The sequence below is a fragment of the Protomyctophum parallelum genome, assembly GCF_964188405.1.
Source record: "Protomyctophum parallelum genome assembly, chromosome: 5".
Taxonomy (NCBI): Eukaryota; Metazoa; Chordata; class Actinopteri; order Myctophiformes; family Myctophidae; genus Protomyctophum; species Protomyctophum parallelum.
The window spans coordinates 44997774-45069862 of NC_139702.1; the positions used below are offsets into that span (position 1 = coordinate 44997774).

General features: G+C 43.3%; 1 protein-coding gene across 1 annotated transcript; it reads left to right on the plus strand.

Moving 5' to 3' along the window:
• Positions 1–9125: 9125 nt before the first annotated feature.
• Positions 9126–56645, plus strand: tacr3a (tachykinin receptor 3a; the record flags this gene model as incomplete). The annotated part of the gene is made up of 5 exons (XM_083764504.1): positions 9126–9511; positions 16481–16669; positions 19259–19409; positions 50993–51189; positions 56354–56645. The coding sequence occupies 5 exons, from the start codon at positions 9126–9128 to the stop codon at positions 56643–56645; spliced, it is 1215 nt and encodes a 404-aa protein (XP_083620630.1).
• Between the last annotated feature and the right edge of the window lie 15444 nt (positions 56646–72089).

Below are 72089 nucleotides of genomic sequence, written 5' to 3' on the forward strand. Positions count from 1 at the left end.
ATAGATCAAGGTGTTCTTCGGTTCATTTTTAGTTTTGCTGAGGAACTTGCCTAAAAATAATAATATGCATGACATCTGAAGAAAACGTTATTTATGAAAAAAATAATTTACTGCTAAGAGAAAGTCTAGATTAAAACTCAAAGTTGAGTCAAGGGCCAAGGCACCGTTGTTGAAAACACAGTAATTAAATTTGGCAAAAAAAATAATAAGTGTATTTTCATAACTGCAGCATATGAATATGAAACTGACTCACTATACATAGAAAGAATAGACATCATTTAAATACCCCCCCAGGGAGCAACTTTGAGAATGTTGAGAATGATAATGTTAAAATATAACCCCATGGCAGGGAGCAACTATATAAAACTGAGAATGTCTGTTCTGAATTTCAATCAATGGAAGCAATGCAAGCTTGACACTGCATTGGGGACATCGTGGACCTTTGTTTCAAACAGGGCTCATAGTGGGGGACGGACATGGACCTTTGTTTCAAACAGGGCTCATAGTGGAGGACGGACATGGACCTTTGTTTCAAACAGGGCTCATAGTGGGGGACATCGTGGACCTTTGTTTCAAACAGGGCTCATAGTGGGGGACGGACATGGACCTTTGTTTCAAACAGGGCTCATAGTGGGGGACATCGTGGACCTTTGTTTCAAACAGGGCTCATAGTGGGGGACGGACATGGACCTTTGTTTCAAACAGGGCTCATAGTGGGGGACATCGTGGACCTTTGTTTCAAACAGGGCTCATAGTGGGGGACGAACATGGACCTTTGTTTCAAACAGGGCTCATAGTGGGGGACGGACATGGACCTTTGTTTCAAACAGGGCTCATAGTGGGGGACGGACATGGACCTTTGTTTCAAACAGGGCTCATAGTGGGGGACGGACATGGACCATTGTTTCAAACAGGGCTCATAGTGGGGGACATCGTGGACCTTTGTTTCAAACAGGGCTCATAGTGGGGGACGGACATGGACCTTTGTTTCAAACAGGGCTCATAGTGGGGGACGGACATGGACCTTTGTTTCAAACAGGGCTCATAGTGGGGGACATCGTGGACCTTTGTTTCAAACAGGGCTCATAGTGGGGGACGGACATGGACCTTTGTTTCAAACAGGGCTCATAGTGGGGGACATCGTGGACCTTTGTTTCAAACAGGGCTCATAGGTGGGGACGGACATGGACCTTTGTTTCAAACAGGGCTCATAGTGGGGGACGGACATGGACCTTTATTTCAAACAGGGCTCATAGTGGGGGACATCGTGGACCTTTGTTTCAAACAGGGCTCATAGTGGGGGACATCGTGGACCTTTATTTCAAACAGGGCTCATAGTGGGGGACGGACATGGACCTTTATTTCAAACAGGGCTCATAGTGGGGGACGGACATGGACCTTTGTTTCAAACAGGGCTCATAGTGGGGGACGGACATGGACCTTTGTTTCAAACAGGGCTCATAGTGGGGGACATCGTGGACCTTTGTTTCAAACAGGGCTCATAGTGGGGGACGGACATGGACCTTTGTTTCAAACAGGGCTCATAGTGGGGGACGGACATGGACCTTTGTTTCAAACAGGGCTCATAGTGGGGGACGGACATGGACCTTTATTTCAAACAGGGCTCATAGTGGGGGACGGACATGGACCTTTGTTTCAAACAGGGCTCATAGTGGGGGACGGACATGGACCTTTGTTTCAAACAGGGCTCATAGTGGGGGACGGACATGGACCTTTGTTTCAAACAGGGCTCATAGTGGGGGACATCGTGGACCTTTGTTTCAAACAGGGCTCATAGTGGGGGACATCGTGGACCTTTGTTTCAAACAGGGCTCATAGTGGGGGACGGACATGGACCTTTGTTTCAAACAGGGCTCATAGTGGGGGACATCGTGGACCTTTGTTTCAAACAGGGCTCAGTGCAACCTCTGAATCAGACCCGGAAAGCATCTGTCATTAATTTGATATAGTTATATGTACAGTATATGTGTATGTACTATACAGCAACATAGGTTTTTCAGAAAACTGTTCCCTTATCTCCTCATCTTCCCTAGAAACCTTATCTCCATTTTCTAACGTTTGCGTTATTTCTTTTCTTGTAAATGATAAAAACTTGATCATATATACTACAGCGCCACACGTACAAGTAGAAGATGTATTAACCTTAGCCTTCAACACTGTTAACTCCTACCAAGATAAATATTGTCTTGTCTTTAATGACATTGCCACGCACCAGTGTGAACATCACTGTCTTGCTGTGATTGGATTTGGCAGCTAGGCCATGATGGAATTTAGGACTTAAAAAGGTATGTAAATGTTTCTGGTTTACTGTGAGCCAATCAGGGCCGTGTATAGCTGAAAGAGGCTTCTAACTTTCATGTCGCTTGTAGATCTGCATGCGACACGTGTCCCATTCAGGACGGGAACCCCTTTTGGTGTTTTAAGCATTATGTTATACTTCAGATCTACAAGCTCGTAGTAAAGCTTGTAAATCTGCTCTTGTCTGTAAGCGACACATGTACTATTTATTATCTAAATACCACTAGGATGCCCTGGGGGCGGCTTATGCCCTAGACCTCCCCCTAAAGGGCGAGGTTGTGCTGAAACAACAGGTCTGGGAATGGCCATATATGGACCATTTAGGCCCAGGTAGGGCCGGGCCTTAATTTGTCGGGCCTGTTGAGAAATCTAGTTTTCTCTGGCTGCCGGGCGCGGTTGCGCTAATGACTTTGGGGGTGGGCCCGTCTAGAGTTTGAATGGACAGGTATCAGTAAAAAGAGGACAGGTGGGGAAAGGATCAACATATGGCATGTCAGAACAGGTCAGCTCCATATATGGAGATCTAAGGGTTTGAGGTTTTGAGGTCAGCTGTTGAGTTGCTGGTCGGCTCCATGCAGATCTAGGTGATGATCCAGTCTTCTCCATGTATGGTTATCCAGGGTTTGATGAGGTCAGTGTCTTCATAGAGACGGCCACATATGGAGCGTGATGGAGACTGACTGACAAACATGAATTGCAGGTTTTTACAGTAAACTGCGACCTGTGGTCGCAACAATCTATTCTATTCAATAAAGAGCACAGCTTTGTGCATGCATGGTTCAGTTGACCAAGTCATACACCGTGGAAGTACCGTTTACGTCACTGACATCATCATCATTTTAGGACCGCGTCGAGATCATGGATTTCACAATGCCACGCCAGACTTCCCGGCCCTTCATTGCCATCCCCTGCAGTTCTTGCTTACTGATGCATGTGTCCCTAGCGATGACATCAGGGAATGACAGTTTTCTACCTCTGGTCTGCTTCTTCTCTGCTCCAGAGAAGAAGAAGGGAAGATATAACCTCATTGTCAGCTCTGTAGCAGTGGCCGGCAAACTGTGTTCTTCTGGATCGGACTAGTGAAGAAACACAGGGAAGGTTGCCGTATATTAGATTAGTCGATGGGTGGCTCTTCAAAGACAGATTTTGCGCTCTCGTTAGAAGGCGGTGTAAGTGCTATCCAACCGTTTCTCTATAATTTCTTTGAAAGTGTCCATAGAGTATAGAATCGGCCTAAATATTTTTACTTATTAACCTGGGATGACCAGATCTTATGCATGTCATTGCAGGCTGACCAGGCCATGCCCTTCCTAGTTCGAAAGTCCTTTTGGGACTGACCACTAAAGGTAGCTGTGTGTGTGTGTGTGTGTGTGTGTGTGTGTGTGTGTGTGTGTGTGTGTGTGTGCGTGTGCGTGTGCGTGTGTGTGTGTGTCTCACTCAGAACGCACTACCACATAGACGTGTGGTGGCGATTCTAGTGGAGTACGACATGCTTTGTTCATGGTGAATAGTTCGACATCTGGACTCTGGAGACCACCACAGTCTCTCAGATCTGACGGTAGTCTCTGACAGAAAGAGGTTAACCCTTACAGCCGTTCAATATGCATGACATGTCCAGAGCCACCCTACAATTGTGATTCATATACAATAATGTGCTGACACCAGTGGTGGAAAGTAACTAAGTACTTTTACTTAACTACTGTACTTAAGTACAATTGTGAGGTATTTTTTTTACTTTACTTGAGTATTTACAATTTCCAATACTTGTACTGTACTTTTACTCCACTACAATTATTTGAAAACTTTAGTTACTAGTTACTTTGGAGATTTTAATTTTGATTAGAAAACATACATTAACCACTTCAACCCTATACATTCTGCAATATGAATACTTTTACTTTTAGTACTTTAAGTACATTTTGATGCCGATACTTTTGTACTTTTACTCAAGTAAATTTTCAATTCCGTACTTTTAATTGTAACTACTTCTAAATTGCAGTATTAAGTAAAACAATTGAGTACTTTTTCCACCACTGGCTGACACTGATGTTGGTAACAAACTCATGTATAGATACCTGTATAAACTATAGGACTATACACATTCATTGCATTACCCATGCAGCGAATGCGTGGACATGGATACAAATATGACCCGTGGTATTGGGATGGGACTACATTCATTTAGCTCCTATGCCACCAAAATGTGGAACGCCCTACCAACGGTCATTAAATCCCTTGACTCCTTCCAAAGCGCTCTTAAAGGGCACCTATACGGATGGCAGCAATTCAAAACTGGCCCCCCGTAAAATCTGAATCCCCACCCATCATGATTTCCTGTTTTTTTTGGCTATATAGAAGTGTATATTTGTTATGATGAATTGAACAAGGTGGACCCTCTTGTAAACAAGTGTAGTGCTTTATTGGGTCGTCCACTCACAGTTTTTTTCCCTATTCAGTTGTGCTTGAAAATAAATGTACTGCAATTCTGCAAACTGTTAATACATTCTTCAATCAATCAATCAATCAATCAATCAATCAATCAATCAAACAGTATTTATAAAATGAAATATTCCTTTGAGGCTGGTTTTATACCCACTAGACCAGTAGACATATTCACTGACGGTGTCGCCTAATGATCTATATTTTCTCCTCTGCAGATCTATCCTATAGCGTCACAACAGGTGGTAGATTGATGAACGTTACACCCGTTCTGAATGCCATCAATGCACTGACAGAGACAACATGACGTTTAATCAGAGGAGCACTGAACGCTCCAGTAGACACGCTTTATATCATGACATGCCCAGAATAAGGACGATGCATATGGGTCCATTTGGTTAAACTATATAGGCTACTTTACTTCCATCTACTCCAGTTGATGTCATTATACCTGAAAGGGGAACTCAGCAGCACCCTACTGCTCTCTGGCTGCATATGTGGGCATGGATGGTAGGCCTAGATGACTCAATTCTAGAAAATAAACAACATCAACATCTTAACCCCTCCCAAATGATTGGGAGACACAGGCTGTTAAAACAAAAATATTCTATTATAGTTTGGTGACGACAGTTGGCCTACCAGGCCCAATACATTCTTTCACTGTAACTTATAGTGCTTATATATTATTACAATTATTTTTATTCTACTGGAGCAATGTAAAGTGCAACATGAATACAATGTATTATTACTACAAGATAATATAGGTACAAACCTGTTGACAGCAGTGAGTAGGACGTTCTCGATCTGAGACAGGAGATTCAGCGTGGGCTGTTCAAATCTCTTGTGTAGTTCAGATGTCAGCAGGTCGATTGCTTCAAAGAATTGGCTCCTATACATCTCTTCTGGGTCGCTCCACTGGTGTGTTCCCACACCATCATCAAAGCGACTCGGAACGTTGCGTTTTGGTCCCAGGTGAAACTCAAACTGTGTCATCCATGACTGATATCCAGGGGCTGTGTATCGTCCCTTGGGGTCCTTGAAAAGCCGAACTTCAGTCAATGTGTCATACACAGCCTCATAGTTAACGAGCAGGGCTTTGATGGCTGCGGTTCTGTAGGTCCAGCGAGTCGTGCAGAGGGATTTCAGATTCAAACTTTGTTCATTGGTGGAACTTTGTTCATCTTCAGAATCAGTAGACCTACTGTGCAAGTCACGCATTTTCTCAAAAATATTTCGCCTTTTTGGTGAGGCAGCAATCACCTCGTAAATGTCATGAACAAGTTGTAAGGCCTTCGAAACCAGGGTAGACGTTTTCCAACCTCTTGCAGAATCAAGTTGAGACAATGGTTCATGCAGTGGACAGAAATGGCTTTGGGGTTTTTGTCTTTGATTCGTTTGGCCACACCAGACATTTTCCCCTGCAACACAGACGCACCATCGTAGATCTGGCCACGCATATCCATTAGATCCAAACCGCTCCGGCACAGTATATCCTCAATTGTGCATGTTATGGACTTTGCATCAGTATTTGGACAGTCATGCATTCCAATAAATTCCACAATGATGTCATAATGTCCAGCAGCTTTTATCCTGGATAGCAGGGTGTTGAACGTTGTGCGATACATATGTTGAATTAGTTCATTAAGGATATCGTGGCTCTGGAATCTACCTGTGGACAGGAAACTATTCAGAACTGTGTTGTGTTCTGCCACCAATCTCGTCAGCTGGTAAAAGTTGGACTTCTGATCTTTGTGTCCTCTTATAGCAAGCCCCTGCCTCACAAGAAATCGCAAACTTTTGAGTTGTTCCAGCAAGCCATTCTGTCTTCCTTTTTGGTTGGCAGCGATTTGATTGTCCATCTGTACATCAATGGATATATCTTCTTTGTATGCATGCATCTTCTGCAAAGACTCCTTGTGTATCACACTTGATTCGTGGCTGTCCAGCATATCAGGGCACTTTTTCCAGTTGTTGACACCAGTAGAAGTGAAGTTGTCTTGTCCATATTTTGCAAAGTTGATCAGGTTTTCTTGTACTGCACAGTACAAGCCAGGGTCGCGTTGTTAACCACTCTGGATTGCAATAATGAACCTTTTGACCAAAGGCCCTGGACGTATCCTTCTTTGCAACAAATGGTTGGATCGGTTTGTCAGTTTCAGTTGAATAAAGACAGCATGTATCGACACATACTGTAGGAACAGCAGTGACAGTGATACTAGCAGCCTCCTCCTGTGACTCCTCTGCGTTAAGTCCTGGTGGCATTGCATTCTCTTTGTTGCACTCGGAAACCAAAGCAGCTTAGCATAGCTAAGATCATTGTTCCAGACCCCTTAATGAACACCTAGGAATGGAAAACTAAACTGAGTTCAAACCATATTTTCTCAAAAGTGCCCCAAGTTGAAGAATCACCCACATATATGTAACTATAAAGTGCTATGACTACATAAAAAGCAATTCTAGTGCTGTCTAGATTGATTTGGTGTGTGTGTGTGTGACACAAGTACAGCACAATAACAGTGAAGATGCATATCTACAAAAATAGGCTACTGTATTTATTTGGCATTTTGTATGAAGAAACAAACACATTAACAGTGACAGATGCATTAGGCCTATGGAAATGTTCCAGATGAGAGGCCTACAAATAAAAACACTATATAAATGCACTATATAAGATTATATAAGATTTGTGTTGTTAAATGCTTGCTATTTTCGCTTATTTTGGGCTTGAAGTTGTTTTCACAACTGGTTGCTTATTTCTATCGCAGAATTTGGCAACATCCATTGTTGTGGACGGTAGCTCTGTAGGCTAGGCGGGCCAAGACACTTTTTTTTTTTTTTTTACGAAATACCATTGTTAACATTTCCTTCTCTGCTATTTCTGTTAGCCAGTTAGTACCATACTAGTATTATCTTCAAAAACGATCGGTTACAATTGTCTTTGATTGATTGAAATATTTATTAACAGTTTGTAGAATTTACAGTAGCTACATTTTAAGCACAAACTCAATACAAAGACTGTCAACTGTGAGTGGACGACCCAATTAAGCATTACACTTGTTTACAACAGGGTCCACATTGTTCAATTCATCAAAGGTCTGAATACAAAGCGACGGTCTGCGCATGCGCGACCAGACTCAATCGGGGGGACACTGTGTCAATGCCATAGACAGGGCCAGGCGGGCCTGAGACACACACGTGACACACACACACACACACACACACACACACACACACACACACACATACACGCACGCACACACACACGCATACTACACACACACGCAATGTGGAACGCCCTACCAACAGTCATTAAGACATGTGAATCCCTTGACTCCTTCAAAACCGCTCTCAAAGGGCACCTACGGATGGCTGCAATTCGAAACTGGCCTCTGTAAAATCTGAATCCCCCCACCCCCCCCACCCCTTTTTCCCTCACTGTATATTGTATCTTTTCCCTTTTTTGCTTCCCATATGATGAATTTAGCTACATAGAAATGTCTATTTGTATGTCTCTAAATGTTTGTATGTCTTTAAATGTTTTGATGAATTGAACAATGTGGACCCTGTTGTAAACAAGTGTAATGCTTAATTGGGTCGTCCACTCACAGTTGACAGTCTTTGTATTGAGTTTGTGCTTAAAATGTACTGTAAATTCTACAAACTGTTAATAAATATTTCAATCAATCAATCAATCAATCAAAGACAGCTACCATGCGTTATTCACATCGGTGTCGGCCTATCGGGTTAAGAAAGGGTTATGTAATGTTACAGTCACAGAGTCACTGGACTTTGAATGTCCTCACTCAGTGTCCTCAAATTAAAAAAAACTAATGATTGATCATAATAATAAGGCTATATACCAATTCCGCCCATTTGTTTTTTTTTCATCGAGTTTAGAACAGAAGCAAGGTCGGAAGAAATCAATCATCACTCACACCACCTTGGTGCCATCACGCACTGTGCGTCATAGTAGCGGCGCGCGCGTTCCGCTCAGCTCTCTCTCTCTCTCTCTCTCTCTCTCTCTGCACGCCTGTTGCTGAATTGATGCTCATGGAGTATTAGGATAAACTGCGCTTCAACAGCATTCAACAGGCTCTGGAGAACTCCTTTTTTCTTTCGCCGTTTCATCTCATAATGATGGGAAATAATCTCCTTGTGATCTGATGGGAACATAGCCTGTTTTGTACAGCACTGTATAGGACAGGACTGGCGATGTTGTTGGTGTTATTGCGCGTAATGGTGCCTCATATTGGAGACCACTCTTCTACGTTAACAATATCTGGGTAGTTCTCCTGTCTTCAAAACGACACACACATTGTTTATTTTATTAATAACTCACAATGGATGACAACACCAGCTTAATACTAATGCCGGCCCCGGCGCAAAACGGATCATCGAGCAGCAATTTGACCGCGGTGGTGAATTTCACCAACCAGTTCGTGCAGCCTCCCTGGCGCATCGCCCTGTGGTCCGTCGCCTACAGCTTCGTGCTCGCCGTGGCCGTCTTCGGGAACCTGATCGTGATGTGGATTATCCTGGCGCACAAACGCATGCGGACCGTCACCAACTACTTCCTCCTGAACTTGGCGTTCTCCGACGCGTCCATGGCCGCGTTCAACACGCTGATCAACTTTATCTACGCGGCGCACGGGGAGTGGTACTTCGGCAAAGCCTACTGCAAATTCCATAATTTCTTCCCCGTGACGTCCGTGTTCGCGAGCATCTATTCCATGACAGCGATTGCTGTTGACAGGTGAGCTTTTATAATATAGAAGTGTATATTTGTACTTCTCTATAAAATGTTCTGATGAATTGAAAATGGTGGACCCTGTTGTGAACAAGTGCTTGATCACTATAGCTCTGGTCCATATGAATCAGAGCTACTTGATCACATGCAGGTGTAAAACAAAGTAGCAGTTTTTGTATTGACTTATGTGCATGCTTTCGTTTAAAATGTACTGTATAGGCCTACCCATTCCATTCTGCATACTGTGACATAAGAAATCAGTCAGTCAGTCAATCAATCAATCAATCAATCAATCAATCAATCAATCAATCAATCAATCAATCAATCAATCAATCAATCAATCAATCAAGCTCTCGATATGTTGGAATGCCATAAAATAAACGTCTGATATATAATTATAATAAATATTTCCCTCTCAAGCTTCTGTCTATATCATGGCTATATAGCCTAATGTATTCTGAAGATCAACAAGGAAAAAAAAGCAATATATCAACATTTCCATAGAGATACAGACTGTATCTCTACAGTAAATAAGATGTAAATATTATGCCGGCTATATGATGGATATAGAAAATAATGTATTCATAATGGATAATGGATAAATAATATTTCAGACATGCTTTTGGTTTGAGAAAAGATAGGGGCCTATACTATGTATACAAAGTTATACCAAACCAAGGGGCAATTAAAGTCATTTGACAAAAATGTCCTAACGGCCACTGCTGGCTCACATTAAGGCAGTAATCATTTATTTATAGGCTATAGCTCCCCCGTGGGGTATCAACAAGGAATAGAAGTGTAGATCATTCTCTTGATGGAAGCCATGGTGTGCCATTATAACATGTTATTGTGCAACTAAATTCACAATATTTCACCATAGAATCATGGCACAGTGTAATGAGTGTTGATATTCCCGCTGTTCATGTATCCAACCCTTTTCATTTCAAGGCCCATTATTTATTGGGCATTTGAGCCACGGACCACCATTTGATGACATTTAGCCTCTCAGACCCATTTGAGCCACGGAACCACCATTTGGTGACATTTAGCCTCTCAGACCCATTTGAGCCACGGAACCACCATTTGATGACATTTAGCCTCTCAGACCCATTTGAGCCACGGAACCACCATTTGATGACATTTAGCCTCTCAGACCCATTTGAGCCACGGAACCACCATTTGATGACATTTAGCCTCTGAGACCCATTTTAAAAATGAAAAAAAAAAATGCTCTCAAGAGTTAAAGATCTAATAAGGGTCTATTTGGTTACCAACTCTTCCATCATTTAGCCTGGGCACCACCTGGTCCCTCAAGGACCACTGGTGGTCCCCGGACCGCTGGTTGGCACAGTGTAGTGAGCTAGTGTTGATATACCCACTGTTCACCAATAGTAGCCAGTGGTTCCCAAACCTTTTCATGTCAAGGACCCCCAAATTGACACCTGCGGCCTGCAGATCCCCATTTGAAGAGGTATGCCTGCAGGGACCCCCGTGAGAGAAGACTTTTACAGCTCTAGCAGTGATTCTCAACCTGTTTAATTCCAAGGACCCAAAGTTTGACATGCATTAGTCTACGGACCCCCGTTTAATGGCATTTCTATCTTAGGGACCCCAATTTAAATAGTAAAATCAATGTGAATTTAACTCTGAGAGTGTACAAATGTGACGCGTTTTGAGCTCGTAGATCTGCTATTTTTGATAGCCAACGTCATTATAATGCAATGTGGTCCTCTGGAGTGAGTGTGGAACTATAGTGGCCCTCTGGAGTGAGTGTGGAACTATAGTGACCCTCTGGAGTGAGAGTGGAACTATAGTGGCCCTCTGAAGTGAGTGTGGAACCATTAGTGACCCCCTGGAGTGAGTGTGGAACCATTAGTGGCCCTCTGGAGTGAGTGTGGAACCATTAGTGGCCCTCAATCCACTCTGTCCCGCCTACAGATGGTCCAAAACTCAGCTACAAGACTTTTGACAGAAACCAGAATGCGCAAACACCTAACCCCAGTGGGCCCTCTGGAGTGAGTGTGGAACAATTAGTGGCCCTCTGGAGTGAGTGTGGAACTATAGTGGCCCTCTGGAGTGAGTGTGGAACCATTAGTGGCCCTCTGGAGTGAGTGTGGAACCATTAGTGGCCCTCTGGAGTGAGTGTGGAAGTATAGTGGCCCTCTCCATCTTCAAAGTTGCCCACCCCTGGTTTACACAGGGTGTCGAACATCTCATATGACACTCACCACATGCCTATCCAACACTACAGGGTGTCCAACATCTCATGACACTCGCTCACCACATGCCTATCAAACAAATGGGATTCTAAATTATAGGCTACCACAGGTACTTTCCATGAAGCAATCTGATTGTTTGAAATAGCTCTCTACGACCCGTGCTCTCTTCATATAGGGATATAAATAAGAGTGTACAAGTAAGAGTTTTCTCGCAGTCAGTTGATTCTTCATATCCATTATGAGTGAAACGGCCTGGATGACATGTTTATTGTCAGTTCTTATATGAGGCGATCTAAAATCCCTCCTGTGGGGATTACAATGCAAACTAGAAAAAGTGCCCTTCTGGGCACAGGTCTCCACCAGGATGAGCAGATGTGAAGGCATCCAGGCAAAGGTTTTTCCTTGGCCTCTAGGGAGTTGGCATACAAAGTTATCCACAGATCCGTGCAGTTAGAGGTAAAAACACTTTTCGGCCAGTTATAGCGCCACCTTGAGGCTGAGTTGAAATTGTTCATGTGGCATTTCGTCCTCGGCCTAGTGGGAATGTGGGTGCACAATTTCACGGAAATCACGCGATGTGTTCATGATTTGCAGCATTTTGTTTGAAACTGAGCACTCCTGTGAACTTTGGAAGCCAATCTTAACCAATCAGGATGGAGTGTGAGAAATCTGAAAGACCGGTTTCGTTGAATGGCTCTAGAGAGACTGTGTACCAATTTGCGTGATGTTTGGACAAAATCTGTAGGTGTACTGTGCAAAAACTTGTTTTGCACAAAGCGGCCTCTTGGTGGCGCTCTGGAAAGTTTGGGGCAGAGGTTCATCGTTGGCATCCAGGGAGTGTGTGTGCAAAATTTGGCATCGACCGGTTAACGGTGGCCGAGATTAGCTGCTCACGGACACACGGACGGACACACGGACGGACGGACGGACGGACGGACGGACGGACGGACGGAGTGCAAAACATACTCTCCCCCCATGCCTTCGGCCTGGTGGAGACAATAAAAGGTGCATGAACCCGTGGATTTGCGCCTTCTACCTAGACCTCTGTGCTCTATTAGGCTATATAAAGATACGTTGGACATATCTGCAGTGGTCCTTTTAATTAAAAGGGACTTGGGCGTGCTGAAGTGTTCTTGAGACGTGCCGTGCACCTCAGTGAGACTGAGTGTGCTTGTTTGTTATTTTACTAAGAGTCTCACCTGAAGGATTCCCAAGAAGAAAGACTACGCTGCTAATTACAATGCATCCTCTGACTGCGGCTGTGTTTTTCCCTGCGGAGCGCAAACCCAACCCTCTATGTTGATGGATGGACACAGACATGCAGAATCCTTAGTATGCTATGTTGTGATTATGTATGAGGCATTGTGGAAGAGAATGGTGTGTTTAGAAAACATTACTCGATCTTAAACAGGGACCCTGAATGATTCAAGGGGCCCTGGCAGCTACATACCTGATATAGCAGGCTAAAAGACGCTGGTATCTGTGATTGAAGCTCTGTGTAACAGACCGTGATCTTGCGTTGTGTTATGAAGCAGTGGTTCTCAAAGTGGGGTCTTGGGACGCCCAGGGGTCCTTGAGGGAGTTCCAGGGGGTTCCCTGCAGCTAAAATTATAGTAGAACCAAATGGACCCTTCTATTGTTCTGTACCTCTGAGAGTGTACAAATGTTCTATTTGTACACTCTGAGATAAATTAACATTGATTTGACAATATAAATTGGGGTCTCAGAGATAGCAATGCCATTAAATGGAGGTCCGTAGAGTAATGCAGGTCAAACTGGGTGTACTTGAAATCAAACAGTTTGAGAATCACGGCTAGAGCCGTAAAAATATTCTCTTATGGGGGTCCTCCCTCTGGCATATCTCTTCAAGTGGGGGCAAATTGGTGCCAATTTGACATGAACTTTGGGAACTGCTGTTATGAAGTACAGCCCAGAATTCCCTGCAGTGAGCTGAGTTATTCTGACAAAACAGACAACCTCTGCTCCGCTCTTGGATGTGTTCAACAACATTGACATTTTGCTGGAAATAGAGCAGATGCAGTTAGTAATGAAAACACAGCGTGTGTCTTAACAACTTTGGGTATAGACCGATTCACAGAGGGTTTCCTGGGTGCGGCCATTACTGAGGTGTACCATTAAGCACAGCAGCACTGATTAGCTACACCTGGCCTATGGAGCACCTGCTCCATGGATTACCCCTTAGTAATGGCCGCGCCCAGGGCACCCCTCTGTGAATCGGTCTATACTGCAGTATCAATATATTGCACAATGAAGTACATGGAAACACAACCTACTGCTTTCATAGCCAAGATGAACTAGGTGTGTGTGCGTGCGTGCGCGTGCGTGCGTGTGAATGAAGGAGAAGTGACCGACAGGAGGTGTGAATGTGTGATTGAAGTTTGAACTAGTGATTATTTGTGATTGAGTGAGTGCATGGTTACCAGCTTGTGTCGGAGTGTGTGGGTAGACTGAGTGGTGTATGAATGTGAGTGGCTAACTAGTAGGTGGATTCTCACAGGTGATTGGCTCCTCTCTTCATGGGCGTCACTATAAAGCTGCCTGGTTGAAGAGGCTGGATACCTGTAGCCTGATTATCACTATCAGACTGTAGCTGTCTTGAAGCTTCCAATAAGAGAGTGGGCGGGGTCTTTGGGCTGGATCCAGGCTAGGATACCTGCTCATGTTAGCATATAGTGGAACGAGGAGGTGGATACAATTGCCAAAAGAGCAGTAGAGATGTCAGAAATTATTGAGGTGCCTTTTGGCAAAGGGGAAGCTAAGGCTATGCTGAAAAAAGAGCTAAATAAGAAATGGCAGAATAGATGGGACAGTGACAGCAGACGAAGAACATACTTTAACATACAGAAAGGTATCAACGCACAGGGTGTGATGAGATGGAACAGAAGAGAGGAAACAGTTCTGACCAGACTAAGGTTCGACCACACTGGTCTAAACAAAACCCTATTCAATGATAGGGAAAAGTCCCACTGATAAATGCCCAGATTGTAACGACACAGAAAACGTGGAACATGTCATGATGCACTGTAGGACGTATGGGGAAGAGAGGACAAGACTGAAACAGAAGGTGGCTGAGGCAGGAAGGCAGTGGAACCTACTAGGTATCCTGGGAACAACAGGAGATGGAGTCCAGATCAAACAAAAAGTAGTGATTGACTATCTGAAGGAGATGGGGATCTTTCATAGGATCTTGGGTGCAACACCCCTTTTCTTTTTTTCCCGTTTTTTTTTTGTTATTCATTTTTTCAATAGTATAACATAGCATGTAAGGAATAAGGTATTGCATGGAGTCGGACTACATACTCCGGTACAGTAGGTGGCGGTATACACCTGAAAGCAATTGGTTGCAACCCACCATTAAATCCAAAGAAGAAGGTTCACATATCTTTGTCGTCGTAGATATGAAAGCTAGATGGCTCACCAGCGCTCTGAGCGACGTTCGTTGCTACGTGGTGGCCATCTTACTTCGGGGCAGCATAAAATTGTATCTATGCGGCATGTACTTTTAAAAAACCATAACTTGCTCAATTTTCAAACGATTTTCAAACGGTTGGGTTTGTTATAAACATCAGAGACGTCCCCATACTTATATGCTTTTATACGACGTTCATAGCTACGTTGACAACGTTTGTAATAAACCAACCCGTTTGTGAATCCGTCAAGATTTGAGCGAGTTATGACTGTTTTTGTTTGAACTGCCATAGAACATGCTTCGGGCCGGGCTACATGTACTGTAGCCCCGAAGCAAGATGGCTGCCGGTGAACTATGTCAGAGACTCCGCCTTGAGCCATCTAGTTTGTCCTTGCCAGCTTCAAACCACACCAATTCTGTTGGCCAGTGTTTTTAGACGTGTCAGTGTTTGTTCAGAGTTGCTAGTTTTAACATGGGATATTTTACATCCTTGGTATTGGTAGGCTTGGGTGGCCTTTATATTTATTTTGTGACCCTTTTGGTTTTGTTCTTATATAGCTATAAAATCTATGCATTTCTGTTTGGGGCAGGTATAAGCATCTAGGGTTTTATTTTCTTGTGTACAGGTGCCCACCCTGAGGTAAATTATCCACGTTTTAAAACTTTTTTTTAATAAATCACTGCCTTTTAGACTTATAAACTGGTCTTCATGAGTTGTGTTTGGGGACTGGGAGCGGGAACGACAGATTGAACAAAAGCCAGTGCAGAAACATAATTGCCTTGATGCATAACGAACGTCAGCTGAATACAGACACAGACACACACACACACACACAGACACACACACACACACACACACACACACACACACACACACACACACACACACACACACACACACACACACACACACACACACACACACACACACACACACACACACACACACACACACCCCTGCCCTCTGAGAGTCTGGAGTCTGTCTCATGAGTCATTTCTCCCTTGAATATGATTTAAAGATTAGGATAAGCTCACATTTGGGGATCGACGAGGGACAGTACGGTCCAATTTTGGGACTGTCATGCGAGATGCGGTCCACAGGTTTCTCGTAAGTCAGGATGATGGTGGCCCAGGGCCAAAATCGGTTGAAAACCCCCTGCTATAAATCCGTAATTCATGCGAGCCGTCGATGAAAAGCTTATTTACAGGGGTGGCCTGAGCCAAAAAACGTTGAGAACCACTGCTCTAGACTCTAGTCTAGACAGAGTACTTGAAGATGTTTAGGCCTGTATTATTGTTTAAAATGAATGCTCTCTGTTTTGTTAGGTACATGGCCATCATCTACCCCCTGAAGCCACGACTGTCGGCCACCGCCACCAAGGTGGTCATCGCGTGCATCTGGAGCCTGGCCGTGGTGCTGGCCTTCCCCCTCTGCTACTTCTCCACCGTGCGTGTCCTGCCCCGAAGGACGGTCTGCTTCGTGGCCTGGCCTCAGCCCCAGGACAATCCCTTCATGTGAGCAGTTTTTTTGTTTTTTGGCAGCAAATTTCTGTTTTAGTCATTAAGGCTCAATCATAGTCAGGATTTTCGGTGGTATGAGGTGACCACCGCTCCGGTGGTGAGGTGACCACCGGAGCTGAAATAACATTGAGCAGGTGGTGAGTAAAAACAGAGAGAAGGGCTGGGGCGGGGGCGGTGGTTTGCTCTTCACCGCGGCTTGTGACGTCATGTTGTAGTTCGGTAGTCTCTTGAATAACTTTTCATTCAGTTTTAGTCACCTGGAATGATTTAGTGTTAGTCTAGTTTTAGTTGACTAAATATCAATAAGATTTTAGTTAAATCTGCAGTTGATTTAGTCGACTAAAATGTATTTTGGCGGGCCTTTGGTGCCGTCGTAATGGCTGTTTTTACACTTAGCCTGTGACGCGTTGTGAGCTTTTGTATATGCTTTTTTCAGCATGCAACCAAGTGTAACGGAGGGTTACACTGTAACCCAGGTTCTCTGAGTGGAGAGACTGGCTCTCCACTACATATTATTCAATATGTACGGGAACTGACCCCACGGGGCAGTGTTCATGGATATCTCTTTAAGACACATCACTATGGTGGCCCTGCCCAGATGCCAATCAGCGGGCTATTTAAGCCCCATCTGTGCAGAGCCACTTCGATTAACTTGATTGACACGAATTTCGGAGCGGCTCTTTCGTGGAGAGCCAGTCTCTCCACTCAGAGAACCTGGGTTACAGTGTAACCCTCCGTTCTCTATCGTGTTCGAGACTGGCTCTCCACTACATATTATTCAATATGTACGGAACTCTCTAAGACACACCGCGAGGAAATAAGCAGACCAGCTGCCCCCGCGGCAGCCCGAGGCAGTTTACCTGAATTCCATCCGAGCCTATAAGTGGTGAGCGCCATGAGTCACAGGCGCTTGCCAAAATGCTCCAAAACTTCAGTATTCATACCAAGTAAGTAATACTCGTGGCCTAGGCGCAAGACGCCACCTAGGCTCAGCTGGCCCAGCACGATGCTAGGCCAGTGACCACCGGGGTGAAGGGCTGCTCAAGCCAGCCCGTCAGATGCCCGGCCGGGCCGACCTGACCGGTCAAGGTGCCGGTGACCCTACCGCTGAGTAGCACGCAGGAGCGACTCCCACAGGGGGAGCGGATGCCACCACGTTCCATCGGTAGGACAGGGTGAATGTAGACCGAGTCGCCCATGTAACTGCTGTGTAGATCTCTGTCAGAGATACACCATTCTACAGCAACCAGGGGGCTGTCGTCCCATGGGCAGTGTGCCCGCCTTCCAGGCGACACTGGCACTTCTGCCTGCTTGTCCCTGTTGGATCACCCCTGTGATCCGGTGGGACAGTCCAGCCTTTGATCATGGTCTACCCGAGCACCCCTGCTAAAACACACGAAGCGCTGGTCCGTCACGTTGTGGGCCTACGTGTGGCCCTGACATACAACTCCAACGCTCTAGCGGGGCAGAGTGGGTGACCAGCTCTGTCTGCACACTTCATCCGTCTGCATGTAAAGAGAGGACAGAGCTCAATCACCTGATTGAGATGCCCCTGAGAGAACCTTGGGGAGAAGGTTGGGTCGAGGTGTAAATTGACAGCGCTCGCAACTCCCACATTTCTCCTTGCAGACGTGACTATATAATACTGCTGTCTTGAGTGACAGCATGTCAGGCTCACTGACTAAACGATTTTAAGGGGGCTCATCATAGAGCCTCCAGGGCTAACGGCCTGGCCCCCAAACAGGACTGGTGGGGCCCTAACCTGAGCTCCTCTGAGCACCAGGGTGCCATTCGGGAAATGTAACCAGGTTACTGCAGTCTGCAGTCATGCACTCCCGCTCAAGTCAGCCCGTCGGACAGTAGGCCAACAGACTGTTGAAGCCGTGTCCTGATGCGGAGCCCAGCATACTCAGTGAAGAGGGTGCTGGCTGCCACATGGATACCACACTGGTATAACCTGCTAAATGCGGACGGCATCGACACAGAGTCCGTCATGCACACAGATCTCAGATAGAGGGACATCTCGTCATCAGTGCATGGGCCACAAGGCCCTGCACGGATTGTGCCCACATCCCTGCCCACCTATATGCCTGCTAGATTGTTCCACAACCCAATGAGGCACTTTACATAGATTGTGCATTACATTCACCCATTCACACGCACATTCATACACCGATGGCGGTGGAAATCATGCAAGTGCCAACCTGCACATCAGGAGCAATTAGGGGTTCAGTGTCTTGTTCAAGGACACTTAGACACTAACTCTGGGGGAGCCCGGGCTCGAACTGGCACCCTTGCGGTTACCATCCGGCCACTCTATCCCTGAGCCACCACCGCCCCTTACATAATGAACCCCTCTTGCTTATCGCCCTCATACAGGTACTACATAGTGAACTCCTGCTTATCACCCTCATACAGGTACCACATAGTGAACTCCTGCTTATCACCCTCATACAGGTACCACATCATAGTGAACTCCTGCTTATCACCCTCATACAGGTACCAAATAATAGTGAACTCCTGCTTATCGCCCTCATACAGGTACCACATCATAGTGAACTCCTGCTTATCGCCCTCATACAGGTACCACATCATCGTGACGATGCTGGTCTACGTGCTGCCGTTGGCGGTGATGGCCGTCACCTACACCATCGTGGGCGTGACGCTGTGGGGCGGAGAGATCCCGGGGGACTCGTCTGATAATTACCATGGACAGCTTCAAGCCAAGAGGAAGGTAGGAGGCGGGAGGCCACTGGCGGAACTACATGGGGTGGGGGGGGGGGGGGGGGGGGTGGGAACCTGACCGTGTGATCGCACACAGGGAAAAGCAACAAGAAGGGGTTTAGAACCAAAAAAGTCCGTTGTGGAGAAAAGGAACTCCACACATATGCACTCTTAAGTCCTCACAGAGTGATTAGCCTACTAATGAGTGACAGGTGCTGCCACTTTTGGAGCGTGGCTGAGGATGTCTGTTGGAGAGAGTGTGAGACAGACTCCACGGTGCTTGTACAGTCCAGCGCAGTACATTCTCATCAGACATGATATTTTGCTAAAGTGTAGGCTATTATAGGCTATATAAGCTCTGTATCTGGTTAATTGCGGGAGGATGCGGGATTTTATCAGTCGTGAGTGACTGTGTAAAAAATTGTCCATCGATCATCTGACAGCCCGGCCCCCAGGAGGTCCGGGCCGGGGTGTGACCACGCCCCCAACCCCCCCGGTAGCTCCGCCCCTGCGGGAGGCCACAGGCGTCAAAGACGGCCTAGATACTGCCATGCATTTTTGTGATTGTGTATAGATGTGTTGATATATTGGAGCTTATAGGGCTTTTAGTAGGCCTATAGCATCCATCCATCCATCTTCAACCGCTTATCCGTAGTCGGGTCGCAGGGGCAACAGCCCCACCAGAGTGTTCCAGACTTCCCTCTCCAGAGCAACATTAGTGACTTCCTCCTGGGGGATCCCGACATGTTCCAAGGCCAGTGAGTCGATGTGTTTCCTCCAACTGTGCCTTGGTCTGCCCCAGGGGTCTCCTCCCAGTGGGACGTGCCTCGAGGACCTCCCTATAGGGAGACGCCCGAGAGGCATCCTAACCAGATGCCCGAACCACCTAAGCTGGCTCCTTTCCAGGAGAAGAAACAGCGACTGTACTCTGATTCTCTCTCGTGTGACTGAACTTCTCACCCTATCTCTAAGGGAGATGCCAGCCACCCGTTGAAGAAAACTAATTTTGGCCGCTTGTATTTGCGACCTTATTCTTCATCAGTTTTATTTTTATTTTTGCGCAATAGAAGAGGAAAAAAGTCCTATGACCATTTTCACCCATCAATCACATGCACAAAATAGGTAAGCATTCATAAAATATTGAACCATCAAAAAGTATTAACAAGAGCTTGAGACCAAACCATCCATCTTCAACCGTTTATCCGTAGTCGGGTCGCGGGGGGCAACAGCTCCACCAGAGAGCTCCAGACTTCCCTCTCCAGAGCAACATTAGTAACTTCCTCCTGGGGGATCCCGAGGCGTAACAAGGCCAGTGAGTCGATGTAATCCCTCCAACTGCTTTAGACCAAATTATAAATAATTGGATTGTACTTCTTTCTAAAGTACAAAAGTAGGCTAATGGCTTACATCGCCAGTAGGCATGCAGCACCAATGGCTCAAATTATAGTGCAGTGAAAGAACGGACATGTACAGTAATAGTTGACAAAATGGTTTGCATCTCTCATTCTCTCTCACTCCCTGCCGTGCTCGCTTGCTGCTGCCTGTGTGTGATTTATCTTCCGTCCTTCCAACGGTGGCTAACCGCCACGAACACGGCAGCAGAAAAGTACGGGCAGATCTATAAACCCAAAGCTATTGCAATACAAATCAAGACTTGAGCCTCGAGCGCTGCGGCCGTAAAACTTTATAATAATATCTTACCAGACGAGCTGATCGTCTGTAAAACGTGGTGGTGCTGAATACTATTATGTGTAGTTGATTAAGCATTATTATTATACTTTAGCTGTAAAATAGCAGATCTACAAGCTCATAGATCATCTACGAGCTTGTAGATCTGCTATTTTAGAAAAACCGTGAAAATGTGAGGTCAGATGTAGTGTTGCTGGCCGGCTCCATACAGATAACAATCTTCTGTGTGTGTGCGCGCGCGTGTGCGCGTGTGCGTGCGCTAGCAAATGCAAATTGAGGAAGTTTCTCTCTCAAACATGTAAAGTTTAAACATTGAATATAGACAATGTACATACAATATATCACTTTCAAGTTGAACAGCAATATAGACTTCATCTTCTGCAGGTGTGTGTGTGTGTGTGTGTGTGTGTGTGTGTGTGTGTGTGTGTGTGTGTGTGTGTGTGTGTGTGTGTGTGCCGTACGTGTGTTCACATGCATGAATCACAGTACTGTGAGAAAGTTTGCATTCCCACGGCGGGGGCGGGGGGGAGTGGAGGGTTTTTTTTTATGACGTCCCACCTGGGGGGACCTTAGGGGTCCTTGACCCCCTGTTGAAGACAGGTGTAGTAACTCTGAGGACCATAGGGGTCCTTGACCCCCTGTTGAAGACAGGTGTAGTAACTCTGAGGAGCATAGGGGTCCCGGACCCCCTGTTGAAGACAGGTGTAGTAACTCTGAGGACCTTAGGGGTCCCGGACCCCCTGTTGAAGACAGGTGTAGTAACTCTGAGGACCTTAGGGGTCCCGGACCCCCTGTTGAAGACAGGTGTAGTAACTCTGTGGACTTAGGGGTCCCCGGACCCCCTGTTGAAGACAGGTACTTATAAGTGGGCTAGGGCACGCTAGGGCTTGTTTTCTCCCTCAAAGTAAGCGGGCACAAACACCCCTGAGGCTCTTTTAGTTTTCTGAGTTAGCTTGTTGATTTTCCTTCTGAACAAATTGCTGATGCCTTGAAAATGGGATAGGATATTTTGTGTAGAGGCGACAGTAATTGCCAGAGTATACAGTAAACATAATGTACGTATAGTCATATAGTATAAGCCTCACTTGAAAATCCAAAGGAATTCAAATTGCATTTCTAGCCAATATAGTTCTTATTATGTTTACACATTTTTGAAAGCAACGTAATCGAAAGCCAAATAATTTGTGCAAATTCCCTCGTATTTGGTCTGGCAAATAATTAAGCAATATTACACGAGAGGGTGTTGTTTAACGTGATTATTGCCACGACAGGGATGCGGTCAGGAACGAGACGAAGTCGAGTTCCGCAAGCATCACTGAAGTGGCAATAATCACGTTAAACAACACCCTCGAGTGTAATATTGCAATTCTACAACAGTTACCCTTAAAACAAAGAAAATCGCTGAAAAAATATATTTTTTTAATGACAGATGTAGTCACTACGACCACAAATGTCCAAAGAAACTAGCTAGCCTAGCCACCGAGTTTGCTAGCGCTCTGGGAAAACAGAGCGGCTGAATTCTTTGTTTTGATTAGGTGGTGAACAGTAGTGGTTTGATCAACGGCTAGAAACTGTTTCAACCAATCAGATTGCTTCCTCTTAACGACCTGTTGTAGAATTTGAATTAAAGGGGCGTTGCATTAGATGCATATTCATTCATTCAGGAAGACAAATTATATTGACATTGACCCATTTAGACCTGAGGCCGATTCTAAAAAAAATGTCTTCAAAATCCTACCAGTTTTCTGAAAAGTCAGACCCATGTCATGATGACAATGTTGCGCTGACTGGCTCACTAGCTGTTAATGGCTGTTAATGTGACACATTCACACATTCAGTGTGAACAAAATTGGATTTTTGGAGGTGAAAGATACTCCGCAGTGCACCCCAGTATTGGTTGGTTAAGGGACCCGATTTGTATAAGCTTGGTTTGACTGTACTAAACAGGCATAGTTGTTTCTAGGGGTGGGGGGCGAGGGGGACAGCAATTTTATTTGCGCGCGCATGAGACTGGACCATGGTCTGTTAAAAAATATATTTGTGGACCTTCAGCATTCTAGTTGAGGACCTCTGGCCTACATAGATCTTTGTGTTTGAACACAAAATGCATTTGTAGAATCCAAAAAGATGTGTGCGTCACGCGCACGCTGTGCGGCCCTCCACCCACAATCATTGTACAGTTGTGGCCCCCGACCTATAGTTGAATACCCCTGGAGTAGGGCATTAAGCAACTAGTCGACTAGTTTGGTACTAGTTGACTAGTTGATAAGTAAAAGAAAGAAAAAAAAAGATTTATTTTTTTTGATTTATTTATTTCCCGATTTTGTAGGCCTCAAGATCAGGTACAGTAGATTATAGTTATAGGCACCAATGTCCACAGTTTTTAAATGTACAAATATTTATTTCCATTTTTTTTTTTACATATAGGTACTTAAACAACTAGTCGACTAGGCAACTAGTCAACTAGTAAAATAACACCCGTGTGAACTGAGTGGTGCAGCCCCCCCCCCCCCCCCCCCCCCACACACACCTCTCTCTCTCTCATTAGCATGCAACATTGCAGCACTATCCCTCTCTCTGTTTCTGGCGCCCCTACTAGTACCCTATAGTCATATACTCGTGCTCAAGGCCACATAGGCGGGTGGGTTACACGGACATTGCTGGTTGTATGCTGGTTGTAGGAGTGGTTGCACCACTCAAAAATGACTAGAAGTGAATGCCCTAGTAGGCCTATAGCCTGAGCTAACGTGTTAGGTTTCTGGTCTAGAGGGGCGGGTCGCGGCTCAGATTTGCGCACGCCCTGATTGGATCTCATCGATCTGTCCGTCACCCCCGGCCCCTCCTCTCCCCCCTAGTGCAGCGCTACGTCACATAATTTGGAGCGACGCCCACCCGGAAGGGTTGACTCCCACTTTTAGACCAGAGCGGCCAATGCATTCCTCCAGGCTTTCAATTTTTGCACCAACAAAAATGAAAGCCTGGTACCGAGGCTAGCCCTAGTATAGAGTACAGTATATTCTTCTGGTACCAGCTGGGGATATACTCAAGCAGTAAAACACCAAATGGTCATTATTATTTTTTGGTTTCTTCAGGCTGGATTGTGATCCATTGAGTATAAATGTACGTACGTCGTACGTGTAAATGTGACCATCAATCTTCCTGTCCCCTACATGCCCGTCGTCTTGCCTGGAACAATGTTTGTCTTCTGTACAAATGTCACACGTTGTCCGGGACGCCAGAAAGTGTTAGGTGGACGAAAAGAAAGACCAGTGTTTGGCAGAACTGGCACCACTGTCTGTGAAACATTCTACAAAGCAGCCCCAACGGCATTAACCCCTTTTTTGGTGTTTTTGTTATACTTTAGCTATTGAAAAATAGCAGATCTACAAGCTCGTACGGGAACCGGGTATGGTTGTTTAATCACGTGTACACACCAACATAGAACGCAAATATTACATTGCGATGAAGTGCATGTTTTTTCTTTGTTTAATTGTTTCAAAACGCAAGTTGATTTTTCACAGCCCATAATCTGTATTAACCCATTTTGTTTTAAGCATTGTTATACTTTAGCCATTGAAAAATAGCAGATCTGTCCATTGCTCTCCCCATGTCCCTCATATGAGGACTAGGTTGGCGGAGGGTGTGTAGAGCCCAGGATCACATTATATAATTGACACAGGGGTGAAAAATGGGTTACAAAATCGTGGGGTAAAAAAAGAAAAAAATGTGGCGCACATCTTTGAATAAAAGGTGGTAATTAAAAAGAAGGTATTTGTAGAATCATACTCAGGTCTAATTGGGTTAAATTCGATGTGATATATTCACCCAGACACCCCACGCGTTCTGTGGGACACGGCTCGTGGACCCCTTATAAGACGACGTCACACTGATAAGCACCAGTATGTGGGCGCATGCAGGCCCAAACTGGCCACCTCTCATAAGATGCAATGGAAAAGTGCAGGTCACTGCACTCGCACCATCAAACTGTCAAATATTTCTTCATGAATGGTAATTTGTTGCTGTCACAACAACACACCTGCATCTGAGCTGGCTGTGCAATCATTTCAAATGCCAGGACAACCCAATTAAAATGTTTTGGTGCCATGCGGTTCCTCTCACGTTTTGAAGGCTGAAAACGACATGGTATTGTCTGTCCTCCTGTCAAATGAGAATAACAATATATCCATCATCTATCCGACGTGAACCCTTTGTTGCATGCATGACGTTGGTGGTTGCACCGAAAATACCAGACCTAAAATACCAGACCTACAAGCTCACGAAGTGTCGAATCTGCGATGCGCTGTGAGCTTGTAGACCTTCTATTTTCGGGACCCTAACCCTAAACAAATGGCTGCGTCTATGAACTGGAATCTTGCTATGAAATAAGTCTCGACCCTCTGAACAGTCTGAACTATACACATGACATACAGCCTAGCTACTACCCTAACTTTATAAATCTCTCGCATAAATCTTCCATTTGTCAGACACTCTTAATCCAGAGTGATTTTCAAAACATGGTCATCATGAATCATACGTAAACTAAGAACCTAACGGTGGAATATATATATATATATATATATATTCATATATATATATATATATATATATATATATATATTAGGGATGCACGATTAATCAGTAGCATAATGGGTATTGGCCTTAGAGTATATGAATAGAGACGGCATTAAGTTGCTCAAAAGCGCATGAGGCGATTTCAATCAGGAACAGAGTGCATTCTGGGATGGATTTGCCCAAACTCATGAACGTGCTGGCCGTTGACTATCATTGCACGCATTCACGTATGAAACGGCGGCGTTCACGTACGTTCTTTTCTTCTAATGAAACCATTGTGTATACACTATATATGTTGTTTATAGATGTTGGGCGCCGTACTATGGCGACACGCTTAGTGCAGCTCTCGTCGTATTGTTGCTGTACATCTCTGTTTATCTGTCTATATAGACAGAGTGCTCGGAGCAAAAGACATGTCATTGTATATGCTCTGTATTTATAAATAATGACAAATGAACCTGCACTGAACTGCACTGAGATAGCTATATGTCTACATTAAATGCTATCTAAGTTACATACGTTGAGCCATATGCATGCATATTGCATACGCCTGTAAGGTCATCGAGGCTAGGGCAAGTGTTACGTACTGTACATACGGGATGGAGTCTGGAGAGGTGGGTTTTCAGACGACGGTGCAAGATTATTTTGGGCCTCGATCGACACGTCATCACGCACACGTTTTCGTTCAAAGGAAGTAATTCAAATTGGCTTTTTATGGCGCGGCGCGGCGCATGGGGCCTTTGATTTGGTGTAGCTCCAGTTATTTGGCACTGTGTTCGCATCCTACTATAAAGGTGCCACGTCTGTCTGCGTGCGTGCGTGTACGGTTGTAATGCACGTAACTCGAGAACCGTTTGCCCCACCGACTTCACATTCGACACACGCATTCCACCCCCCCGCAGTGCAGTGTGCTGCAGTGCCCGGTAACGAGTCGGTCGGACCCACCGTTCTCCAGAACCAACCCAAAAGGCTCTGGTCAGCTCTGCCAGTGCATGGGCCTAATCAGCCTAAACCCCCTCACCTGTGCATCAATTTCCAGCCTCTGCCTCAGCCAATTGATTGCCATGGCAACCCCACACCTGCAAATTGATTACATAACCACTCCAATTTTCACAGTCAGTTAGCACTCTTCACACACAGGCAGACAGACAAATACAGAGATCTCCATGTGGGACACAGACAGATAGTTAAAACGGGTGCTATGCATCGCTATCAAGTAGGCCGGTGGCCAACGGGCCTACTTGTGTGTGTTTAATTCATATCAAAGTAGTCTTTGTAGTAGTGAATCCTTTTACAATAAAGAAAATATATGATGTGGAGACAATAAAGACTATTAATATCATTATTATTGAAGGTGGTAACAGTCCATTTGCTCAGTACAATATTTCGGGAGCATATTTAGAATGTGTGCAGGGTTGAGTACAGGGGCGGAACTACTTTGGGCAGGGCCGGGGGCGGGCCAACACTTTGTCTTGATTAGGTGTTCCATCATGCTGGATTGAAGCACGGCTATAGAAGGCAGTTTCAAACCAATCAGATTGCTTCCTCGAAACAACCTGTTGTATATTAATTTAGATTTTTTTTTTTTTGGAAGTGGCACCAAATATTTTCAGATGGGGGTTTCAGTCAGATGACCAAAAACATTTTAATTGCGTCGTCCTGGCATTTGAAATAATTGCCACATCCACTCAGCTCAGATGCAGGTGTTTGAGACAGCAACACATTACCATTCATGAAGAAATATTATTCAGCAAGACAAAGACCTTTTCACGCTGCTGCTCTGTTCTGGAAAGGAGCCAGCTTAGGTGTTTCGGGCATCTTCTTAGGATGCCTCTCGGGCGTCTCCCTAGGGAGGTCCTCAAGGCACGTCCCACTGGGAGGAGTCCCCGGGTCAGACCAAGGCGCAGTTGGAGGAAATACATCGACTCACTGGCCTTGGAATGTCTCGGAATCCCCCAGGAGGAAGTCACTAATGTTGCTCTGGAGAGGGAAGTCTGGAGCACTCTGGTGGAGCTGTTGCCCCCGCAACCCGAGTACGGATAAGCGGTTGAAGATGGATGGATGGATGGATGCTCTGTTCATGCTCAGCATCGTCGATCTCTTTGGAGCACTGACGTCTTGATCCCGCTGGACCTTCATCAAGGACGTCCTTGACATGAATCCATTTAGACCTGAGGACGATTCTACAAATGTCTTCTAAATCCTGACAGTTTTCTGAAAAACCCATGTTTCTATGTCAGTCATTCTCAAACATTTTCATGTCAAGGACCCCCAAAATATATGTAATTGGCCACCGTCCCCCATCTGAAAATATGTTGTTTCAGGGACCCCCCCCCCCCCACCCAGAAGCAAATATTGGATATGTTCAACGGTTTGTGACACATTTTCACGATTTAAAAAAAATAGCAGATCTACAAACTCATAGCGCGGTTGCTTTTTTTCAATAGCAAGTCCAAAGCATAACATAATACTTAAAACACATTCAGGACAGGAACCCTTTTACGTGTTTTAAGAATTATTATTATTATTATTATTATTCTAAGAAAAATCGTTTTTAACTCATATCTTTGCTTCTGGAGGGGTCTCTGTAACAACATATTTTGAGATGGGGGGTCTGCGGCCAAATATATATTATCTTTCTGGTGGTCCTTGACATGAAATAGTTTGAGAACCACTGTAGAAACATTTTCAGAAAACTGTCAGGATTTAGATGACATTTTGTAGAATAAGGTCTAAATGGGTTGAGAAAAAAAACGTTTGGGAACCACTAGAATTGACAGATGGGAAGGAGCCACTTGGGCCTCATTTACACTGGCAGCCAACATCTAAAAAAGGACACGACTTCGAGAACCATTCATCCATTCAAAGACACTAGATCTAGACACAATGTGTGACACAAACCTGGCATACAGAAGTGTAATCAGTCACATTGATTTGTCCAAATTGCCGGCAATCAGAGTCCGTCTAGTGAGTGATTAGTCGAGCTCTAGACAGTGAGAAAGTGTGTGCGTGAGTGTTTCTCTACTTGTGAGGGCCAATAAATGTCCCCACAGATCTTGCAGAGCTGCTCTACTGCGATAGTGACCAAACTGTCCCTGAATATTATATACAGTATACAGTATACAGTACAGCAACTCAAACATTTTTATTCTCATCCCAATAGAAATATGCTCTGTGTTTGTATTCGCCTGCAAACACGTACGCGTACCGTATTTCTCCCGCACTCAAATTGTTTACTGTCTCCCTTTATTAACCCATTTAGACCATTAGAACCATTTTTTTCTTTAAAGTCTCCTAAATCCTAAGTTTTCTGATAAACCCATGTTTCTATGTCAGTGGTGCTCAACCTTTTCCATTGTCAAGGTCCCCCATATGTTGTTCCAGGGGGGGACCCCCCAGAAGCAAGGATTTGAGTTAAGAATATAGATTATAGAATATAGAAGAATATATATTCAAAGATTTTTCCACGATTAAAAAAATAAATATCAGATCTACAAGCTCATAGCCCGGCACTCGGTGCCGCGCTATGAGCTTGTAGATCTGCTATTTTTCAATAGCTAAAGTATAACATAATGCTTTAAAACACCAGTTCCCATCCAGAATGGGTTAAATCAAAGCCTCACGATGTGCTGATGTTCGCATTATATTATATTTTTATGATATATTAATAATGTAAATATATTCACATCATACTGATGATGAACAGCCATTTTCTGGATTATGCATGCATGCCACAGGACTACTCTGTCTGTTTACAAACTAACGCAATATCCATCACACGCATTAGAATGCTCATTTGATATTCATTAAACTTCCATTTTCAGCTCCAGATGCACTGAACAAATGTTTCCACCCATTGCCTATCATCTAACTTCCGACTGTTTATTACATGCGAAGGATTATATAGGCTTAGAATTAATGGAAATGGTGAACCATAAACGGTTTTTATGGAGTTCATTAGTTTCAGATTTGTTATTTAGTTTTATGGACAAAAATATCTTTAAAAAAATCAAGCAAATATTAATTTTTTTGCCTTGAGATACTGAAATTGTGTTAACAAATCTTTACTGCTGGGAATACACACTGTCACGATTTTCAGAAGACTGAACCCAAGTGCAGAGCCACAAGCAGAGAAGTTCAATAAACGTATTTATTAGGGCAGTTAAACAAACAAGCAAAAGTAGTAACTCCAAAACAGAAAAAGTCAAAAAGCATGCTAAACTCTTCAAAGCAAAAAGTCAGGAAGTCCAAAAAGCTAAACACTTCAAAGGCAAAGTGCTAAACTGTTCCAATAACAAATACAGTCCAAAGACAAACCTTGGAATGGAATGTGGGAGAGGCTGACATGGAGACTGTGCAATGCAAACTAATAGGCGAGTGCGCTCCCGGTGCGCATTTCCGAACGCACCCATGGGGAGACAGACACATGACACACACCAAAGCATGTTATGCACGCAGTCCGAGTCGAGAGAGTCGAGAGAGCAGGCATGTGCGTTAGCTACACTCCCGTTTCTTAACAAGATAGCTATCTATTAGTTACTGCGAGAGTGAGCCAACACCAACTCGGAATTAATAATAATAATAATAATAATAATAAATAATGAATTTTATTTATATTGCACTTTTCATTCACAAGGAATCTCAGAGTGCTACAAGGTTAAAAACATATGATCTATCATAAAAGGTTAAAAACAGGGTTAACAAAAACAGTGCAAAACAGTGCAAAGCGACAGTTCAGCACAAAAAGGCCTTCCGAAACAGGAAGGTTTTCAGGCCTGTTTTAAAACATTCCACAGTCTGCGGCCATGGGCGGAGCTTGGGGGGGGGTGCAGGGGGGGCACTGCACCCCCTGGCAACCCCCCCCCCCCCCCTTTTTTTAAACTTAACTTCTGGCTTCTGACTGTAGTTTGTAATCATCTCTCTTATCATGATATGATGACTCGCTGTACGGCTGTAGTGCATGTGTGTATGTGTGTGAGCTGCTGTACTACCTAAATAACTCTTTTTTAGGCGTTAGGGCATTGTAAAAACGCTAAAATAATAAAATAAAGGTAAAAAAAAAAAGCGTGCACGCGGGTGTCGTTCGCCAAGCAGTCGCACCCCCAGGCGTCAAGTTCAAGCTCCGCCTATGTCTGCGGCACTCTCAGGTCCATGGGGAGGCTATTCCATAGACGTGGTGCTGCTGAGCAAAAGGCCCGGTCCCCCATGGTGCACAGTTTGGTGTCAGGAACATGGAGTAGTAGTAGTTTGTTTGCAGATCTGAGGGTGCGGGTGGAGGATGTTTTTGGAGGGGTGATTAGTTCCTGTAGGTAAGGAGGGGCGTGTCCGTTTATGCAGTTGAATGTTATCAGCAGAACCTTGTAGTCGATCCTGGCTGTACGGGGAGCCAGTGCAGTGTGAAGAGGATGGGTGTGATATGGTCATGTTTGCGGACTCTCATTAGGACCCTGGCAGCGCTGTTCTGGATGTACTGCAGCTTTTCTGCAGGAATTCCTGGATAGCTGCCCTCCACACTCTCCTATCTATAACATCAGGTTCCAGAGCTCTGCAGTGTTGTCAACCAAGCTGTCTCGCCTCAGTACGTCTACATAGGTGGTACACTTCTTTCCCCTCCTGGCTTTGCCCTGGGTTAGCTCCCTTAGAGTAAATTTACATGCCTCTAGTTCTGGCCGCCTGACGTTGTGCCCTGCCAGCCTAATCCTTCTCTCTCTGACTTTGTCCGTGACCCGTGGTAGGTCCCCATAGAGGTTTACATTTCTGATGCGGTCCGTCCATGTGACACCTAGTGCCATTCGTAGCATTCTTGTGTAGACTCCATCCAGGGCTCTTTCCTGTTGTACTGTGAGGGTCCATGTCTCGGCCCCATACAGCAGTACTGACTCCACTGTGAGGGTCCATGTCTCGGCCCCATACAGCAGTACTGACTCCACTGTGAGGGTCCATTTCTCGGCCTCATACAGCAGTACTGACTCCACTGTGAGGGTCCATTTCTCGGCCTCATACAGCAGTACTGACTCCACTGTGAGGGTCCATGTCTCGGCCTCATACAGCAGTACTGACTCCACTGTGAGGGTCCATGTCTCAGCCCCATACAGCATTACTGACTCCACTGTGAGGGTCCATGTCTCAGCCCCATACAGCAGTACTGACTCCACTGTGAGGGTCCATGTCTCGGCCCCATACAGCATTACTGACTCCACTGTGAGGGTCCATGTCTCGGCCCCATACAGCAGTACTGACTCCACTGTGAGGGTCCATGTCTCAGCCCCATACAGCAGTACTGACTCCACTGTGAGGGTCCATGTCTCGGCCCCATACAGCAGTACTGACTCCACTGTGAGGGTCCATGTCTCGGCCCCATACAGCAGTATACTGACTCCACTGTGAGGGTCCATGTCTCCAAGTATGCTTATCAGCTTAACGATTAATTTGCATAATAATAAATGCGTGTTCTGATCTTAAATCCCTTTTATTTTAGATCGTTTTTAGTAATAGTACAACATAAACATTACAGAGACTGTAGTTGTCACTGTACAATACTGTACAATACTTTAAAACAGTTGTCATGTTGCACACGGGGGCAGCGGTGCCCGAACGGTTTGCGGAGCGGTCTTGATACCGGAAGGTCGCCAGTTCGAATCCCCGGACCGGCACGTTAAAATTACCACCGCTGAAGTGCCCTTGAACAAGGCATTGAACCCCGACCATGAAATGTTCTATGAGCAGGGTGTGGCTGTAAACAAGCATCTCGAGCTTAGTCCGCTTCCCTGGGTAAACAAAGAACTTTGCTTTGCTTTGCTTACACATGCCTAAAATTGCTCTTATTTGCGCCGCCCAGCTTGTCACACTCCAGGCTGCATGAACAGCGCTCGGGCGCTGTTTTCTGCCCCCTCAATGTCCCAAAGTTCTCTGTTGTACTTCAATGGCTAGTTGGCTACAACGGTAGCTTTGCGGTAGTCAAAACTTAAGCGAGTGACAGCGAGACGAGATTAACACATGTCGACCATATCAATGCAGAGACCTACTTGGCATTATTAAATCCATTATTGGCCATTTGGCCTGGAGGGAGAACGTTTACAGCCGCCGCTTCCTCCTCCTCCAATCCGTCTCCCAATACTCTATGGTCTCCCCACACTGCCACCGGCACGGCTTACGGCTATCAAGTTAGCCATGTGCTATCGATGTTTGAGGGTTTTCTCGTCAGCGAAAAGTCAACAAACAGAACACGGTGACATGCATGCTGATCTTCTTTAATAATAAAAAAAAGGCTTAGCCCATGGGTCCAGTGGCTTAATAGGTATAGGTTGCTCAGATCTGGACTGGACTTATTTATGTTTTGGACTAGAACCGGCGGACCTCTGTACTGTAGATGCGCAGATGCATGCATGCAGATGCGATGCGTTGTTTATTGATGATTAAGCCTACAACAATTTATTTATATTGTTAAATGTTGCTTTTTTGTTTGTCATAAATAAATGTATACCATTCGTCTACCAACTTTAATTATGTAGCCTATAGATGCATATTACATTTGGGGTATTAAAAAATATATATAATCAACCAATATCCGTTATTGACCCGGTTAATCCTGTCGGCTAACCGGCTGGGAAATTATCCGTTACCGACATCCCTAGTTTCCAGATTTGCCTTTATTCCCAAATAAAATTGACACCACTATATTTTGCTTCTATTATAGAGATTATTTTCCTTTGGATAAATGTGGGTGGCGTAGCCTATTCCTATTCCTTATTACTCTTGTCGTGACAAATCATGACAACAAACAAAATGTTTCGGGCTGAACAAATAATTAGAAAGAAGAGAAAACGGCAGGTTACAACACTTTTTTTGTTGTTTTTCTTCTTTGTAATTATTTGTTTGGTCCAAAATATTGTGTTTGCTGTCATGATTTGTCACGACAAGAGTTGGCTTTGTACGACGCTTATAACGTCTTTAAATATATACGTTTTGAAATGTCTATGACACAGTTGTCTATAGTGTCACTGTTGCACAGCCTAACACACAGACACACACAGGCCAGGGAGGCGGTACGGTACGGTACGGTACGGTACGGTACGGTACGGTACGGTACGGTACGGTACGGTACAGCACAGTACAGTACAGCACAGAACAGCACAGTACAGCACAAGTGCCGTACAGCACCACTCACTTCAGACGAGTCTGATTTTTTATGTTTGGGCGGCCAACCTGAAGGCCCGTTTCAAGAGCAAAAATATGAGGCCCCCTAAATACCTGCAACATAATTATTCTGTTGATACAGGCATATTGATACAAATAGTTTTTGACTGTTCAATATCTGCACGCAGCCATTACTCTCAACAATTACGCAGCAACAACACCAGATCTCCTCATCCTGTCGTCCCTTCACAATAAAGTGTCTCCCCTTTACCTCCTAATGCTGCACATTTTACCCATGGTTAACAGGAAATAGGTGTAACTTAACATTGTGGGAGAGAGCGAGGCAGCGAGTGAGCGAGAGAGAGAGAGAGGGCTAAGGGTGGTGGGGGTTTGACTGATGCCTGGCGGTCAGTTGGAGCTCGGAGGCCCCCCTGAGGGTGGAGGCCCATTTCAATTGAAACTGGTGAAACATAGCAAAGGCCTGCTATGTCATTACATTCCCTACAAACACAACATTTGTGTCCCTACTCCTCCAAACAATTGTGCCTAGGCTGCACAATGTGAACACGTAACAAATGTACGTACTGCATTGGCAGTAAAGAATGTTACGTATTGTATATTAGCATCATAGGTTTTGTAGTGTTGTCATTAAACAACAATATATTTTCCGTGTTGCATTCAGTGGAGACCAGGCTGTGGTCTACTATACCCAATCTACACTCACTTCTACAGTCCTCTGCTGTTCTGTTACCCCTGGTGTATAAACACAGAATCATTCATGAGGGGCTTACAGATAGATAGATAGATAGATAGATAGATAGATAGATAGATAGATAGATAGATAGATAGATAGATAGATAGATAGATAGATAGATAGATAGATAGATAGATAGATAGATAGATAGATAGATTCTTTATTTATGTGTCATGCACCAGAGGTGCCCAGACCACATGGACAAACCATACAAATCATTGCTTCAATATTGCACAAGTGTACAATAAAATGAAAACAGTTTTTTGTGTTTACTCCCTTTTACACAAACAAAACATTTGGCCTTTTCCCCCAAGCTTTACATAAGAAATCTGCTAAAGCAAAAATACCTTTCCTAAAGCAAAATTCAAGTTTTTCACAATCCTCTAACCAGAAAAAGTTAACACGTGTGGTTGTCATTTTACAAAATAATACATGTCTTAATTCATCATAATGGGCAGTAAAACAAAAAAAAATATTTCATTTTCAATTTCTTTCAAATCACATACTAAACGCACTCTGTCCTCCTCAGGAGTACCAATGAATCTACCCGTTTCTAAAGCTTACATTTCTATGACGGTGTTCTTGTGCCCGAAGATGTACATTAACAGCTGTGACCACCAACCAAATATTCCACCACTCCTGGTGGTGAGATGACACGTTCAGAAGGCATACAGTATCATCAACCTCTGACGTGCTTTGACATAATGTGTCTCTGAGATGCCGTTGTTTCCGGAGACAGACGCAGTACAGACAAAGTGTGTGCTATATCTCTCCCCGCTATAATAATTGCCAGACCAGACCTACTCGGACATCATTGATTAATAAAAAACTCGTCAAAGTATATTGCAGAAATAAAACACGAATCACGAAACCCATATAAATTCATGATACAATTCAACGAGTTGCATTATACAGTAGAATTACTGGTATCACGAATGTATATAGTTTATTTGAACAGTTTCCCTGCTGTGATTAATAACCTGTTAAGCCCCACGGGGTCCAGGGGGAAAATCTGCAGAATCAACATTGAAGTTGCAGATTGATTAGGTCTCTATATTGATTTATTGAGTGCTGTTCAGATTGGGGCTCAAGACCTGAGGCCATATTCTACAAATGTCTTCTAAGGTGACCTTCACACCCATGGCCGAAATGAGGACGAGTACATTAATCAATTGCTTAAAGATGGAGTGCCGTGATTTTTTTCCTCCCTAAAACATGATCATCAGGTCTTATTGTTATATAAGGAGGTATAATTTTTTCAAAAAAATGTACAGTATTTGTTAAAATGTTGTTTTTATGTGGACACGCCCACCAGTTCATTAAGTATGCCTGGTTTGCTTGGTGGGTGGTGATGGGTGGTGATCCACCTGAACTGAAGCCGCACCCACAGCTGTAGTTGTATGATAAAGGGGGAGGGGTTAAGGGAGGGGCTGATAGTGTGATGTCACTATATTACTGTTTATTTCATTGGCCCGTTTGACTGTCAAGGGTTCAGCCTCCAGGAAGAAACCCTAAATACAAAGTTAATACACCATTGCACATAAAAACGACTCCAGGGTGTCATGAAGTACTGTCACCTCATAGACACATGAAAAACTGGAAAAATACAAAAATTGTGGCACTTCATCTTTAAGGAAACACATAAAAACACTGCAGTGTAGCCTACAGAATATTCTGTTCTGTCTGTCTGTGTCACCTATCCCGTTCTGTTCCGGTGGAAACTCCCATATGACTTAAAACCTTAGAGTATATATTAATAGAGACGGCACCAGATTTCTCCTCCCATCCACTTGCATTAAAGGGACACTTCACCCTTTTTGCAAAAATATATATGTTAATGACGTTTAGAAGCTTTAGATCACTTTCCTGGGGGTATTTATATGTGGTTTTAGATATTTTAGATTGTAGCAGTGAGCCTGTTTGCTCTGATGTCATGGACACTGGTCTCACTACCTTCCTGGAATACAATTCCCATAATTCTTTGGTGCACTGCTCCTCCTTGTGGATAGGGGGAGAGCTGTCTTACTGAGACAACATGTAGTCCAGGAAGGAAGTGAGCCCAGTGTCCATGACATCAGAGCAAACAGGCTCACTGCTACAATCTAAAATATCTAAAACCACATATTACACACATAAAGATCTCCAGGAAAGTGTTCTAAAGCTTCTAAACGTCATTAACATATATTTTTTTGCAAAAAGGGTGAAGTGTCCCTTTAAGTTGCTCAAAAGGGCATGAGGCGATTTCACTTGGAACAGAGTGCATTCTGGGATTGATTGGGCCAAACACATGAACACGCTGGCCGTTGACTATCATTGCACGCGTTCACGTATGAAACAGTGTTCACGTGTCATCATGATGACACGCAATGATACTCAACGGACCAGCGTGTTCATGTGTTTGGCCCAGTGCTGCAATACCAAATTCGGCCACTATGTCCATTTCGTCTCAGGGTTTCCTCCGGGTGCCGTCTCTATTAATATATACTCTAAGCTTAAAACGTATTTTAAGCTTAGAGTAAATAATAATAAACTTAATACGTAAGGAAACTGTCGCCCTTACCTAACCCTTACCCTAACACCCCACACTGACAACCTCCACCAACAAGTGAGAAGATCACAGTGGGCAAGTTGAGACAAATTGATCAGCCCTGTGTCTGAGCCTGAGGTTCTGACACACGTCAGTGAAAAATTAAGTTTTCAGTGCCACACAAGCAGACCCAAAGTTTTTACCTACTAATTACCTAAATATTCTGTATTGTGACTAAAATATTAACTTAGAACACATTATTACATTTATCACATATTTATTTTTATTCAGATTCTCATTACTTTGCACATATTTAGAAATGCAACTGGCAACCCCTCCAAGAAATGTGGTTACCCCTCTGGGGCTGATCTAAAGATTCTAAGAAGGCATTTACTTCAAGGATTAATGCATTTATCAAGGGTTATTATGATACCTTGATACCTATTATGATTCCTTGACACTTTCAAAAGCAATGCTGGAAGTCTTTAATTAAGCGTTATATGTTCTGCCCTCACATTAGTGTGAATGGTTAGAATGACATCAACATTAAAAATGAAAATAAATCGGGACTGTTTGCATTCACTTTGGGACGGTTCAAATTGTATTTTGGGACGGTTCCGGGATGTTGGTGAAACACTGTAGTCTGGAGCCCTGGGGCCAGGGCTCGACGCTTAGCATTTTTCCAAGTAGCATGTGTGCGCCTAAGTTGAAAAATCTAGTAGCACACAAATTATTTTTGGAGCACGATGAAAAATGATGTATTTTTAAGGGCCCCTCCTATATAGAGCCTTTGTCCCCACACATCTCAAAATGAGCCATTGACAATCAACAGAGAAATTACGTCAAAATTCTGCTAAATTTGACATAAATTAAACGCCATTGACATTGAAGGGAAAATGTATGTCATATGTAAATGAGCAAATCAGCTAACCAATCACAGGCAACAGGCATTCTGATTGGCCAGTATGAGATGATTTCTGATGATGTATGATGACAAGAGCGCCCCTCACTTAACATGGGTGTGATTTTTCTTTAATTAAGTGATATGAGGTAGGGGTGGAAAATATGTCAAAATATTATATCACTATCTTTTCAGCAATTATCACAAAATAGTGATATGCATCATGATATCATTGTTATGTTTGTTTTCATATAATCTATATAATCAATTTGTTTTATGCTAATACTTTGTAGATAGATCGATAGTAGCTCTGTTCCATACCTCTAATACGTGCAACACATTAGAGCTATGGACCAGAGCTAGATAGATAATATGTTGCTCATGGATGGATAGACAGGCTATCCGTTTTTATCCTGCTGTTTTATCATGTTAGTGTGACATTCAGACAGTGCAGAGGCTGCTCGATGGTGAATATTGTAACATTCTCCTTGGCTTTGACTGACTGACTGATATTAATACGGTAATCCAGGCAGTTCGGTCATTCGCATTATCATTTATGCTGGGCACACACTTTTGTAAGCATTAAGCAAACGCTAAGCAAGGGTTGTTTTTGATAAACATCAATCCGTCCACTCCATGTGTGTTTGTGTGTGTGTGTGTGTGTGTGTGCGCGCGTGCGTGCACGGCTGTTTCACCCGCGTTTAGTTAAAAGTAAGTTACGTTTGAACTTTGAACATTACAAACAAACTTTGCAAATAACGTGTCGGGGTACAAGCAATTCCTTCTGAATCTGTGCTATCATGCTAATGCTATCCCGCTGAGTTCACTCTGACTTCTTTTCTGTCTGCCGCTGCTGACAGTCAGCAAGCAGTGACGGGGAAGAGCACGGAGCAGCCACACAGTGAAGGGAGGGGCGGTGGGAGCAAAGGGAACAGATCTTCAAATGAACACCGCATTGAGCCTCGACACGTTGTTAGCTTGTAGCTCTTCTCTTTTTGGCGAACGACACCGCTGTTCAGAAATATAAATTTAGGTATAGAACCGCGACTATAGAATGTGCACTTGCTGTAGACAGAGACTTGTCTTTATCACGATTGAATGGTCAAATCCTGTAGTCGCACCTGTGAGAACTCTAGTTTTCGCCGGCTGCTGGGGGGTGTGGCTGCACTAATACCTGACTGCTGCTGACTCTGACTCTGCACATGAACCGTTCTGGTTGGGAAATAGGACTGTTTTCATGTGTGCTTCTACAGCCCTATTCTTGTGCTTTGCTTCTAGTATACATGCCTTGTTGTGGTAGGGCCATATACTGTATAGTGTATACTGTATGTGCCTATTTCCAGGCTCCATCAAGCCAACTATCTTCTATCTATGGTGTTGGGTCCAAGCTATGGTGTTGGGTCCTTATTTCGACCTCGTTTCTTTCACAATTTATGCAAATAATACAAATTCATGGCATGATTGCACTAAACATCACAAACATAGACTCTTAGATCACATTTCTAAGTTACGTAAAGTCAAGTTATAATCATTTCTTGTTTTGGGGAATAATTAGCTAATTGTGCAAATGTATACTATTATAGACTTACATGTTTATATACACATATAACACTTTTATATGTCATAGCATTTGTGTGTGTGTGTGTGTGTGTGTGTGTGTGTGTGTGTGTGTGTTCCTGTAATTATAAGTGTGAATCAAACTTAATTGTAACATATACCATCTACAGTAAACTGCACAAACTCCTACTCTGCATATAATGGGAGTTAATGGGGAAACAATGATTGTACCAAAAAAGTATTAATGCTACTCTTTTGAAAATGCCTCAAAGTACTTATATGGACCCAACAAACAAAATCGTAGCAAAGAGATTTTGCCACCAAAAATGTCCCTCACTTCTGGTCTGGCACATGGACTAAATATAATAACCTACCTGACCTGGCGGAGACGAGGAGCACTTTTTTCTAGTTTAGTTGTACTTAAACACGAGTTGATGCACAAACACTGCAGTGAACAGTGAAAAACCGGCACGAAAAACCGGCACGCACGCACTCACCACATTTCCTCCACACCCTCCTTACTGGCCTACCAGCATGTGCACTTAAGCCTCTCCAGCTGATGCCGCAGCTCGCTTGGTCTTCAACCAGCCAAAATTCTCACATGTCTCCCCCCTGCTCCGCTCCCTCCACTGGCTCCCGGTCGCTGCCCGCACAGAATACAAAACTCTGATGCTGGCATTCAAAGCAATCAAAGGTATGGCTCCCCCATATCTTGCAAGTATGATCGAACCCTCCAAACCCTCGCGTGCACTCAGATCAGCCAACGCAGGGAAGCTGGAAGTACCCTCACTAAAAACGCCGGGACAACGCTCCACACGTCCCAAACTCTTCTCCCTTCTGGCTCCAAAACTGTGGAATGCACTTCCCATTGCAGTCAGAACTGCAGCATCACTCCCAATCTTCCGCCGTAGTCTGAAAACCCACCTTTTCAGACTCCATCATGGCCCATAGCACTTACCCCACCCCCTTAGATAGCATTTCTGTAGACTTAGATAGCATTTGATACAGACTTATAGCATGTTATGTAGACAGCACTATAATTGCATTGTATGTAGTCTTAGCACGTCATAGTACATATGTATAGCATAGTAGTATAGATGTATAGTTTATATGTATAGCTTCATTATATAGATATTCCACTGTTACTTTCTTAGCTTACGCATGTTTCATGATAAATGTTTTTATGTGATGTATTCCCATGCTTTTTTGTTCTTGCTTAATGTAAGTCGCTCTGGATTAAGAGCGTCTGCTAAATGCCTAAATTGTAAATTGTAATTTCCCTTTCAAGAATGTTCTCAAAGAAAGGCTCACATAAACCACCAAGCTTTGCTAAATAAGTTTCTCTTTGTTCGGTAAACCCTTTGTTCCTTCAGACCATCGCTCACATAAATATTCATTGGTAGACCAGACCACATTGCAGGAGTACACAATGCATAAGCGATGGCACACGTTAATCCATTTTGACCTGAGAGGACCTGATTCTAAAAAGAAAATCTTCTAAATCCTGACTGTTAAAAAACTGTTTCTGTGTCAGTGGTTCTCAAAACTATTTCAAATCAAGGACCCCATCTGAAATTGTTCCAGGGACCCCACCCAGAAGCAAAGATATGAGTTCAAAACGTTTGGCATGAAAGAATATAACATTGAAAGATTTTCGCCACATTATCACGATATATTTCTTTTTAGCAGATCTACATGCTCGAGCTTGTAGATCTGCTATTTTTCAACAGCTAAAGTATAAAATAAGTGGTTTAAAAGCTATTATAATGAGGTGACACAGATGCGTCCACATCAGGTCTAAATGCCTTAAACCTGTCCATCTCAGCAGCACAGCTTCCTTCTAATTCCTTTCTTCCTTTTCTCTTTGGATGACAGAGAAGGACAGCTGCGCCTCCTATACAGTATAGCACTGTGAGCCAGAATACCACGGGCAGATACGTACGCAAACAAAGTCTAAATAATTAGTCCTGTGTGTGGGAGACACATCTGAACCACCTCTGATAGCAGGAGCTACACACGCAGTCGAATAATTAACTCGGAGAGTGCACCAACTAATGGAACCCAATGGACCCATACAATGGGTCCATTTGGTTACATTTGTTACACCCTCGAGTTAAATCAATACTCTGATTTTATTTGCGGTGAAGCAGTGAGCTCTGCAGGAAATGTTCCGTTTGGTTGCTTTAATTGGCTTAATGACACTGCAGGTGAAATTACAAACGACACTTTAAATCATGGATCGATCATCTATAATGTACACAGTGTTGGGCAAAGTAACTTGCGCGGTACGTAGCTGAAATACGTTCATATTTGTGTATACCTCGTCAATAATAGCTCAGCTACTTTTTGGGTAATTCTTTTTTGTAGCTTAATTAGCTACACAACAAGCTACAATTTTGGGGAAAAATATATAATCTCTGTTCAAATCTCTGCCCAAAATGATAAGAGGTCTTTATAAAGTACAACACTGGTGTCCCACTATACCAGTGCTGCATCTCAGCGGCTTTTCGGCATTTTCTTTCCTTCTTTTTTTTATGAACGGGTCTCACGAGACGCACTGTCAGGCCTATATATACTGTGTAGGCTATGTAGCATGCGCCTGGACCACTAGGCCAGTGCAGGGCGCCCCAGCAAGGATGTTGTAACCGCTTATCTGATACCCCTCTGGCCTGCGCTTCAAGGGGCGCCCCGACCAACGGACTGATATGATCAAATCTAATTTGTGATGTAACAGGTCGTATTTGCTTTCATCTGTCTTTGCTGTTCATATGCATATCACATGACCATTCATTTTGGAATAAGTATCCCGGGCAATCATTAAAATATATTCCAGTTCTTAATATTCCATGACTTCTGTTTACAGCCTGTTTATTGGACTATCAGATAACCTTTTGAACAATAACGATGCATTAATATACACACCTAGAAAATCCATACATATATGACACTGAAATCCTCCCCATATAGACAATGACGGAGGGTTGCCGTCTCTACCGAACTTGAGCCACGGGATACACCACTGATACACCACTGATACACCACTGATACACCACCGATCGAGCGGCCCTGAGTTGCCGTGTCAAGTATTGCGAAGTTCGGTAGGGACGGCACAGCCCTGTCCAAGTTGTAACCCGATATGGACAGAATCGTAAATGATGTCAAACCCGAACTCACCCAAACACGGTGAAATAGCACGGACTGGCAATTCCGTACATACAGTACAATACTAGTGAAAGCCACCTTAGCCACGCTACAGATTTTGTACAGATTTTGGGGTTTTCTAGGCGTATGCGTGAGATGGGGTTTGCTCTGCGGGTGAAACATTGCCAAAGATGGGCTACTCAAAGTGGCTTTATAAATGCTTTGCCAGGTGGTTACAAAGTACTTCGTCAATTTTGCAGAAGAGGTACAGTATCACCCCGCACAGCTGCCTTGTGCTCTGTAGAGTCGATATGGGCTCACGGCTCATCCTTTATTTGCCATAGAGACATTCGTTCAGCTTTTCAGACACTTTGCACTCTGCTTCCCATTTGTCACGACAAGGATAAAAACACGGGTACTTTTTCACACATTTTATCTGTGACATTGAATTTTGGCATTCTTCTCACTCTCACAGACAGTGCTGGTCTGTCAGTGATACACAGATATAACAGTACACGCTACCCAAACGCAACCCTCGTCCCTGCCTGCCTGGGGCAATATGCATTGAGAGGGGCCAGACTTAATCTGCCTGCCTGGGGCAATATGCATTGAGAGGGGCCAGACTTAATCTGCCTGCCTGGGGCAATATGCATTGAGAGGGGCCAGACTTAATCTGCCTGCCTGGGGCAATATGCATTGAGAGGGGCCAGACTTAATCTGCCTGCCTGGGGCAATATGCATTGAGAGGGGCCAGACTTAATCTGCCTGCCTGGGGCAATATGCATTGAGAGGGGCCAGACTTAATCTGCCTGCCTGGGGCAAAATGCATTGAGAGGGGCCAGACTTAATCTGCCTGTCTGGGGCAATATGCATTGCAAAGGCGGATGAAAGCATGGCTACGCGAGGCTACAGTATGTCTCTCTGGTGGTGGGTGTTAAAAACAGACTCCTACAGTAAATGTTTCATAAACCAGGCTCATGTAAAATATATGTTGTATATACACAATGTGAAATGTATAGCTTGCATACTGTTGTATGGCAGACCAAATATGGATGCTTGGTTGCAACCAACACACAAGAACACCAAGCGAACGTATACATTCTTCCTTTACAACAACACAGTATATTTAATTGACTTGTATTTCTAATATCTGCTTGGCCATCATGATGAACTGGCACTGCCTCATGTCAGCCTGTGTGATTATTCAACGTCCTCATTAGTCATTATGTAAAGCAGTTATCTAGCCAGCAAGGACTGTACATACTGTACCTGACACTTGTGTCAGGTATTACAGTACTTATAGCTACTGTAGGCTACTTGGTGTCATGTTACCCTGCACCAGAGACAAATTCCCTGACTAAAGAGGTGTTATTTTCACTCAAAATAGAGGGTTTCTTTTGTGTGTTCGTTTTTTAGACATAACCACTTATGCCCCATTAAAAAAAAAAAAACTAATCTACAAGCTCACAATGCATTGTGAGCATTCCGAGCTTGTAGAGCTGATATTATTTTGGAAAAATTAAATAATACATTAATAATACCAACTATAAAAATGACTAATAGTACAATACATGGACAGTGGCCAGTGGCCACTTTCGTGTGTCACCACGACCTGCATATAAACACACGCCACCAGCTGAATGTGGTCTTTATATCACTGCATCCATTAAGCTCCTCTTTCTTCTCCTCTATTATACCAGGCACTTCCATCTTCAGCATCCTTCTCCCAGTGATACACTGTGTACAGTATACCCTTCAATCCCTCCTTTTCACATGGATAAAAACCATTTCAGCCTCCATGTCCAACCCCCCCTTCCCCTCTGATGGCCTGTTAATGGTAGCCGTGCAGAGAGGCCCTCTCTCTCCCAGCACTGATTGATACTACTCCACTTCAGTCTCTCTTCAGTCCATTCAAACATTCTATCCATGGAACTCTTTGCAGGCATGTATAGCTCACACCAGTGTTGTTTCTGGCGGCACATTTTGATTTTAGTTTTAGTCATAGTCTCTTGAATAGCTTTCATTTCGTTTTGTAGACATTTTTGTCACCTGGAATGTTTTAGTGTCTAGTTTAATATCATAAATACTAAATATCATAAGATTTTAGTCGACTAAATCTGCAGTTGATTTAGTTGACTAAAATTTATTTTGTCGGGCCTTGACTAACACGGAGCACGCCAGAAACTAGGAACACGGAGGGTTAAATTAGTAACCTAGCCCGCCAAACACGAGACTCTCGTGTTCCAGGGTTACATTCTTTAATCCATGTTTTGATCCGATTGTATCGTTAGCAGTGTTGAAACTAACGCCTTTACATCACGTTACGTTACCTAACGAAACTACTTTTTAACTTGTAACTTGTAACCTAACGCTTTACATTTCCCCATTCCATAACGGCGTTATAGTTATTGTGCGTGCGTTACCCACGTTATGGCGTTATTATGTTATTATGTCAACTTATGTGATCCAAGTGAAAAGTCTCCCCGTCTCCCCGACTGCTGAGAGAGCGCTCTCTGTGTTGCACTCTGTTGACAGGTTGTGCTCTCATACTAGCCTCTGAGCCCACATGGCTTTTCACTCTAACTTGAACAAAGCACGTCACAGAAGAGGTCATTGATTGGCTAACGTAGGGCCATTTCAGGGTGAGACAATCAGAGACAGTCTGACAGAGTATGGTGGGTCTTACTCTTCGTGGCTGTGGTAAACACAGACACACAAACCCTTGTAACGCAGAAAACGGCGGTTGAACGAACATTATTACCACACACTACAATGGCAAATGCGGATAACACCGAGATCGGATGCTTTGTGGGTTGGAAATACAAGCATTATTTTGAGTACTTGCGGGTAAAGGACGACAAAAACATGAGGTGAAAATGCAAATGATGTGGCGGACAGAAAGCATTGTCCACAGCCAAGAAGTGCAATGCAAATCTAAGCATCTTAAATCAGTCCATGAGGCTGCCTCATGGACCAACACCACCAAAACAGACAAAGATCGATTTTAAATCGCCACAGTAGCATGTCATGTTATTTTTTTTTTAAGTAAAGTAAAGTAACTTGAAAATAGTTACTTTCATAATTTAATAACTAGTAAAGTAACTAGTTACTTTTTTAGATAAGTAACTATATAACTCTTTACTTAAAAAAAAACTTGAACAACACTGATCGTTAGCCACCGATCGCTAACACAAAAACATCAAGTAGGACAGTGGCCGTGGCCATTTTGAAAATGCGCGTGCATCCACTTCCATTCTAAGCCCTGCATTCAAAGCCCTGTATCTCAGAAATGACATTGAGGGGCCGTTTCTCTGGCCTAGACAAGCGTTTTCAACAGCCTGTATCTGTGTTCCATGCCTATAGCGTTATGATGACAACTGCATTTTCCCCCGGAAGAGTAGTCATTCTATCTTTGTTCAGGTGCCGAATGAAATGTCTAGACATTAAACAAATTCTGATATGAGAAATTGTGTTTATATGCCAAGAAAACACCCTGCATGGATATTCAGAAAGATTCCACTGCAAACAAACAGTGCGAGTTATTCTCGACATGACATTTGAGCTAGTTTGGAAGCAGCTCGACAACCTTTGACATATATGTCCTCTCCATTCTCTCCACCCATGCTCTGAAACGGCCAAGCAGAAATTCTATTGAAATTGTTTAAATGTTAACAATTGGCAAACAGTGACCCTTGCTTTGTTGTGCCAGTGGTGATGTCACCACAACACGTATTGAAGGTTAATGGGTGACAATGAATTGTTCTGTTTTATGGAACCTTTCTTTACCCACCCGAGTCCAAAATGTCTAAATGTCTATAGGCTAGTACCTGTCTGAATGCCTTAAAGGGATATTTCACTTTCTAAAAAACTTTTGGTCATTTTATCGTCTACTCAGGCTTATGTGATCACCCCAGACAGTTTTTAAGTTGCTTGATTCAGTATTCAAATAGCTGACCTATAGTTACAAACCCATTGTAACTTCAAACTCCAATGTATCCATGATAGATTAATCGAAAACACCTGTCCTTTTTTCTGTTCACTGATATTGTCCTTCTAAAGATAACTCCACACCAAGAAGACTCCACACTCCAGACTAGTCAAAGACTGTTTAAAACTGTCAGATTGCAACAGACTGGCATTTTCTTATCAGCACAAAAAAATGTCTGCCGACGAAACATTTTTTTCCCCGATGCAAATTGAAGAAAGCAGCCACCAGCGCTGGTTTGCACTGTTGCCAGTTCTGCTCATTATAAGCGACTTTAGGCTAGTTTTCCTGTAACACAGCTTAATATTCATTATCATAGATACTTTATAGTTTGGGCTTATTTCTGAAGTGTTTTTGCTTATTTTGGCTTGATGTAATAGGTCTCAAGTAGTGAAACTAGTTGCTTCTTTTGGATTTGTTTTCATAGACCTGGTCGCTTGTTTCACTCACAGAATCTGGCAACACGGAGCTTCTCACCAAAAACAAACAAAGATAGCATATATTTTTCACTAGCCTTGCTTTGGAGTAGAGGGCTGCAACGGGAACGGGAGCAAAATGGGACTTATTTATTAGAGTTGATATTGAGAATATGGTATCTAGTTTACACAAGTAAGACGCGCAAACGCGTGAAGCGAACGCAGCTCGTGTGTGTGTGGTTGTGTGTGTGTGTGCTACAGCTGCGCCCTGTGTGTGTGTGTGTGTGTGTGTGTGTGTGTGCGTGCGTGCGTGCGTGCCACAGCTGCGCCCTCTGGTGGCGGGCCGGTGGTGTAACAGCGTGACACCACACAGCGTGACACACACACACACAGACACTCAGCCCCTGCTGTCATAGTAAGTGGCTCACTGCGTTCGCAACTACACCAGTAGTCAGCCCTGAAACATGACGAGCAGACTAGAAGTCCATCGGCAACCAACCGGACATGTCCGGGTCTTCATCGACGGGTTCCGACGCATCGGTAAGGTGATACGGACGGCAAGCGACGGGAGCTTCTCGTCGGGAGTCTCCTGCCGACTAGCATCGGAAACCCAGACGTTTTTATTTCCAGGGAGAAAAAACAGTCTGGGACCGAGTCCACTATAATTCAGCATAGAGTAGTGCAAACGTCGATCACTCTCTGCTGATTTCTGATCGTCTGCACCTTTATTAAATTGATGCACACACACACCTGTACACACACACACTCCTCTCACTCTCTCTGTCGCTCTAATTAATTAGTCTCATGTTGCGCAGCTGCGTCTAGATTCCCCTGGCGGATCCTGCCGGGAGCTGCCTATGCCATAAGCCAAATTCCAATACCCAGAATCTCGGCTACTCGCTCACTCGCACTCAGTCACTCCAGCAAGGTGGTGTTATGGTGGAATTGGTGACCTGCTGAAATATGTGACAACCGTGTAGACAATCACATAATGTAAATGTGTCCTAATGTCAATTGTTGCAGTTTGTTCATTAGCAGAGTTCAACCTAACTGTATTTAGGCCATGTATTTAAAGACTTCCGTGTAATAGTTGTGTGAACAAGATGGTCACATATTTGGCAGGTCACCAATTTCACCGTCATTTGCCATGCTGGAGTGAGCGAGTGTGAGTGAGCGAGTGGCCGAGATATTGGGTATTGGAATTTGGCTATAGAAAGCGTAGGTGGACCCAAGGCCAGGCTACCTGCCGACAACCAACCGGGGCAATGTGGAGTTGGCTTAATAGGGAGGGGCTGTGTTTTTCCATTTACTGTTTTCAGTTACTTTTAATAATTCCTTTTGATGTTTTAGTCTCCTCCGGCCTCTTCCTGGAGAAGGTTCTTTTCAGACTGACACAGAGACAGACAACCAGACATACAGACAGACTATGGTATCTAGAATGCTAGAATCATAATATGCATTTATTTATTTTTAAACAACCCACATATTTCACATTGATGCTGAGTGTCAAGCAGGGAGGCATTGGGTCCTATTTGTACAGTCTTTGGTATATGACCCGGCCGGGGGATCGAACCACCGACCTCCCAGTTTCAGGGCAAACACTCTAACCACAAGGCCACTGTCTGGTTGCCAAGTTCACGTGACAACAGACTAGACTGGTTTAGACATTGATATTACTGTAGCCTATATCAGTGCTCATTAGACAGGAAGAGTACATGCTTTTAACCGATTTCGACCTGATTCTTCAAATGTCTTCTAAATCCTGATAGTTTTCTGAAAACAGTGGTTCTCAACCTTTTTCATGTCAAAGACCCCCAGAATTATCTGTATTTGGCCACCAACCCCCATCTGAAAATATGTTGTTCCAGGGACCTTCCAGAAGCAAAGATTTGAGTTAAAAACGTTCACTGTGAAATAATATATATTCAAATATATTCAAATAAAATGTCAAAATAGCAGTACCTACAAGCTCGTAGCGCGATATGAGCTTGTAGATCTGCAATTTTTCAATAGCTAAAGTATAACATAATGCTTAAAAACACCAAAAGGGGTTCCCACCCAAAATGGGTTAATGTGAGCCCTGTGGTTGAATTAGAGACGATCCGCTTCTCTTCCCCTCTTCATCCACAGAAATGCCTCCAACACATGCTGAGATAATTGGAATGCTAGAGTGATAGCATAACGACACAGTTGGATGCTTATGCTTCTCAGCGTTGTGAATGTGAATGATTTTGACAGACTTGTCTTGTACTACTGACTGAATGTTTGTCTTGTCTAGACAGCCTATACACAGATTTAGTTTGTCTTTTCTAGACCATTTAGACCTGAGGGCAATTTTTGTTTCTATATCAGTGGTGCTCAACCTTTTTCATGTCAAGGACCCCCAGAATTATCTGTATTTGGCTGCAGACCCCCATTAGTGTGGTACGAGGTGTACTTCGGATTTCTTCTGTTCCCGACCCCCATCCCTTTATAGTATGCCAGACAATTAATGTCCGATTTTCATAATATTAGTGTTGTTTTGTAGGTTTTAAAATATTCTAAGTTGATTTCTTACACTTTTAAAGTAGCCAGAATAATCTTTTCTGACTTTTGGCTGGGGTCTTTCTTCACCCGGGACCCCCGGATTCATCTCATTCCTCGCTCTGCTCCTGTTAGTCTACTCGCCAACCCATAGAACCCCATTGTGAACCCGGACATTTTGAGTACCCAAAAGTTTTATGTTAGAAATGTTGAGTATGGGTCCCCAGCATTTAGAAACTGCCGGATGCTAACTGCATTTTGGGCAATTTTCATAATTAGCATAATAAGCATTAGTTTTGCACGAAAAACACTCATTCAGCAAAAAACTGGCTATGGCCAGATTTAGCCCAAGGAGTGTTTTTTTTTACAAAACGTATGCTTGGAATGGATTCAGAATCATTGAAAACCCCTAGTTTGACCCATCACATGCTACTTAATGCATAATGAAATGAAAGGATCGAGACCGAGTGTACTCCAAAAATGTACAGTAATGTACAGTGTACTACTATGTCCACCATTGCAAGCTTGAATAATTTGACCAGTGTGATAATTATCATCGGTCACTTGAAATACCTATCACAGTCTGTTACAGTCACAGTAAAAAAAATGAGAATCTTATGAACATATAGGATCACACTTTTTGATTGCCTGCAAATGTAGTCTTTCTTCCTGCTGTGATGAAACATGGAGTCTGCTCCACACCATCACAGTGTGATGCCCACTTTACTTTCATGAGTCATCTCCTGAACCCTGCTAGTTCCCTCCATCTTACTGAAGGTGTAAGTCATTGAGTCATCTCAATTGGAAATTGTTCAATTGCCGAGATGACGTCGACAGAAAGAAAGAAACACCATGTGTGATCTTCTGACGTGGGAATGTTCACAGGTTTCTCAATTAATTTGAACAATGTATTTGACTGACAGGCTCCTGAGGTGACTTTATCTTGGACACAATATAGTCGAATATAGTGGTTTTCAACCCTTTTCATATCAAGTCTAGTCAAAGTCTAGATCAAAGTTTATTTTGAGAGAATGGAATTCACCTTTAGCAAAGCCCCACCCTCTACCACTTAGACACTCCCACTTGGACACTTTCCAGCCGGGCTCATTCATTTCAATGTAAATATCATGAATTTTGCACATTAAATACTGGTTCATTTTTGGAACCAGACCTTCAAAATCTCTTCCAAATCCGTCAACAAGGCCTGCTGTATGCACTGGACAAATATGTGTGTGGCATTTCATATAGGAAAACTATTGGTCGAGAGGTTTGTCTAACCCATGTTATGCTTAGCTGTGATTGGACCATAGCAGTTTGGGGAGGGGCTTAGCTATAGGTCAATTGCGTCGAGATAGTGATTCGTTTATTATCTCCCATCATCTCTCTTGTCAGGTGGTGAAGATGATGATCATCGTGGTGGCGACGTTCGCTCTGTGCTGGCTGCCGTACCACATCTACTTCCTGGTGACGGGCCTCAACAAGCAGCTCACCAAGTGGAAGTACATCCAGCAGGTGTACCTGTCCATGATGTGGCTGGCCATGAGCTCCACCATGTACAACCCTATCATCTACTGCTGCCTCAACAGCAGGTGAGTGAGGTCCGAGGACTCCCTCCTTGAGGGAGTTCCAAGGGCGTCCCCCCAGCTAAATGATAGTTAGGAACCAAATGGACCCTTATGGGTCCGTAACTCAGAGAGTATACACTCTCAGAGTTAAATTAACTTTGATTTTACAATAACTTGGGGTCCCGGAGATAGAAATGGGGGACTGTATCGCCTAAGTCAGGTCAAACATGGGGGTCCATGAAATGAAAATCGTCGAAGATCACTGCTAGAGCCATAAAAAAGAATCTTCTCTTACGGATGACCTTAATTGGCATATATTTTCTAATGGGGGTCTGCAGGCTAATGAGTGTCAATTTGGGGGTCCTTGACATGAAAAAGGTTTGTGAACCACTAAGTTACTATTAAATAGAATAGATTAAATAAAATGTAAAGCTATTTTAAAAATATATATTTTCGTGAATGGAAATGGCACCTTCCTTACTCGGATTTCGGAAGGTGTAATTCCACACTCTATATAGCATTCTGAGATTTTTGAATAGTTGTCTGGTTACGCAAGACCCCATCATGTGTTATTATCAATAAAGTGGTTTTCAACCCTTTTCATATCATTTGAGCAACAGACCACAATTTGATGACATTTACAGTAGCCTCTCAGACTCAAAACTAAAGAATATATGTTTTTGTCGTTGGATAAGATTCTGTCTACAATTCCATGCTTTTGGCAAACGTTGATCAACTCTTCTACATTCTCTAATTGTGTTGACTTCTTGTAAATGAAGTAATGCAGTTGTTTAACAATAATTTAACTCTAATAAGGGTCCATTTGGATACCAAGTCTTTCGTCATTTAGCTGGAGACCACCTGGAACCCCCTCAACTGGTTGAAAACCACTGCTCAAGTGCTCAGGAACCAAAGAGTTACAGTATAATTGAAGAATGCGTGTTTGGATGAAAGTCAAGCATCAATTAATCTAATGTAGAACTATTCCGTTGTAGTAAAAGTCTGAAATTAAAAATGTACTTGAGTATAAAAGGACAAAGGTATTAGCATCAGAATGTACTAAAAGTACTAAAAGTAGAAAGTACTCACTATGCAGAATGTGACATTGCGAGTTTTCAAGTGTGAAAATCGCAGATCTACAAGCTCACAATGTGTCACATTGCGCATGCATTGTGAGCTTGTAGATCTGCGATTTTCAAATGGCCGAAATCTGGTCTGAAATGATTCACCACTTGTGTACACAGGCAATGGTTTGTGTGCACGACCAATAGTTTTACGTGAACATTTCCAGGCCAAAGTACTGCCTTGTACAGCCTAATAGAGCCTAGTACAGACCAGCACAGCCTATTAGAGCCCAGTAGAGTCTAGTCCAGTACAGCCTAGTATGCCCAAATCTAGCCCTAGTCCAGCCCTATTCCGGCCTGGTGGGAGAACAGACTAGGGGAGGGGGGTACTAGACTGTACTAGGATGGATTAAATGATGGAGTAAATGTACTTAGTTACTTTACACCACTGGGAAGAATTATGCAGATTACCAAATGTACCACCTGAGCACATCCTATATTATATATTGGCTACTGGAACGACCGACGGAAACAAGGGAACGCCAGCACACAATAAATGTCCTTTTTCACATGCTTTATTACCTCTGATGAATGACCTAGCGGACGTGTTTCGTCCAGATGGGACTTCCTCAATCAGCGTTGTGACAACATAACATGGAAGTGAGGTATATAATATAATATATGTGGAATTAGATGTTTCAACTGACTTCAGTTCAGTCCAGCGTTGTTTTTGTCGACTAAAACCAAGACGGAAAATGCTCGACGTCTACCTTTTTTCACTGGCGAAAACTAAATGGAAACTAGATGAAAACGAAGCTACGATGACTAAAACTAAGACTAAATGTACCTGGCAATTTCGTCGACAAATAAAAACTAGACTAAAATATTAGGAAGTCATTTTACACTTGGTTGCATGCATAGCTGATCTACAAGCTCACGATGCGTTGTGAGCTTGTAGATCTGTAAGTGTAAAGTGTAAAAACGACGGCATCAAGGCAAAATACATTTTAGTCGACTAAAATCTTATGAAATATTGTCAACTAAAACTAATACATTCCAGGTGACTAACATGTGACTAAAACTAAATTAAGTTTCAGTCCAAAGACTATGACTAAACTAAAATTGAAATTTGCTGACAAAAACAACACTGGTTCAGTCGACATTCGACCAGGGGAGGCGGCGAGGCGCAAATGCACACAACTTCCTTGACAAACATAGAAGGGACTGACTAAACATTTAGCGATTTTAAACCGAGCTTTCACCCCCTTGGATTTTCTTTTCCAGGAATAAAAAAAAAAAAGAATTAGCTCATTATCGGACGTTTACTTTTTGGATACGATTTGCTACGTTGTTGGACCTCATTTCGGAGTTACCGAGTTAGAGACTGAGGTCCCATATGGGGCTCCCTCGAGTCTTGCCTCATTGGCAAGGACTCGAGGGAGTGCACTGCCCACTGTTGAGTCCTTCGGATATGCAGTTGTACATCAGACCGAAATGTCCATACTGTATAATATGCTATATGGGCATGTACAGTATTCCGTTGTTCAGAACCAAAACATATATATACTGGATGGTTGTTCTTTTATTCTTATTTCTAGAGTTCATATAAGGGGACTTTTCACCCGTTCAGGTGAAAATGATCCATGGCATCATTCCTCAGTAGAACAAATCTCAATATAATTGATTCTTTATCGGTGCAGTAATAATAATAATAATAATAAACTTTATTTATATAGCACCTTTCCCATACATAAATGTAGCTCAAAGTGCTTTACAGAGCAGAAAAAATTATAAAAACAAAAGCAAAACAAAACAGCATTAAAACAGGCATGCAGTTTAAAACAATAGGACAATAGCGCAGTGTCAAATCAGGAGAAGGCAGTGGTACAAAGATAAGAACAGATAAAGCAGGGCAACGACATTAAAAAACGACAATAAAAAACAAGCAGTAATACAATACAGTGAGGACATGAATAAAAAATCACTTAAAAGCAATGTTGTAGAGGTGGGTCTTGAGCTGAGCTTTAAAAATGTCTACAGAGGCTGCCTGACGAATGTACAGTGGGAGCTTGTTCGGTGCAGTGAGAAGTCCATCTGAAGCATTTATCTCTAGTCTTAAGTAAGGTGCTCTCATTCTGAACCCAGACCAGACACCAGACATATTTGATTATTCTTCCTCATATCAGTTTGAAGGACTATACTACAGCCACCACAGTATACTAAATAAGAAATGACACGCACACGGTTATTATCAGCTTGCAGCAAGCGAAACCCCTTGAATAGTACTGTCAACTCATGACAAAAGTATGTGTGTTATACAGCAGCGTAGGGGGGTGAGTTGACAAAGAACAAGCCGTTTTGCAATGAGGACAATTAGACTGACACACCCACCACATCTATACAGGACAAAGCTACATTGGTTCATGTCAAGCAAAGGACTTAGGGGCGAATCATACTCGTCCGAAATGTTCAGTAGCACTGAAGAGCCGACTTTAGGACGGTACCCGCCCCCCGAACCTCAAATGACGTCACATTGTAGGCTCTTGTGACGGCCCCCTGGGCCTTTAGTCTACTATGGGGTTCTGTGTGTGTGTGGCTGTGCCTTTAAGTCCATTGCAGTGCTGGATTGGAGGGCGGAGCCAGAGATGATGAGTGGAAGGGGAGACACCTGGCCAGTGTCCTCTCCAAACACTATTTAAGACACCTGCTCTCACAGCACTACAGATCTGCATTTCTCCACAGGCTGCAGGGGCAGCCGCAGGAGAGCACCCTTGTTCTTTTGTTTGTTTGTTTGTTTGTTTGTTTGGTTATAAGTTTTGGGCAGCATGTTTCCCTGCCAGTTCCAGTTGGAACCTTCAGTTCTTTAATTACTATTTTATCAAGTATGAAATAAAATACTTATTTTTGGATTCTCCTCCGGTGTCGTTTCCCCTTTTTCGTTATGGCCCCAGAGCCAGCCATAACACTCTACAGAGGCGAACCGACTTTTATTCGGCTCTAAAATAGGAGTATGAATCGCGCCTTAGAATAGATATTTTGTGGCACTAAAGCCAACTGTTTAGACATGCACAATAAGTCGAGGGTATAAGGTGGTACAGCTGGTGCAGAAAAATGAATAATTTGCTAATCTTTTGTAATGTTTTATTGTGTGGTTCACAGTTAATTATTCATTGTTCTGCACCTCTCTACCGGCTTATCCTCGACTTCCTGAAGTATTGTGTCTTAACAGTTGGCCTTCGTGCCACATAAAAAAGATTTATTCTGAGTCATCATTCCGGCCCTCAGCTGGAGACAGTCACAGACACACATCCCCTCTGCAGTGCTCTACTGAAAGTGACTGCATGGAGTCTGTCTCATTTCTCTCCAAAAGCTCTTGAATATGATGGAATATGATGAAGGATTACTGTGACTATGGTAAGCTCACATTTCATATCGCGCACACCATAATACACTACTAGACCCCCCGGAATCCATGTCCTATAGGCTAAGATCCCATATGCTGCATAGTTGTTTAGATGCCATGTTACCAAGGCTAGCCAATGAGGACAACTAAGTGAAAGTGACAACTAGGCTACTGCAGCGTCCCTTTACTGATCAGTTCTGCAAGCTGATGAAAAAAAGAATATAATACCAGTGGCTAGGATCGACAAACAATACAATTCTTAATCAGAATCACCATGCCTATTTATACATCATTATACAACAGGTCGTTTCGAGGAAGCCATCTGATTGGTTGAAACAGCCTTCTAGCCGTGGTTCAAACGAGCACCACTCCACACCTAATCAAAACAAAGAATTCAGCTGCTCTGTTCTCCCAGAGCAAACTCGGTGGCTAGGCTAGCTAGTTTTTTGGGACATTTGTGGTCGTAGTGACTACATCTGTCATTCAAAAAATGTTTTTTTCAGCAATATTACACTCGAGGGTGTGGTTTAACATCATTAATGCAGCATTGCAGGCGTGCATTAATGACATTAAACCACCCCCTCTCGTGTAATATTCCCTTCCTTCCACAACGTTCAAACCTCTCCATCTTTTTGTTTTCTGTTCCCCTCCTCCGTCTATCTATACTGACTAACTGTCCTCTCCTCTCCCTCCCTCCCTCATGTCACGTTGACCCTGCCAGGTTCCGGGCAGGCTTCAAGCGAGTGTTCCGCTGGTGTCCCTTCATCAAGGTGTCCAACTGCGACGAGCTAGAACTGCGCACCACGCGGCTGCATCCGGCGCGCCAGAGCAGCATGTACACGCTGTCCCGAATGGAGAGCAGCGTGGTGGTGGCCTACGACCCAGCTGAGGGTGACGGCGGCGGCGGCGGCACAAAGCCAGGATCCGCTCGGAAGAAAAGCTACATGCCGTTTCGCCATTCGGAGCAGATCAGCGACTGCAATGGTGGCAGTGTTAAAACACAGAGCGGATAGCGTAAACACTGAAAACCCCTCAGGCGAAGGGAGTTCCCCCCCCCCCACAGGCATGCATGTACTGTATACAGAATTTTATTGACATGCACCGTAAAGCATGGAGAGTGCATACAAACACTATGGTACGTATGTGCTGTACACACGTGCCCATTTGACAAAATCATTATAATTGAATCCCGCGACAGCTATAAATTAACACTTACTGTACTATCAGCCAGGGCCATTTCGGTGAATTTATTACAGTCGTTGTTGAATCAAGCTTTTTACTGTGATATTGGAGACGGATGCAATGTATGCAAACACAAACGTGGTTATTTGAACGAGCAACAACAAAATTGATGGTGTGATAGTATGTTATCTAGAGGTATATTAATTATATTGAAGGTCTTTACATAATATCAAGGCTGTTATATTCTGTTATTTGTGTGTGTACGGGTATTTGGAGCGGGGGAGTGCATATTTTATTTATTTCTTTGCTTGGATTTATTATTCCCAAAGGCGAGGGATTTTGTTGTAGGTCTGTCCTTCCATCCATCCATCCGTCCGTCCGTAATCTCGTGCACTGAAGGACTGATCGGCGTGAAACTTTGCACACACACACACACTCAGCCACACAGTATATGCTACCACTCCTAGTCCAAACCTCACGCAAATCTGTACACACACTTATCTCTGTAGTCATATGATCAAGATGTTTCTGTTATACTTCTGTCCAATTATATTCTGATTGCCTAAAATTGGACTTTCAAATTTGACACAAATCAGGGGCCTCGTCTACGCAACACAGAGCTAAAAGAGATTGCACCCATTTTGGACGGGAACCCCTTTTGGTGTTTAAGCATTATTTTATACTTTAGCTATTGAAAAATAGCAGATCTACAAGCAGATCTACCGAGTGCCGCGCTACGAGCTTGTAGGTCTGCTATTTTTGAAAGATCGTGAAAATGTGTCGCAAATCTTTGAAAATATATTCCTTCAGAGCGAACATTTTTAACTCAAATCTTTGCTTCTGGGGGGTCCCTGGAACATATTTTCAGATGGGCGTCCGCGGCCAAATACAGATCATTCTGGGGGTCCTTGACATGAAAAAGGTTGAGAACCACTGACATAGAAACAGGTTTTTCTGAAAACTGTAAGAATTTATTTATTTGTAGAATCTAGTGTCAGTCAGGTCTAAATGGGTTAATACGGCCTGCTCTGCTGCTCAGAGAGACACTGTATAAAGAAGCACCAAGGCACGATGACATGACATTCTGTTTATAACACGATGCAGATGGCCTTAAGCTTGAACTCACATGTACAATGAATGGCGATTATTATAGGATGGAATCAAGACGGTTTCTTTTTGTAGTCCCACTCAGTCTGTGCGTATTATCCAGTGTTGTTTTCGTCGACTAATACTATGACGAAAAATGTCCCTCGACTTACCTTTTTTCACTGACAAAAAACGAAATAAAAACTAAGCCGTGATGACTAAAACTATGACTAATATACTGAAAATTTCGTCAACATTATAAAAACTAGACTAAAATGTTAGGAAGGGACTAGTGGACTAGATATCCAGTATAAGTCATTTTACACTTGGTTGCATGCTGAAAATAGCAGATCTATTACGATCTATAATCGTAATTAGGTCATTACGATTGCATCAAGGCCTGCCAAAATACATTTTAGTAGACTAAAGGCCTATTCATAGTCTGGATTTTCGGTGGTGAGCTGACCACCGGAACTGAAATAACATTGAGCGGTGGTGAGTAAAAACAGAGAGAAGGGCTGGAGCGGTGGCGGTGGTTTTGCTCTTCACCGCGGCTCGTGACGTCAGGTTGTAGTTCGGTGGTCACCCCACCACCGTAAATCCAGACTATGTATGAGCCTTAATTCAACTGTAGATTTAGTCGACTAAAATCTTTTGATATTTAGTCGACTGAACATAACACTAAAACATTCCGGGTTACTACAATGTGACTAAAACTAAATGGAAGCCATGATTCAAGAGACTATGACTATGACTTGTCGTGACAAATCATGACAACACACAACATTTTTCGGGCCAAACAAATAATTACAAAGAAGAAAAACAACAAAAAAAAGTGTTTTTTTCTACTTTCTAATTCTTTGTTTGGCCCGAAAAATGTAGTGTTTTGTCATGATTTGTCACGACAAGAGTTGGCTTCGTACGGCGCTTAAAAGGTCTTTAAATAAATTAAATAAGAAATGCCTATGGGAGAATGCATTGGGTTTTCATTTCCTGGGCCACTCGTTTTTCTGAAAGGGGGAGGGACTGCGACGCTCTATACAGCGTGGTTACTACTAATATAGCCTGAGCTAACGTGTTAGGTTTCTGGTCTAGAGGGGCGGGTCGCGGCTCAGATTTGCGCACGCCCTGATTGGATCTCATCGATCTGTCCGTCACCCCCGGCCCCTCCTCTCCCCCTAGTGCAGCGCTACGTCACATCATTTGGAGCGACGCCCACCCGGAAGGGTTGACTCCCAGTCTCCCACTTTTAGACCAGAGCGGCCAAGGCGTTCCTCCAGGCTTTACATTTTTGCACCAACAAAAATGAAAGCCTGGTACCGAGGCTACTACTAATATAACCACAATGCACTGCAGTCTTCATATCCTGGAGGCTGCGTGTCGTCCACTATATAGTATATACCACTGAGACGGAATAACGTTTGACTGAACTAAAGCTTGGTGATGAGGCATGGATTTGTGCTCGGAAAGCATTAGTTGTTTGTATTTTTGCTTACATAACTGTTACTTACGTGAGACGTTTCCCCCCTCCCCCCCGTTAGCTGGAAACGAGCCAGAGGCAACAGTTTATACATACAGTATATATTTACAGAATGTCAATAACAGGCAGTTTCGCCGATAAATATATTTTATGTGAATGAACTGCTTGGCCCGGCAGTATGTCTTTTCTATTGTACTGTATATGTTAAGTAAAGTCAGAGAGGCTTAATATTCAGCCAATATTTTTTTTTTAATAATGACTATAATGAGCGGTGGGTAAAAGCTAAAAAGATGTGTCATATTACAATAGCGTACAGTACAGCAGGCATTTGCCTTTATTGCCTTCTTTATCTTAATATAGATGCCCTTTAAGAATGTCCGAACCAGGGTCTCTGTAATCAAAAGGCATTGGCCTAATGCCACAGTGAGCAGCTCGCAGTAACCAACGTGGCCTGCCTGCGGCCTGCTTGTACCCGGAGCAGTTCCAACTATATATATAGGAGCCAGCCTGTGCCATGTTCGGTTTACACATGACGAGAGGCAGCGTACTCTGCTGAGTATGTTTACATGAGCCACAAACAGCCACCCATGGCCCTCTTAGCTCGCCACCCAGTGACAGCCACGCAGCCAGACAGACAGACAGACGTGAGCTGGAGCTGCTCGAGTGTATCGTCGGCGTCGAGGGTCCACTGTGAGTTCCACGAGCTGCCGAGATAACTCCGAGCTTCTAGGCAGCTAATAAAAAGGTGGTCTAGTCCTGTCCGGCCGCCCCCGTGGGACGTCTTAAGTGTTGTTGTGTTTGGTCATTTGCTGGCTGGGGTTCAAGTGCAATTGATGTTTTTTTTTTCACCAGTTGGACGCTTACAGTATCTTGCTTTTAAAGACAGCACAAAAAATAGCATTTTGTAAATGTACATGCTTGTCGTTAGTGGATGGTAACTGGGTTTATGAGGGATTCCGATGACTGCAACGCCATTATTTCCGATGTGGATTCTGAGTAGGGGTGTGGCGATATGGGTGACCTCACAATACGACATCTGTGGCGACATTAGACCCTCCATAATGATAAGATCACGATATTCGATATATTGCGACATTGAATATATTGCAAGAGATTTCATCAATATATCACGATGGGCAAAAATCTGGAATTATGTATTTAGATTTTTTTGTGTCATAAAATGGCCAATAAGTACATGAGTCTTGCCTCCTCCAAACAGTAAAACACTGAATGGAACTTCAGAACTATGTGATGTGATACGATACAATACTTGCTGCGAGATATTTCACGATATATTGCGATATTGATATATCGTCCCACCCCTAATTCTGACAAAATGTGAAATGATGAACCATTCAAACTGTTCTGACACACTGATTCTGAAATGCACCACTTAACAATCGCTGTCATTTTAAACCACCAGAATGTTCCAAGACTTCATGAAAGTATACATTCAAGAATGTAAAAACAATATCATAAAAAATAAAACCACACATTGTACTTTTCAGTGTTGTCATGTCAAGCTTTATATTTTAAAATGTAATGAACTGGTCTAACTGATTCTGATGCTAGCTTTGTAATAATCTTAAATAATGTATGTGTTAGGGGTGTATTTTTGTGTTTAAAAGTATGTCAGTGTATTCTATGAATGCACAGTATATAAAGGACATGCAGTGCCTCACTATTTGTGAACTGGTATATGCTTTATTTTTTTGTTGCTTGTTTATGTGTGTTTTAATAGTACAGTATGTGTCTTAATAATTCAACGTCATATTTATGTTGGAAATACATCCTAAAGCGTAATGAGTATAGGCGTGAGTCAATATTGTTGCACTGTACATGTGTCTGTTGCTTACTGTTAATGTTAATGTAAGAGTCTGTCTTTTGTTGTATTGTGTTGACATGACCAATAAAGTATAATAAATCATATTTCAAGTACAATGTATGACATTGATGTATGTATGTATGTATGTATGTATGTATGTTAGGGCATTAAACAGTCGACTAGTAAATCCACTAGTGCACCTGACCTTAGGGTAGTTGACTAGGCCTCAAGATCAGGTAGATTATAGTTATATAGTCACCAATGTTTTTTTTAGGGGTTTTTTTACATAATATGTAGTTAAACAACTAGTCGACTAGGCAACTAGTAAAAATGACTAGAAGTGAATGCCCTTATGTATACTGTGTGTGTGTGTGTGTGTGTGTGTGTGTGTGTGTGTGTGTGTGTGTGTGTGTGTGTGTGTGTGTGTGTGTGTGTGTGTGTGTGTGTGTGTGTGTGTGTGTGTGTGTGTGTGCGTGCGTGCGTGCGTGCGTGCGTGCGTGCGTGCGTGCGTGCGTGCGTGCGTGCGTGCGTGCGTGCGTGCGTGCGTGCGTGTATGGTATGGTATGGTATTGGTATGGTATGGTATGGTATGGTATTGGTATGGTATGGTATGGTATGGTATGGTATGGTATTGGTATGGTATGGTATGGTATGGTATGGTATGGTATGGTATGGTATTGGTATGGTATGGTATGGTATGGTATGGTATGGTATGGTATGGTATTGGTATGGTATGGTATGGTATTGGTATGGTATGGTATGGTATGGTATGGTATGGTATGGTATGGTATGGTATGGTATTGGTATGGTATTGGTATGGTATGGTATGGTATGGTATGGTATTGGTATGGTATGGTATTGGTATGGTATGGTATGTATGTCATTGGTGTGTAGTGGTTAGAGCATAAGCCTTTCATGCTGAAGGTTGTGGTTTCAAATCCTGTCTGGGGTTGACGTCAGCATGAAGGGCATGTGGTCGCAACAGGTTCCTAACGCCCAAATCAAAATGGGTTCAGATCTGAGCCAAGTCTCCTGAGGAGGCCCGTCTGAAGCCTGGCCTGGACTGGAGTATCTCCGGACGTAAAAACAAAAGCAAAAAGCAATGTACAGTATGACATCGGTTATCCAAACCGAGAGCTGGTATATCAGTCCATGCACATGTGCTAATGATTATGATTATGAATCCTTATCATGGTGAGTTTGAAATGAGGACATAATCCTTATCATGGTGAGTTTGAAATGAGGAGATAATCCTTATCATGGCGAGTTTGAAATGAGGAGATAATCCTTATCATGGCGAGTTTGAAATGAGGAGATAATCCTTATCATGGTGAGTTTGAAATGAGGAGATAATCCTTATCATGGCGAGTTTGAAATGAGGAGATATTCCTAATCATGGTGAGTTTGAAATGAGGAGATAATCCTTATCATGGCGCGTTTGAAATGAGGAGATATTCCTAATCATGGCGTGTTTGAAATGAGGAGATATTCCTAATCATGGCGCGTTTGAAATGAGGAGATATTCCTAATCATGGCGCGTTTGAAATGAGGAGATATTCCTCATGGCACGTTTGAAATGAGGAGATATTCCTTATCATGGTGAGTTTGAAATGAGGAGATTTGTGCAGTAGAGTGGTACAGATTTAATCAAAAACCTAATCAAAAAACTTCAGTCGGTCCTGGGTTCGATTCCTGCGGTGGACGCTGTGGGCTGTGTTCCCTCCTCCGCGTCATCAGTGCCCATACCCGAGGCCGGGTTGGCGAAAGGCCTTTCTGTGTGACGTTTGCATGTTCTCCCCCTGTCCCATAGGGTAGGTACCCTCAAAAAAAACATGCAGTAATCCTGGTCTCTAAGCTACCTCCCCCTGGCCAGCCGGGGCACCTGATGGAGGGGAAAGGAACTGGTCTGAAAAACGTGTTCCTTTCCACGCGCTACGTCCGGCCAGGGAAACTCTCCTGCCAGGTGAAAAGAAGCCGCTTGGACTCCTCATGCATAGAAGGAAGCATGAGGTCAGTCCGCTGACTCTTTAGGTGGACTATGACACTATTGACTATTTACATGTCAGGGCAGTCAAAAGATTAAATCAATCATACTAAGTGCAGTGCTCATTCGGGGGTGGCCTTTTGAAGTGAGCCATTTGACCTACACTACAGTATAGCCCCTCCCCAAACTGCTATGGTTGAATCACAGCTAAGCATAACATGGGTCGTTAGACAAACCTCTCCACCAATAGTTTTCCTATATGATGAAAAACATTGTTTTAAAAAAGAAATGTCACGCACATATTTTTCCAGTGAATATGACATGCCTTGTTGACGGATTTGGAAGTTATTTTGAAGGTCTGGTTCCACAAATGAACCAGTATTTAGTATTGTGTAAAATCCATGATATTTACATTGGAATGAGACTGGCTGGAAAGTGTCTAAGTGGGAGTGTCTAAGTGGGAGTGTCTAAGTGGGAGAGGGCGGGGCTTAGCTAAAGGTGAATTGCTTGTACTTTACACTTGCTTCGTTTCACAAAGTCTGTGCAGGTAGACCAACATGACATGCCCTAAAGAATATTTCATTTGACACTTGAATTAAGGTGACTTGATTGATTGCATCAAAAGGGCCTGTCAGCTCAAACCCACAATGCAATATTTTTGTTTTCAAGAGTGTTGCTTTGCACAAAACTTCGGTAGCATTAAAAATTAAATACAAAAACCCCTACCTATTCCAATTCTCCCGCTCTATTTCCCATTCCAAGTGCATTTGTCTTATATGTAACGCCAGCGCCGCAATTCCAAAGCCCCCTCTTTAAACTATTTTCAGCAATGACATAATATTTTTGTCGGTGGGTAGATCTTGTTGAGCTGGTCATTTTGAAAGTAGCTCTCAAGTAAAAAAAGTGTGGACTCCCCTGCCATAGACTATAGGATCTGGGTTTATGAGGGATTATGACGACTGCGAAACCATTATTTCCCATGTGGATTGTGCAGTCCATTTTTCATCAAGGAGGTTAAACTAAATGTGAAATAAAGCAGTAACCGTTTCAACAATGGACAATGCATGACATTATGGTGTTTAAAGCTGAGGTTATCCAAACCGAGTGCTATATCAGTCCACATACACATTCATGATAACGCTAAAGATCGGAAACTCATTGTCTACCTAAAATGACAGGAATACAAAACCACAAGAGGACACAGTCAAGAGATCTATCTTTATCCTGCCAAGTTTGAAATGAGTCATTGTAAATTATACTAAGTACAGTGCTCATTCGAATCGGGGTGGGGGGTTGTGGCCTGTCGAAGCGAGCCAATTGTCTGGCCCCCGAAATGCTGCTTGCAGCATTCTCAAGAACCACTTCATCTCTGATTGACTTTACACTCAAAATTGAGTCCAAGTGTGAAATGGTTCGGATGAACAGTTCTCAAAATGCGAAGGAGAGACTATATACAAACACACAAGTGTTGATTTTGTCGACTAAAACTAAGACGAAAAATGTTTGTCGACTATCTTTTTTCTCTGACGAAAACTACATGGAAACTAAATGAAAACTAAGCTAATGACTAAAACTAAGACTAAATATACTGACAATTTGTCAACAAAATCAAACAAACTGACTAAAATGTTAGGAAGGGACTTGTGGACCAGTATAAGTCATTTTACACTTAGTTGCATGCTGAAAATAGCAGATCTACAAGCTCACAAGTTGTGAGCTTGTAGTGTAAAAAACAATCATTACGATGGCCCGCTAAAAGGCCCGCTAAAATGCATTTTAGTCGACTAAATCAACTGTAGATTTAGTCGACTAAAATCTTATATTTAGTCGCCTGAAACTAGATTATAGATTATAGATATATCTGCACACAACACTAAATCAACACCTCTATACAAAAAAAGCTATACAAAAATGGAATTCAATTCCAAATATTCATTCAAACCGTTTCAAATGTTAAAGTTAAGCATAAATCACCCCCCAGACCTTACATGGACCCCCGGCCACCTCATGGTGGCGCTATAAGCTGTGGGGAAATTGGGGTGGTCCGGTTCGTTGTTGGCATCGGTGTGTGTGCACTGTGCAGTGTGCACAGTTTGGCATTGAACCGGGCCAGCGGAGATTAGGGGCTCTATTTCGACACATTGTGTCCTTGTAGATTGGATATATTTTAACTATTCAAAAATGTTTTTCAAAATAGTAAAAAAAAAAAAAAAGTAGTTTAGGGATCATCATCCTTCGAGTGCCCTCGAGATCTGCGACACAAGCTGCTTCCACTGGTCTCTGTTGTCTCATCACCACACCAAGTTCATTCACAGTCAGTCCTGTGTCCATATACTCAGAACATCTGGAAATGTGAGAGGTATTGTTCCTCTTGATGGATATCCTTCTTTATGGTGTCGAAACATGGACAGTGAATGAGGAGTTTCAGGATCGTCTTGACGGAACATATACTGTACACAAGACTCCTCAGACTCCAGAACCTCTCATGGAGAGACCATCCAACTAAAGCATCATCCCACATCTCAGTTGGTGTGGCAGAAAGAAGACTCTGCTTTGCTGGACACTGCCACAGAGCAAAAGACCAGGGGCTCCATTTTCTTCACCGCTAAACCCCTTATCCCTAAACTTATTAGCCTTTTTTTTTACTATTTTGAAAAACATTTTTGAATAGTTCAACTAGCCAATCTACATTGACACTTAGGCCATAGCTGTACACACACACACACACACACACACACACACACACACACACACACACACACACACACACAGACACAGTGCAAAACATATACTTTCCCCATGCCTGTGGCCTGGTGGAGAATAACTATAATACCGAATATACACAAGGTCAGGCATGTGCACATGCTCTGCACACATAGACATCAAAGTGGGCCTTCAGCCCCTGCCCTTTTACCCCGGCTGTAAAACAACTGCCCTAGCTCCAGACCACGAATGCAGCATTTACTGTGGTGAAAGAAATGCAAATGCCACTCCGTCGTATACACAGCATCTCATAAAGACTGCTGTGCTTTGCGCCGCCTGGAGATAGCAGATCTACAAGCTCACAACGCGTTGCAGCGCAACGCGTTGAGAGCTTGTAGATGTGCTATTTTCTTCCAAAAGTGCCCTCTTACGTCCCCCTGCACAAGGTTTAACAGTAAGTCTCTACAGGCGTTACGTGCTAAGAATGAAATATATTCTTTCACTCTTCAGTCAAGTGTGGAAGGCATTGGAAGCCCCGCACCACTAAATAAGGCAATTGGTATGTGTACGTATACGCATGGTTTTTTGGAGTGCGGTCTGCTGGTCTGTGTCAGAACACTTGTCAGTTTATTCATGTTTGGACTTTGGAGCTAGCCGCTTACCCGCGTGCACCACAGTGGTGGATCTGTTTACGTTTCCCTGACACTGTTGCCAGCGCAATACACACAGCATGTCAGGTAGTTAAACAACATTATTACTCCTGCCCTCCTCTAAGGAATGTCATAATATTAATTGGTAATTATGTTTTATGCGAACACTATTCAGTCGCACTACATGGCGCTATGTCAGAGTTCAATCATGGGGACTGCTTACTCAAGTGGTCTCCTTCCTTCCCCCCTGGTCTCCTACACTTCCCTCCTTGTCACGTCCTGTCCTAGGACGTACCACGCCTGGACCACCGTCCCTACCTTTGCCCTTCTGTTGCCTCCCTTCCCCTGGCTGATTGTGAGACTGTGTCCACCTGCGCTTCTAAGCTGAAGAGACTTTGTTAATGAGCATGGAGGTATATAATTAGGGACTCTGTGTTATTGGTTAGGTGGCTCGATTGAGTTTAAGTTACACCTAGTTGTGTGTGCATATAAAGGTCAACAGCTATCAGGCCTAAATTCGTCCTCATGGTCCGCAGCCAAATAGGCCTATACCTACGAATTAGTTTCTTCTTTGAAAGCACTGACTGCGAGGTGCAGAGTGCAGGTGGTTGTGATGGCTTAATGCCTCTTGTGGCTTAATGCCTCTTGAATGCTGCAGCGCACATAATTTCTTCTTTGTAGTTTGTTGTTGCTGTCGTAGCCTTTGTAGCAGCTACAGACGTCAGATGTATCTTTTCATCTTCATGTCGCAGTGGCTTAATTCCCATTGAAAATGAAAGGCAGCCTGTGACGGCTATTAAAGGAGAATTCCATACTAAAAGGCTTTCTTACCTTTCTTTGTAGTTGTTACGTCCCCACCAAAGAGGTCCAGGTGTTATTTTGTGCAAAAGCTCCTTATTGGCTATTTCCCCTACCATAAGCCCTCAATGAATTGCATTGAATTGAATGGGAATTTAATGGGGCTATGGGGTGTTGTGCTAATTTGCTTATTTCCATCGCTCAAAATTATTATTTCTTTGTATATATCCTCTCTTCATAATGTAAATAATATCCCAAGTGGCACACTTTACTACTTATTTCGATGGAAATGGAAATGTAACCTTATAGTCAATTCACCTTTAAAGTTGTAAAACCATTAAAAAACCTTTTAACCAAGAGATAAAAAAGATTCAACCCCATGAAAAGAGGTGAAATAGAGGCTGAACGAACCTGAAAGAATTTGGACACGACGACGCAGAGTATATCGTTCAAGTTAACTTCATCTCAAGTTCAGATTCAGAGAAAGAGTTACAGGTGCACTGAGATGGAAGAACGAAGGGTACAATGGTTCAAGATGAATATCTGAATAACATCACATCAATTGCACAAGAATTTATACCAAGGAAAAGATCACAATGTCAGTCCACAGTTGTCAAATGCCAATAGGGTGGAATAGAGGGTATTGCGCATGCATAATGTGAATGGCAAAGCCAAAACGAGTGAATAAGTGAGTTTAATGTCATTTAACGTCGTTTAATGCAATCAGATAGGACTTTTCTGCTTGGATGCATGTGGCTGTCATGGCCAGGAAGTTGAATTTGCCACTCAGTAGGCATAACTTCCAGGTACAGTGGCGTGCACAGACATTTAGAGGGGCAGGTGCTGAAGTGAATATCTGTGCACGCCACTGTCCAGGTATGATGATGATGTCATATGCACATAATATACCCTCTATATCATAACACAGAGATAGTTGTCATCGTGTTGTCATCCGGCGACAGTCGGTCTGAAGTTTGTGTTTGACTGAAGAGTCCTTGAATAAACTCTCTCAATCCGGTCTTTATCTCCGTTGGCCATAGTTTATCCTCTCAAGTTGTTTTCATCTTAAGGCCATTGTTTTCTAACCTGACGCTGCCAGATGAGGGCGGTATTGGGTAACCATGTTCCCCAACACAGCCTTCATCTGGGATCTCTCAGGGAGTTGAGCTGACAAAAATCCGTTCCGGACCAATCAGCGTGAGCTAAGGGCGGGATATGTGCGAAACCGGATGTGAAGCTATATAGACACGTCAATATGATTGGTTGTGTTTGCACGCCCACACGGTGATAGACAGACGGTCCCATCCAATCATCTACCAAGTATCTTGAAAAAAAGGAACAGCCCCGTCATCGAATTTGCTTCCGCGATTCCAGATCCCAATAAGCTCTGAAACAAAATTGTGTAGCAAGCTTCTTGGATCTGGCAGCGTCAGGTTAATTGTTTTCCACTTGGGTATAATTATTTTTCCATTGGTATAGGACGGTCATGGCTATCTGCAGATATTGCATATATATGGTATGACAAGGTGGTTCTGCGCATACAGCTGACATAAAATATTGGTATGACAGGGAGGTCCTGCATGCGCATACAGCTGACATAAAGTATTGGTATAACAGGGAGGTCCTGTGCATACAGCTGACATCAAATATTGGTATGACAGGGAGGTCCTGCGCATACAGCTGACATAAAATATTGGTATGACAGGGAGGTCCTGCATGCGCATACAGCTGACATAAAGTATTTTTAACATTCGTTCTAAGACGTGATCCCAAATGAAAAGTAATAAAACATTATAAAAGAAAATATCTATCAGCCTGTATCTCTGTAATAGCTGCCAATATGAAGGCATCATAAGAACGTGTGCACTAATAATGTCTCATTGGTCACCAAGCAACACATTGATTAGTTTAAATTGATGTCAAGCTGCAAATGATCATCCTTGATCATCAGCAAAAGAGCATCTCTTCTGTGTTTGCTGTGACTTGTATATCTTAAAAATGGCTCTCTGCAGCATATCTTGCAATGTATGCATCGTGGTGAAGTAAAAAAAAAAGTTGCCATGGTGTTGTTGCAATCTACAGTAATCCCATATCTTTTCAGTTCCTTATATATAAAATGTATATTTTGTGTCGAGCGCACACACGCACACAATTTCATGGCAACAGGAGAGCCTTTTAACTGCATTTAGATACAGTTTGTGTATTACAGCTGTGTGTGTGTGTGTGTGTGTGTGTGTGTGTGTGTGTGTGTGTGTGTGTGTGTGTGTGTGTGTGTGTGTGTGTGTGTGTGTGTGTGTGTGTGTGTGTGTGTGTGTGTGTGTGTGTGTGTGTGTGTGTGTGTGTGTGTGTGTGTGTGTGTGTACACCAGATAAGAGCCCCCCCACTGGGATCTCTTGTTGACTACACCCTGTTGGACGCTGAGAGGGTTTTGAGTAGCAGGTCATGGTGGAGGCCACGGACACACTGAAGGGAGGCAGAGTGCTTAATATAAGGTCTGGCTCTGAATGTGAAAGTATCAATGCTGCAATACATTCTCCCAGTGTCCCCTAGTGTAGGTACCCTCACATGTTCTCCTTGTTCTACTTCTTTTTAGCTATATTTTAGAAAATGAGATGAAATCAGTTGTTGATATATTTGTGCTCTTTATAATATGGCACCCTCTTCTGAAGTCTCTATTATCTTGCACGCACGCACGCACGCACACGCGCGCGCACACACACACACACACACACACACACACACACACACACACACACACACACACACACACACACACACACACACACACAAACCGGTGCACTGTTGATGGAGGCAACCATTTACATGGATTAATTACCTTTCAACCAAAAAGTTTGTCTCGTTTCTCAAACACCCACCACTGTGTTCATTACATTTGAAGGCTTGGAAGAATGCTGTGTTATTGAGCCGTCAAATATAGTGACAGAATGCTATGTCACATGGATGAGCCGTAAAATGCAGTGGGCAGCATAATTGCGTGCGTGCGCGTGTGTATGTGTTTGTGCCGCACTGCCGCACACATGCAAATGTATGTACGCATGTGGTTTGCGTGTGGAAATTGTGTGCACATGGCTGACATTTAGATTATAGAGCTCCGAAGTCCTGACGTCACTGTCGGTAGAGGGCGTCGAGTCCCCAGGTTCATGTATTTTTTATTTGCATTATAATCCCCATAGGGGGATTTTAGATCTCTTCATATAAGAACTGCGTTTGAAAAATAAACCGATCACCCCGGCCTTTTCACGCATATGGATATGAAGCATCGACTGAAGGTGGAAATGTACAAATATACCCAAAGAGTAACAAAATAAGCGTTAGAAACGAGTCAAATAACCCAGAGACTATATTTCCGGGTAGGCGGGTGGCTGCATCTGCCTGTCACACAACATAAACTGTTGTTTATATGTTATATAAAATGTTAATTACGTTTATTTTTATTTTATTGATATTTAATGTTTCGTGGTTAGTACGAGTTGAGTCACCACCAGCTGAGCTTATGTCAACGAGGAATCTCAGGAACACAATGTGTTGACAGCTGGGCGTGACGTATATTAGCAGCGACATTGCCTTCATATGTAGTTTCAAGGCTTTTGCGGCCACATTAATTCCATTTTCTCCAGAAACTGGCTGTATCAAAATATTAATGAACATCATTAACGACCCCCCTGACAGAAAGGTGGTCGGTTTATTTTTCAAACATAGTTATTATATGAAGCGATCTAAAATCCCCCTATGGGTAAATGCAACTAAAAAAATACATGAAACTGTGGCGCCCTCTACTGAAAGTGAGGTCAGACTTCGGTGCTCTGGCCCTGAAGTGCATGAGAATGAGGCGCCGTATAAGGACTTGCCCTTTGAAAGAAAAGACGGAAAAAGGTATCATTAGAGAGCACTAGGGAGTTGGAGTGAGTGAATTATCGGTACTGCTTATCTGAAAAGCCTTCTCTCTCTTTCGCCTATATCATAGGCAACAGCAATCTACTGTATGTGTCAAATGGCTGTTGTTGTTGTTGGTGATGGAGAGCAGATACAGTTTGAGTGGACATGCTGCAACCATAGACTGTAAAAAATATGGACAAAGCGTTCCCCGGGTCTAACATGAACGTAAAATGAAGCCTGTAATAATATGCTAATTCCTGATGTAAGTCGCCATCTTTGGTACCAGCTGGCCATTGGCTGGCTCCGTTTTGTATACCAGCTGGTCATTGGCTGCCCAGACAACGAGGCGGGACTTCCCCCCTTCTTCTCCGTTGGTTTTTATTTTGACTCGAGTGGGAGGGGAATCCCGATCATAGACTGTAATGGTAGCCACGCCCCTCAGAACATACGCGATGTTTTTTTTTCTTTATGGTCATTTTTTTAATTAATGGGACCATAATTTTCCAAAAAGAATATTATGACATTAGAAATGAGACTTTAAACTAGTGACTGGAAGAAGAAAGTATTCATGACCATGTTTATTAAGGTAATACAGTCTAGGTGAAGTTGGGCCAAAATACATGGGCCTCTATGGAGCTATGGGGCTTTTTGGGTCCGGTCCAGCGCCACAACAGGCCATTATATGAACTACCGATTTCAAATGAGGCTTCACGAAATATCTGGCTGACTGCCCCCCTGGCTGCAACATCATTTACCTGAAAGATGGAGTGCTGTGATTTCTTTCCACCTTAACCCATTTAGGCCTGACGTCGAAATTAAAAAACTGTCTTCTAAATCATGACAATTTTCTAA